Here is a 72,089-nt window from a genome sequence, read left to right as displayed (position 1 = left end):
TATCTTTTGTATTTACATGCTACTATTCATAAATAAATGTTTCCGATGTACAGCTATAATGTCATGTGGATAGGAGATCCACTCTATATCGTTGGCCTGCTAAATTGCCACCCCTATTTAAGAGTGTAACTTGGGCAGACCTTCTGCACAGAGTGGGCTTGGATTTTTTGTCTTCATCTTGGACCTGAAAAGTTGAACATAATCCTTGTACATCTTTATGATTGAAATTGTAGCAAATGGATGCCCCACTAGATACCCCATTCCACTTCAGATAGATACCATATTCATTGAGTAGAATTCACTCACAAGATACATTAGTAGTGAACTTCTACACATGTCATATTCAAAATCTCGTCTTAAAAGAGTCCTCCAGCTCATAAGCTAACGTGATTTTCTACCTCCAGTTCTCGATCAATTTATTTGTTCCACCCCCAATTTTTAACTAGTTGGTGTGAGGAATGAAGGATTGCGGTGGCCTTAGGCTGGGCTGGGGCAATGTCTTATGGTTGGGCCTTGGGCCTGGAATGACTCCAAATTCTAAAAATCCATCCCTCTCCGCCCAATCTGAAGCTTAGCTATGTGCCCGGAAGCCCAGAAATCAATTGAGCTATCTTGCACATTCGATTGATAAAGCAGATGATACCCTTATTGCAACAATGAAGGACGTCTCCGTCATAAAAGTTGGTAGCTAGGATCCAGAGATTTGTCAAAAAGAAAGGGGGGGATTCCCAGATGCTGACGGTCCAAGTTCAAGCAAACAGCACTTGGATTGTTTAACACATTGAATATGATTGAATGTTTTACACTCTAGAATGGAAATCAGGATGTGGTCTAGCTGTTTGGATGAATGTTACTATGAACCAATGTTAATTATAACGGAAAGTGGTTTAGCAAGGTTGTTTTGTTTGAAATTAGTTGAAAAGGAGATGCACTACGTAACTTAGAAAAAGTAAGAGGTTTTCTATTCATTTCTTTCCGATGGTTATCTAAAGCATCATTTGTCTTTTTCCTACATTTTTTACTATTTATCTATATTCTATACGAAATGGACAAATGGAGAGAATACTGAAAAGTAGGGAAAAGCATGGAGAAAACTAAAAATTAGGCCAACAAGCAAAGAAACAAAGATCACAGCATCGTCCAATGTCGGTACACAGAAAGAGAGAGAGAGAGAGAGACGCAGAGATATGTTCATCCATTGATTACACAGGCACAAATTAACTTTCCTTCTCAGTATTATGACATATTTGAAACTAGGTATTGATTTCGGAAGAATCCCATCTAGATTTAACATTCCGTATTACGGTTTTCTCTTGTCCTTGGAGTATGTGGGGTATGGTCCACAGGGAAATAAAGAGATCCATGAGCGTAAGAAGTTAGGAAGGAATAATATTATAAAATAGTAGTCATGCATCATAGAAATTCCTTCTTCAATAAACAATGCTTAAATGTGCTCCAAACAATAAATATGGAGATGGCATCCATTTCATCAATGTGGATTGCTTTGGAACCAAATTAATTAACCGGCGGGATCTTGGGTTAATTAGATGAAGCCTGAAATCAGCTCAGAGACTTCCCACAAGAAGGGGGATGTATCTCTGAAACGCTCTATTATTCCTAGGGCATTGCCATGTTATTCATGTCTTGCCCATTTGTCACTCAAGGCTGAGCTTAGAATATTTGGGTTATGACTTATAAGAAGTATAGTAATTTCAAATTACACCAACCCTTGTCCAGCTCTTGTTTCGAAGAAAGTTAGGAGTGATCACCAATATGTACTGCTGCTATGACCCATTTGGTTCATGGGAATAGGGGTCTGGAGTCCAAATCAAAATGACCCAACTGTTTGGTTGAGCAGAATCATAATCTCATTTGCATTTCTGTTGAAATGCCATTCCTCTAATTGAGTGAATGGTTATTCCTTCCGCCTTCCTTGGGAATGGAATCCTATTTCAGTTTATTCTAATTTCCATTCTAATTCTTGTATGAATGAAACAGACTATAGAAATATACCATTCTGAATCCAATTCCAAAGGAATTCCGCTTCCAACTGCAAATCAAATGTGCCCTTAATCTCTGAAAAATCTTCTTTGTGCATCAAATGGAAACCTCTTTTGTGTGGCTAAATAGTCAATTCTGATGCAGCAGTCAAAGGAGATAGAGAAGCCTCAATCAGCTAGGTGCTAGGTGGTGCGAGATCATTGTGTGAAGATCATTACTTTCAACGCCAAAAAGAAACACTATGGCTGAGTTTGGAAGGAATATAAATGCAAATATGTAGAGTGCAAAATCTTATATTTTGTATTATTTTGTACGTTTTTATGCTGTACATATTTGCATTTGTACTCTTTCCAAACTGAGCCTATAGATTTATGCTGTAACTTGTGCGACCAAGGAAGCCTTGTCTGTGGTTAATTCTTCATTACCATTGGAAGGTGACATTAGGACCATCATTCAATGCATAAATAAGAAGTGATTGAGGCCCTGCTCCATCCAAAATATCATTTGCAGATATTTAAATTTGTTGGACAGTAGATCTCCTTTTACCCGGTTCTTCAAACATATTTTAGGCATCCTTTAATTCACATATGTGGGGCACAACACATCCCAACCTGGAAACATTTGCTAGTGACAAGTATGGGAGATGTTCCCAATTTACGCTGCGATATACATATGGGACGCTAATGTGATATCAAGCTAGAAAATCTTTAATTTGGGCCTGTACTACCCCTCTCGATGTTTTCTGTTAGAAACAGAAATGTTATCTAGCTGCCTCGTTTCTTTTATTTAATTTGCACTGGAAAGGGGTTCATATTGATATCAACTTGTGTGGCATTTGGTATACTATATAAAGCTTCTTTTCGAATCAGTCACCAACTAAGAAACATTATACCATCTTAAAGAACTGTTCAACACTTAACCTAAAAGCTTCAACTAGGTGATCAGATCGATCGATGAACAAGTTTTTATTCTCTAACATTAATTAAACCCTAGAAATAGGCCCATCAGCTTGGCATTGGTCCATTATCTTAATAAAAAAATTAAGATAATAGATTATCTTAATTAAATGACACCAGAATAGATGGGGCCTTGTATCCTCTTCACACCATGAGTCCATGATTGAGTAACTAACTCCTCATCTTAGAAAAAAGAAAAAAAAAATCATAAATCAGAGTCCGTTCCGTTAAACAATAATAAATGTGTAAAGGGTAGACAGGTTCATTATTATTCTATGTTAGTGGAATTTACTCTTTTCAATTTCATAGTATTGAATATTGATGTTACAGGAGGCACTTCCATTCCATTTCCACCGCAATGAGACCGAGAAAGAAAAGGAGTAAAGAATATACTACTCCACTAGTGTTTTCATGTCTAGTACGCGTACCCAACATTCAGCTTTTTACTAGGATTTCCACTACAACCCCCCCATCACGGAACTAGTACTTATCACTCTTTCATCCTTTTATTCCCCCACGCCCCCACACCATCCACAACAATCTAGCTATTCACACCAAATACTTCAACTGTTCTCATTTCTAACATGCTCTAATGACAGAGACAGAGACAGAGACAGAGAGAGATGCAGCAGGATTAAGCAGCAACTTCAAGTGGTGACACACCACGAAACTGTAGCAACTTATCTTCTCATGGGGTCTCCATTAATTATTAAATTCCATGAGACCATGGCCTCTCTAGTAATGAAGGGCTGCCAATAGTTGTTTAATTGGCTTCTTAATTAATCTGAATTAAGAGTCACGTCATATATATGAAAAACTATAAAATGATTTCCTTTCCTTTTCACTGGGATCCAAACAGAAGATTTATAAAAGGAAGAAATGATATCAAAAGTTGTGCAACAACATTGGGATATAGTTGGTGATAGCTAGAGATACATGATATAAAGTTATTTCCCAAGCTGGTTCATGGTTGTCAATAAATTTAATGCAAACGGCAAACCCATTATCTTTAGTAGTTTTCATCATCACACTATTTGAACATGTCAACCACCTGTGTGCCTATTGATTCTCAAAAGCAAGCTTATATCTCTCCTATTCCGTTTCATTTTCTTTTCTTTTCTCAACTTTTTCAAAGATGTTGGAGCTCATCCCAGCAATCATATTCTTTTGGTATTGATCTTTTTCTGCTTTTCCCAAGTGGTAGTAACTCATTGGTGATCGAGGGAAGATGGCTCTAGCTAGCTAACCCACCCAATAATCCTATGGATTGATTAGTATTCAAAACTAGCTTGGTCATTATATATGAAATTGAAGTAGCTAGCTAGCTAGTAATTTTGTTTCTAGAAACAAGACGTTACGTCATTCAACTATTGAGATAAGCCCACTATGAATCCAACTACATCTCTCTCATTCTCAAAAGCACCTTTGTCTGGTTGTGTCATTAGCCAGCCGCGCCCCACAGCCAACACTATAAGCGCCATGTGATTTGGGGAGGAAGCCCTCGTACTCACTCGTAAGGCTTGGCCTTCCTTCTTCTTGTGTACTGTATGTTCACAGAAACTTTCAACCACCCAATATTTTAGTCTAAGTGACGACGCAACAAATCAAGTCAAGGGACCCAGCTCTAGCTGCATATATTACATCTCTAGTTCCTGAAATATACAAATTAAAAGAAACGATTTGGAACACAGAGCAGCAGTGCTGTTGTCTGTTCAGAACGAAATTAATAAGGTGGTAGGCCAATTGTGCTTGGCTGTGTCACTGTTTCTTCTAGGACATCAAGTGCAAAGATACTATAGGAGTACAGAGAGATGCTTTATGGAGTGGTGGGGTGGTGGGAATCATGTAATTGACTAAGTACTAGTTGTTTATTTTCTTGGAGCGAAACTAGGAGGAGCATTGAAGGTATTGGTTGGTGAGCAGAATGGAAAAAATGTTGGACTGAGATGAAATTTTTGCCGATATTTGCACTTGGGGCTCCATGAGAACAACCATAAACGAAAATCAGGACCTGGATCCTGGTTTTTTGTTTTCTGCTTGTTTTGATTGTTTGGTGATGTAAGAAAATATGCCCATTTGGCAATTTGTTGGGTTGATTTTGTTGTCTCGATTCAGAACACACATTCAAGTTGCAAGCTGTTCCAACCCGGCAGAGCGCATAATGGGTTGGCTCGTGGGCTGGGGCCTAATGCCTGAAACAGAGGATAGGGATAGGGATCGATGCTGTGGGCGTGACGATTATTAACCAACATGTGCAGGCTCAAGTCTAGTCGTCGTCGTCTCGTCGCCAATCCATGATACTAAGAAAAGTACCCAAGATTGATTCTTGGGCCAGGGTACCCATAAAGCGTGGATTGCGGTTTTTGGGCCTCATATGCCTTGGCTCTTTTCTTTCTTTCTTTTCTTTTTTTTTTTTTTCTTTTTTTGTTTCTGAAAGCAGATGAGATGCTCCAATTAAACGAAAGACACGCCAGTGATGGAAACACAATTCAAAACAGTATGGTATCTAGCTGTTCATTATTTCTTTTGATGATGATGATGTCCAATTACCCATTTGGGAATTGGGTTTGGGAGGGACCCAGAACTCGATGGGCCCTATAATCTGATCCTACGAGGATGATTCCTGTGATGCTGCGAACAAATTAAGGCGTGTAAAATGGGCTACGTACCAATTAAGAGTGAATATTGCTGGTCATCCATACACCACCTTCTTCATTTTTTATTGGTTTTGTAGTCCATTGTACATATCTTCACTTGTAGCAAAAATGTAGTTCCTGTGTGAATGAAAAAGGGAGATATTTTCAATGCACAGCCATAATGTCTGTGGGAACAACTTATCTGTATTGTCAGCAGGATTTGATTCTAAGTCGACCATCAGTTGGTGTAAAAGCCTGTGAAGTTATGTTTATCGGGTTCGAGGTGGGTTTTGGGGAAACCCAAATCTTTGAGGTCTGGATTGGATAGGGGTGGTATTCTTCCATCCCATTTGGAGTTTAACACCAAATATTCTCCAATGGATAATATGTCATAATATAATATGCTTTTCTTAAAAAAAAAAATAAGAATGGTTGGGGCAAATTTTAATTTGTGCATTCATCATTCGTCATAGAAACGGGGATAGGGTTAGGATTTCAAACCCCAATGGGTACAAGATGCGATACATGTGTCCGGGGGTCAGAGACAAAAACATGCAAAAACGGGCCCCACTTCCCTCCATTGTCATCCCCAAGGATATAATTCAGATTTCGGAGTTTCGTTGCTTGGTGTTATGATAAAAATCCCAAGAGTAGAGAGTAGTGTGACAAGTGCGAGGGAGGATATGACATTTGGGGCCAACATTGGACAATTGCCTTTTTATTCTTGAGGATAATCCAACATTCAATTGGCAGGTAAGAAGTTACCTCACACTGATACCACAAAACACTAAAAATAAATTACAACTTCATCATCGAGCTGGATTAAAGGCTTAAGAATTTTCAATAAGTGAATGCATAGAGAGGAAAGTGACAGACAGATGGAAAACAAATCGGGTGTTCTCCAATGTGAATGTGAATTGTTTTTCTTATTATAACCATCTGATTTGAAAACAAATTGAATTTCTGTGTTTTTAGTTTATAGAACATATTTACATCTGGGAATTATCTTTACTCCAATATAATAATATTTGTTTCTGTTTTAGAAGTCATTATTTTGATGAATTTGATTTTTAAAAACATGTATCAATTTTTTCGAACAAAACAAATTTGTTTTTGTGTTTTTGATTATCAAGACAAATTAAAATAACATGTTGCAAGTTTTTTGCTAGGGTGATTATGAAAACAAAAACATTACCACACAACCAAGAACAGTAGGGACTGACTATGAAACAGTGTCATCATTTTTCCATGCTCTCTCTCTCTCTCTCTCAGTGAGATCAAAAGAACGAATTCTTGCTGCGCCTATTAATTCTGAATCCCCTGCGAGCTGCAAAAGGACTCAAACAACAGTATGCATTCTTCACTCTTCTCGTCCCTTCCTCCTTTGAGTCCCTTTCCATTCTTCTAGTGCCGTGCCCATCTAAAACTCTGTGAGTGCCACTATTTGTTTTGACGTGGGTAAGGTAGATAGTAAGTAAAGGAAATTTCACACTGAGGGCTGGTGAGAACCCATTGGATTGGGATTAACGTAACTTCATCTGTTGCCGAATACATTGCATGTACTGTGGGCAAATCCAGCATTCTGGAATCTACCGAAAATATCATTCAGAAAGATTTCATCATTTGATCAAACAGTGCAGCTCTACCAGCAATAGCAAATACCATTTCCCTGGAATAAAAAGAACCCATCTTCTTTCTATTATAGCCGGAGATATGGGTTTGATTTGTATGGTTATTAATCAGTAGCCACCGGCCAGCTCTACTCTCTGTTTCTAGGCGAAAGATCAATCAAAAAACAAATTAGAAAGGAAGAAGGGAAAGAAGACAAGGACTGATTCTAGATTTAAATTTCTAATCCATTTTACAATCAGATATCAGAAAAGAACTTACATTTTCCCTCTCATTGAGGTAGGATACAAATAACAAATTGGTTTAGAAACAATGGTTTTACAAGGTGGAATCTACATCAATTTAATTAATTGGTGTAGAAGTGATGATGAACACCCTATCTTTGTTTCTTGTTGGAACAGATCGAGGATGAATGCATTCATTTACATAGTTAATTAAATTGAATCTCCGTAGCCTACATGATACACCTTATTATGAAATGAGATGACCTCCCCTGCGCCTGCGTTGCGTTAACATTGAGGTACTGCTATATAGGCGGCGGTTTCTCCACAACCACCACGATCTTCTCCTCTCGCGGTGGCTCACACGGACAAGGCAGTGCTATAAACTTTGGGATCTGATCGCCGGGCATTAGTACTGGAAAGCTCTCATTTTGCTTCTGTTCGGAACTCTGTCGAATATATGAAACCCCAACATGGAAAAGTGGCAAAAGGAGAAAAATATCACATTAACAGTTGAAAAATCCAAAACCCAACAGGTAAATGCAAAATATCTGCCTATCTAGAGAGAGAGAAAGAGTGAGTAAAGTACTCTGGCATACCATGAAAGGAGGTCCAGATTTGGAAGGTGATTGAGCGGTGTCTGTATCGGGATCGGTGGTGTCTTCCGAGAAAGCTCCACGGAGGGATCGAAGCTTGTCCCAGTGGTAGCAACAGGAGAAGACGCCACTCAGGCAGAATATGACGATCAAGAGGAGGGCTGTACCGAGAGGGAAGCCCAGGGACGGCCGGGATGCATCCACATGATGGGGTGGCGTCAAAGCTTGATTCTCCATTTCCCCGCCTCGTTCCTTCTCTCATATGGGTAACCACTGACCAGCAACCAGCAGCAAAACAGAAGAAGAAGAAGAAGAAGAAGAAGAAGAAGAAGAGTGGTCTTCTTCGATGGAGGAGTGAATGAAAGTATGGAGGAGGGGATGGTGGAGGTGAGAATTTATGGAGGATTGTTCGGTGCAAAGTCGTGTAAAGTGGGTTCAGTCCTGTCAAGGACATTGTACGGAGTGGGACAGCGTAGCGGGTCCTACCAGCACGGTGCCACTACGAACATGATTAAATGAATGTTTTGTGTTTGATACTTTGATTGAAAGAAAAAAACAGACTGTGTAGAGTGGAAAGGGTAAAATTGTTGGTGTGGTGTAGTAGAAAGTGGGAGCTGTGACAGACAGATGCCCTTCAAGCGGAGCCACCAAAATGCGGTGTCCGCACCGCCCGCCCTTCACTGTCACGGCTCCGCCCAGTCCTTTTCTCCCAGATCACTCCCTTCCCATTCCCTAGAGAATTGATAGAAACCATTTCGTGTGGAATTTGAATTTGAAAAATACTTTGCATAAAGCTGATGAAACTGGTCAGTATCCCAACTTGTTTTCAATCGTTATTTACTCTAGTCTTTCTTCTTCCCCATTCCTCACTCTAACTTTGATCTTAGTTCTTATTATGAATATGGATAGATCGCTTACAAGTAAACATTAAGATGTGACTCATGGCCACTGGCCGCTGGGTCGGATATCCTCCCTCGTTCCAACTGAACTGAACCTAAATTTGATCTGGGTCAAGCTTTGAACTTCACAGCCCTGTTACAGAGCAAACCAATTCTACCTTCAGATGGAATCAGGTTGGGACTGGTTTAGATCGAGTCAAAAGTTGCTACCGAAGCCACATGGTAATGTTGGGGGAGTGTAGCTCTACACACAGACAGAGTATGATCCATCAACCACCTTGCTTATTAATTAGGTTGAAGCGTATCGACCTGAACCTCGAGAAGTCAGGTGGGTTCGCGCGGCTGGCAGGCAAGAGTGGGTCAAGGGGTTGCTACCGTCATGGAGATGGAGATAATTCCACCAAAATTTCGCTAGCTCTGGTACACTCTGTACTCAGTACCGTCCTCTCTTTTAGAATTTGCCACTAGTGCTAAGCAATTTTGACGGCCCTAATGACGCCAAGTTGCTCCGAAGAGAGCTGAAAATTGTTTCCTGTTTGTAATTGGTTTGATGTCCATTCATTTCTGTCTTTCATTTTCGGTTGGCCTCAAATCTTATCACCAAGACCTAACCAACCACACATGTACAGTAGTGAGTACAGATGGTTTTCATTTCTTCCCATGAATGCTGTATTGGAGTAATGGCCATAGCCATAGCCACAGCCATCCATTCCCCAATATCTGCGCTATTTCCACGTAGTTTCCTGGATGTCCTTGTTCTTTTATATCCCCATGAACCTCAGACGCCCAAACCCCAAAACTGGACCAGGGAAGGAAAATCCTTGATGATCGAGGTGCCTTTTTTACTTTTTCTTTTTCCTGTTGAATTCACAAAACCAAGCTTTCCACGTAGTTTCCTCCATCATCTGGGGTCCCTTCCCCTTTAACAGCGGCTAGTGCTTAGTGCTTTGCGGCAATTTTATATTTACAATATTTTTTTTTGTTAATCTAGACTCTTGAGTATCTCTATCCAAGGCTTTCTTTTAGTCAACAGATGCCTCATCTTTTTACTGTTACCAACAATATCTGACTCATCTAGCGCCATCGAGTCACTTCAAATGAATCTCTTCAGCTCGGCAATGTCTTCAGCATGAAACCATGCATTAATATAACTTCACTCACTACCAGAACTCATTCCAGAAGAGGATGACGAATTTGCACTCAATTCCTTGGCATCATCTTCAGAGATACGCAGAAAATTCAAAATAAAAACATTAAAATGTGCAATTTATAGAGAAAGAAAGAAAAAAATAAAAAAAACTGTACCCAACCCATTTCTGAAACACTTAAGTTGCAGTCTGACTGTTTTTAAACGAGCAGCTACCTTTGGGTCCATCCCAGACTCCAGATAATCAACAAGCATATTCTCACCTATTAGCCTCCATTGAAGATCTTTCATGATATTGATTTCAGTGCAAAGGAACTTTAGTTGAACCATATGTCGATATTTTCTCTTAGGGGGGCGGGTGGGTGTTATTCCAACTCTTAGGTCTTAGCTTATATGGGGCCTAAGAATAGATACGACCTAGTTTGGACTACTCATCATGACCAGCAAGAACTCTTGCTAAAGCTTGGCCTGTTGGCCATGGCTGCTGAATAGCTGGCAGAGCATTGAACTTGAACTTGTTTTCTTTCGATAAAAAAAAAAAAAAACCATGTCCAAGCCCAAGACGGGCTAGCCCAGTGATTGCCAATAATCCAATCAGCAGCTCATCAACTTGCGGCTGCATTAATTCATGATTCAACCCTACCACTATCTCATATTTCTAATTTCTTTCTCTTACATTCTTTGAACATGCTACCACAAATAATATCTAAACTGTTCATGAGAGAGAGACAGCTCTCTTTCATGTACCATACATATGGGTCCTATTATCCTAGCTGTAGACTATACCAGTCCGGCCCGGTCCATGAGTCCATTGAAAGCCCTACCTATGGGTAAGAATCGCAATAGGGCAGGGATCATATTTTCCATCTCTAACTCCGACTCTCAAAATTAATCTTTATCCCTGATTCCATTGGATATAAAAGTTATCATCCATTTTTGATCCCTAATGGAGACGGATTTTCCTTTAGGACTTAGATCCCCAAAATTTTTTAGTTTACAGTTTTTTTTAAATAAATTTACGGTATCCCTACTAATCCCTGGCCCCGTTCTCGCCCTGCCAAAATAATCCCCATCCCAAATACGATGGGGTTAGAGAAGTCATGTCCCCATCGGGGATGAAAAAAATTGCCATCCCTACCCTACAGGGTTAGAATCAACCGGCTGGCCAAGGTTCGGAGAAACCCAAACCAATGCAACAGGTCTATACTAGCAGTCAGGAAGTGCAACTTGAAGTCTTAAACAGGCCGAACCCAAAACCTGTTTAGGGCTGGAAATTGGAAAATGGGGCCTGGGCCTCAGATTGGGATAAGATTGAGACATCAGACGTTAGGTAGTTAGAAATTAGAAGCATTCCAAAAGCAGCCCAGGCCCTCGTCGCAACTTTAGGAGGACCCCATCAAAGGGTGGGTCACTTGTTGTTTCGCCTGGATTTTTTTCGTGACATCTCATTGTCCTCCGTTGGTGCAATTTGGCATTTTCAATGCAGGCTGAAATTTGCCCGGGCCCAATAATTCGACTTCCTTGTTCTGAGCTCACAACTCTTCTAATTAAAATCATATACATATATATGCATTATATATAAATATATTATTTATAATAATTTATTTTATAATGTTTAATATATTATCTATTATTTATTATTTATAATATAATATTATATATACTTATTTATTTATTTATATATTTATTTATAAAATATATTATAAATATAAAAAACTGAAAAATCAAAGAACCAAAACTGATGAACAGATTAACCGGTTGATTTGGTTCAGTATAGTTTTTAGTTCGGTGAACACCCCTAAAGGTGTTCTATTTGCATTTATGTATGAAGTTAAATTAACCATCTGTCATGGGGGACCTGATTGGACACCAATGACACCTTTGAAGAAAAGGATTTCCTATAAATACTTATATATATATATATATCCCCTGATGTTACTGTACGAATACTGAATTAAGCTGCATTTGGCATTACTTATTTTAAGGATTTATCAGAATGTTTAACTGTAAAAAGTAAATATGTCCTTAAACTTCTATTATCAGAATCAGACAACCTTAAAGTTGATAGAATCAATGAAAGACCTTTCTATTATTTTTTTTTTCGAAAAAAACGTCGAATGGAGGATATCTGTACCCAAGTATAAAACACTGTAACTAGAAATGATCCCAAGTGGAAAATTTGATTAGCTGACATACTCCCCAATCAGGTCCAAGCCCACAACAAGAACTGACAACCCTTCAAACAGCAAGAAATAGAAATGCACACCATGAGTTGATAATAGGCTTCTTGTAGAGAGGGACCATGTTCATTTCCTTTCATTTCATTTGTTTAACAATGTCAAACCACATTCGGAAGCCCTTCTGTTTTTTGTCTCAGAGTTTGTAATTCTCTCTAGCTCGGCCACTACTATTAAATCATATTCTGATGATCTCCCAATTTTCTTAATCACAACCCATTCATAATAAGCACTTGCCACATGTAAATAGAAACATAACAGAGCACCCCGGACAAATACACCCTTCAGCTTTGGGTATAAAGTATAAACATTGATCAAAGTGCCCTTACTACATTGTCCTTTTATTTTGGGTTCATGGGCCTACACAACGGAGTAGCCCATCCACCATACCCTGCCCAACACCCGTGGAAAAAGGATTTGATTCCAAGTCTTACTACAACCAGCCAAAGGAAATCGGATTTAGTCCTCACTATGTTCTCATAACACTTGCAGCTGTGCATTAAAAACATCTATATATTTGTAGGTTTTCATTTAATAAGGACGAAATCTGGATCTTAGCAAAAGACCCTTCCAAATAGAACGAACCACCATGAGTTGGTCTACATTGTCTTTTGGGTGTGTTCACCAATGTGTTGATTTTTTAAACCCCTACATCTACATGTCAAATTTCATTGATAAATATGGCCGCGTTTGGCAAGTCTTTTCGTGCAGGCTTTGAGCTATTTAGAAATTCGGAAGCCTAAATTCTGGGCTTTTCTCGTTTAGCAATAGAAAGATCTATTGGGAAAAAGCTCTAGCCCATAAAAGATGTCAACAATTCGACTTTGGGCTTTTTCATGAAGCTTTTACAAATTTTTTATGCCCCTTATCTTCTTTGAACGTATGCCACGATGCACGTGCTTGGGAGAAAATGGGTTATCTTTTCACAAAAAACTATTTGAATGTGTAAGTGAGACCTACCAATGGTATGTGGGGCCCACCTTGAAAAATGTATGTGCGCCCCACATACATGTCCACAGATGGACCCAACATGCATGTCCACCAATGGTATATGGGGCCCACCTTGAAAAATATGTGGGCCCCACATACATGTCCATACATGGACACCACATGCATGTTCACAAATGGTATGTGGGGCCCACCTTGTAAAATGTATGTGAACCCCACATACATGTCCACACATGGACCCTACATGCATATCCACCAATGGTATGTGGGGCCCACCTTGTAAAAAACATGTGGACCCCACATACATGTCCACACATGAACCCCACATGCATGTCCACCAATGGTATGTTGGGCCCACCTTGTAAAATGCATATGGGCCCCACATACATGTCCACCAATGGTATATGGGGCCCACCTTGAAAAATATGTGGGCCCCACATACATGTCCACACATGGACACCACATGCATGTTCACAAATGGTAATGTGAGCCCCACATATATGTCCACACATGGACCCTACATGCATATCCACCAATGGTATGTGGGGCCCACCTTGTAAAAAGCATGTGGGCCCCACATACATGTCCATACATGAACCCCACATGCATGTCCACCAATGGTATGTCGGGCCCACCTTGTAAAATGCATATGGGCCCCACATACATGTCCACCAATGGTATATGGGGCCCACCTTGAAAAATATGTGGGCCCCACATACATGTCCACACATGGACACCACATGCATGTTCACAAATGGTAATGTGAGCCCCACATATATGTCCACACATGGACCCTACATGCATATCCACCAATGGTATGTGGGGCCCACCTTGTAAAAAGCATGTGGGCCCCACATACATGTCCATACATGAACCCCACATGCATGTCCACCAATGGTATGTCGGGCCCACCTTGTAAAATGCATATGGGCCCCACATACATGTCCACCAATGGTATGTGGGGCCCAACTTATAAAATGTATGTGGGCCCCACATACATGTTCACACACGGACCCCACATGCATATTCACCAATGGTATGTGGGACCCACCTTGTAAAAGTGACGATCAACAATAGCATATTATACAAACCTCAAGATTGTGCTTTATTTGAAGGATAAGGTAGGGAAAACTATACAAGTTTTATAGAATAATGCCAAGAAATTAAGCTAAATCAATGTTGGAGATAGTGGGCCCTTAAATCAGAAATTAATCTTACTTTTTTATTTAAAATATAAGTATTCTGAAAGTAGTAAGGTGAGATTTTCTTTTTTTTGGTAGAACAGTAACAGTAAGGTGAGATCATATTTACAAGATTTTGAACCAAACGTAAACGTTTTTCTTTTCCCTTGAATATGGTTTTAGCCCTTCATTTGGACGTGTTAAAAGAGGGAAACCATATGAGATAGGGATGTAACTTGGGTGAACTTGAGTTGGGCTTTTAACAAAATTTGAATGGGCCCGGCTCAAAGGCCCATACCCGACACAGTGTAAAATGCTAATTTGCACTAAATCACCATCCAGTACAGACCTGGTGAAATCAGGAGGTAAATATCAAGAAAAGTCCTTGGAATATTTATAGAAGATATCTATTATTTGAAGATTCAAATTTGAGGTCAGTTCATAAGTAAGCTTTAAGATATATTTATAAGAAAAGTTTTTAGTATTTTAGAGAGAGAGAGAGAGAGAAAGAGAGAGATGCAGAGAATGACAACCATCAACCATGTCGGAATGAAGATTGAAGAAATCTGAATTATAGTAAGAGGAGCTCTTTCCCTAACTAGTACTGTTTGTCAGTGATTTTCTTAGTAGTAAGGCATGAAGGTTTGGCTTGGCAAAAAAAAAAAAAATCCGAAATCCTGAAGAAGGGCGAAACAAACTACCGAAATTCCATGTGAATAAAAACCTTGTTCCAAACACAATCACATTTCAAGTGGTGGGATGCGTAACAAAGGACTGTCAAGTCGTGGATTCTCAATTCTGGATATAATGAATGTAGGCTGGGCTGGGCTGCCCCTTACGGGCTCCAGAAACTCGGAAGATTGGGCTGGGCTGATGGTTTTAATTGTGCCCAATGATTCGGTAACATGTTTATGTAGGGATTGAACTTCGGATTTTATCAGTGCAGTATGTAGCACTTACCTTGGCCTCACGTCCAGACCATTATAAGAAACTTTAATGGGGTGCTCATTATATGGTTTAGACTGCCAATTCACACTCAACCAAATCATAAACTAAAGTATTAATTAATATATTTAGTAATATATATGTATGTGTGTATGCATGTATTCATTTAACGTTTTATATATTGTTGTTGCTTGTTTTAATTTTTAACTTGAAATTTGATGTCCAAAGAGTTGTTTATGTTTGAAAAAGTGTGAATGTAATTTATATAATAGTAATAGGTGGCACTTGTTAACGTTTTAATATGATATTTAAATTATATTTATTATTTATATAGGTATACATGTTATTCTAATTGGGTTAAATCGAATAGAATGGCCCAAACCACATTAGAAACCAGACCAAACTGTAATAGAATGGTTTGGTCTGGTTTAATTTCTCTTCTAAAATGGTTTAATTTGGTCTAAGAATTTTTCAAACCATAATTTACTAATTCGGTTTGAAATCTTCTCCAAGGCAAACCAAACCAGACCATAAACACCCCCAAAAAACGGGTACTGGTCCTTGTGGAAACTGATAGGAAATCACAAAATCGCTGCTGCAACCGAGCCAAATATGAAAACACTTGACATTGTAACAGTAACTAAGGTAGTGTTTGGCATCGATGGCATTTTTTGAGAAAACGGTGCTATATCGGTGCCACACCAGAAAAAGCGGTGCTTCAGAATAATCTAAAATGCATGGGAGTGCAAATGAAAAAACAAATATGTAAATTCTCATTTAATTTTGTTTTGGGTTTTATTTTATTCTGCTCCATGTCTTAATTTACTTCATACTACAATCAAACAAAATAATCTAAAATTTGAAACAAAAATAGGTCGGAATTTACATTCAAATCATTTGCACCACCATAGTTTTGCATCAGTGTAGATTTATTTGTATTGCAATCAAAAAACAGCCTTAGCAACAATGTTACCCGATCAAAGGGTAAACAACACCAATGTGAGATGAATTTCATAAGAGATGCAATAATATCACACAACAATCAAGGATAATATTTGGAACTGATGTCATTTTAGCTTATTTTGTTTGATTGAAGTACAAATGAAGTAAATTAAGATATGAAGCAGAATAACATTGAATCCAAAACAAAATTAAACAAGAATTTGTATTTTTTATATTTGCACTCCCATGCATTTGTACAAATGTAAATAAATTTGAACTGCAACCAAACATAACCTTAGATTCAAAGCCATATACCAATACAAGGTTTTGCAGTACTCTACATATTTGTATTTATATCCCTTCCAAACATCATAAAATCGTTGTAGCAATGGTATAAATATCTGAAAACGTTAAAAAGGATATTTTCTCAAACCATACCTTTTCCGAATTTCAAAGCACGGAAAAAGCTTTTTTGAAAAAACATCCAACCAAACAGAAGTCATTTTTCCTGGGCAACGAATTTCACGTCGTCACCATCCAACCCAACTCTTTAGCAAAGTCGAGACCATCTCTAACTGCAAAAGCTTCCACTTGCGCGCATGCACTTGGATTATCGATAATGATCAATAAATCCCTTTTTCCTTTATATAATTCATATTCTTTTTCTATTACCACATCATTACTTGAAAGGACTAAGCATTTAAGACCTTTCATAAGTTAAAGCCCAATCGAGAACCCAAAAAAAAAAAAGGTTAAAGCCCATTCATTTCTCATCTGAGTACAGAACCTAGTAAATGACCTCAGCCCATTTGCAGAACTAAAGACCCCACCCCATTCCCAGGGAGAAGATTTTAAACTGTTTATTCTAGGCCTAGCTAATTAAGACCCAACTCTCTTTTGAGTTTTGGCTTTAATTTGGATTGGGTTTTAGCCTTTTAGGGCTAGAAGTGATGGCAACAATTGAAGGTTGAAATTTTCTTGGTTAAGGTGTTGTTTGGCAAACTGAGAAAAGCTTGGATGCTCGAATCTGTCCAATTGAGGACAATGCTCAGGCATTCCATTGCTCACGGCTAATGTCCAGATTTGTGGACTGATGTTGTGAATACTCAGCAAGTCAGCATTGGTTTTCACATCAACTTCCCTTTTTTTTTTGCTTTTATGTGAGGCTACCAAATTTCCTAAAATCGCAATAAGTATGATTTACCACCATTACTTACTTTTCTTTTAATTCTTCCTCTCCTTCTCCTCGTGTGACAAAACAGAAGGTTAAGGTTTTGCTTTTGCACTAAGAAGACGAAAGCCTCTATTCTAGATATTGGGCAGCTATCATCATGGAGGTGATAGAATAAGTTGGCAGATAAAAGTAGGAAGAGACAGCAATAAGGCGGTGTTTGACCAAAGGGTAGTCCCAGGCGTAGAAGGACGAGGTTTGTGGGAGACAGAGAGTGCTACAAATAATGTTGCTCCCCCATTTATAGCAGTGCAGTATTCGAGTGCTTGTCGCACCGAAACTAGTAACATGGTTGGGGTGTTGATTTTTAGGGGCTCACCACTCACCACTTACCACTCCTTAAGAGTGGGACTGAAGATGAGAAACAGAGAGCGCTGAGGAGCATTTCCATATCACGATTTCGTTTCTTTCAAATAAGCTAGTGATGATTGTTTGTTGGTCCTATTCAGTTGAAGAAATGATGACCATACAAACCTAAAAGAGCTCAATCAATGCCTTAGTATTTGGCTGTTGTAAGACATATGGGGATTTTCATTTGGGTTCGCTGTCTACATGTACATGATCGATGTTGATTTCAGTAGAGAATTATAAAGACCCAAAATGGAGTTTAAATCAGCCCCCCACAACGTTTCACAGCACATTCCCAGCGTGTATTGAAAACATCTCCAAATGATGGCATCATCATTTCTATTATTATTATCAGGAGATATTCTCAATACATGGCAAAGATGTGCTGTGGGACGTTGTGGGGAGCTGATTTGATCTCCCCAAACTGTTGACCTTTCTATACACCATACATGCTTTTGATTCTCGTTATCATATTAATTCCAAAAGAAAGAAAAGGAATTGATTGTCATATAGTGTTAGGGCTTTATTTAATTGGTTCCTGTAAAGAATTCGATCACCTCTTGATTTTCACATCCAAACCCTACACTTAACACTGAGAATTCATGTGGTCAAACACATGTCCTCCATTGGCATGCAAAAGTTATTCATGCATTCCTTTACATGCAATTCACATAATGCCATTTTATGTTATACCCAAACATGCAAAAGTTATTCATGCATTCCTTTACAAAGCTTTTAGGCCACTTTATTAGCATGTCAATTCACATAATGCCATCAAATTAATTATAGTTATCCAAAATAATGGAGTTTATGTTAATCTAATTAAATTGCCAATCAACCATGTAGACCTTCAATGATGCTGCAGAGTCGTCCAATTAATCAGAATCCAGAATTACCTTTCAACATATTAAGAGAGCTTCTACCATCTCCATCACTACATTTGAAGAGACAAGTGAAAGAAGCCCTTTGATGTAGTTCACTCCTGTTTACCCCATTCATCATGTCCATAACTTTGTATACAATATTACCAGAATTCAGCTCCTCATTTGTGAATAAATTAAAACAACAATTCCTGTTTGCAAAACTTACAGTAAGAGAAATTGTGCAAGAAAAAGTAAAAGCTTAGTTGGACCCATACTTTGATGAGAATTTCAAAGCATTAATGCTGGGCATTGCACATTTCCAAAGAAATATATAGTTGAATTCTTGAGATATTCTTAAACCATCCATGTTGTTGAGATTGCAGATTTAACAAATTTTCTATATGATTCTTTAACAGAAAAAAAAAAGTAATTGGGATAAGGCTTAGATGATTCTTTAACAGAAAAGGCACCTAATTTTGCTGAGAAACATAGTGGTTTATCACAACTTTGGCTACAAAGTATGAGTACTGTCAATCAGTAGATCCCATTCATTAGTGAATGTAGAATCAATTACTTGTTCCTTCCATCATGATTATCCTTTAGACTCTTAATTCCCATTAGATAAAGAAAGCTATCATTTTTCTAAGAACAAAGCTCCCATGTATACAAATTAAATATTTTAGCAAGAGAGAACAAGGCACTAAACTTGTTTCTAGATAGTGAAAATTAAAGGCTAAGTCCCTAAACTTGCAAGGTAGTTCTCTCTACAAAGCCGTCCCTTCTTCACTGAGAAATCTCATGGCAACAATTAATGAACAGATTTCGTATGATCTGTATGGCCTGCTGCAATCACACTCTAAGATTTACCGATTAAAGAGTAAAGACAAAAGATTGTCTTGGCAAAAGGAATAGGGATTTGGCTCTCTAGCCCATTAATTTAGTTTTGATCAAGTCTAGATCGATATCACATGCACACGACTGCAACAATTTCTTTTTGAGGTATTAAATGATATTCTCAAAAATTTAGACAGGTGATGTTTGGAATTGCTTATTGTTGACAGTTCGGATGAGCTGGAAACAAAATCATACACACCCGGCTGAATTATCTATCATGGTTGAACACACCAGAAAGGTAGTTCAGCCGGGTGTGTATGTTTTTGTCTCCAGCTAACCCACTCCCGTTTGTTAATGAGTGTTTGGAGAAAAATGTGTTTCTTTCAAATGAGGGGTAATATAGGTATTTTGATAATTACGTGGTGGGCCAAGATGGTCCAGAAATGCAATAAGTGCTTTTTCAATAAGTAATTACAAAAAAGCCATAATTTTTGGCTTCTTTCAAATGGGCTTTTTCTGTTGAAAAAACATTTGTTGGACAGTTGGACTTTTATTTATTTAATTTATTTTGTCCAACATCTATTTGAATTTATTTGGGTGCTTTTAGAATCTTTTAAGTATTGGTCTTATTTATTTATTTTTTTTTTGGTCTTATTTGATAACTTCTCCTTAACCCCCTCTTTTCCCCAAAGTGCTGGTTGTGGGATTCAATTCCACGTCAACACTGGAACAAATCAGCTAACACACCAACGAGCCAGCCCTCAGTTGTTTAGTGTTGTCTTCATAATCACTTATAAAGGAACTCCCGAACACTTGCACAATCTCCTATGATTCAGCATTGAAAATCTAGGATGGTTATTCAAGCAGATCCGGATTTCCTACCCACAAGAATCCTATTCAAGCTCATGAAGATACTCAACTTTAATTTTTATAAACTAGTAAGTGTGAGATCCAGATCTCCTACCCACAGGACATTAGGATGTACATTGGGAATATCTCCCATGAATGCTAACTGCAAATAAGGGAGATATTCTCGATGTGCAGCTGTAGTGAGGTGTGGGTAGGGGGATATTCTTAATTTTTTTTTATGATGATGATAGAAAATAATGTCCCCAAATTTTCTAAATTTTATTTTATATTTCTATGTTTATAAAAATAATTCTGATTTGCCACACTTATTTTTGTTTAATATAATGAATATAGAGATATGTCAAATTGGTATTTTTTTCCTTTTGTGTGCTTTCATTTCTTTTATTTTTATTATTATGTAATTGTGACATCAAGGGTTGATACATCTAACCCCAAAAGGTTGAATTGTTACTTGGCACCAAATAGGAAAACAATTATATTTTAGAGTTCATTCTAAATTTGAATTTTATTTCTACCATCAATAAAAACAATTATTCTTTGTCACACTTATTTAATATGGTTACTTATATAGAATTCAATGAGAGAACGGGATTTAAATAAGTATAAACATAATTGTTTAAATTACATTTTTATCCTTACAATTAAAGAAGAACAAATTTCAAAAATTTCACACCCCGACTCACACTTTTAATAGTAATATAGATGGATATAGATGTAGATGTAAATTTATTACTTGCCCAAACATCCAAACATGGACTGAAGTTGAAGTAAGATTTTCATCAAAGAAAAAGCTTCATATAGATTAGCATTTGCTGAAACAAATATATCATCAATAAAAAGTAGAGTAATTATAAAGGTTGTTGCTAAAAATCTTGACACCTTGTATTTTTTGATTGCCTCAACCTTACCAAACAAAAAGGGGATGCTGGATTCCTTGTCTGAAGCCTTTATTCAAAACAGATTTTTCCTTAGATGAGCCATCAATAAGAATAAAAAAATAATACATAGAGGATAGAAATTCAAAGATCATATCTCATAATCTTGAGAGAATTCAAGCCACTTCATTATTGAAATGATAAGATCTCAATTTACTTTTTTTCAGAGCTCTTTGACAAATTGGCATAATGGCCATCATTCCTACACCCATTTTCTTGGTTCTCATAGTGTCTATGTCCAACATTTGTCTATTTGGCATAATAAAAAGAACAAGTGCCAATTACATGATTTTTAATCTATTCACCAACTGCTTTGATAGAATTTTGCTTTTTTTTTTTTTGAAATCAACAAATTATGGCTATTATTTATTTCTTCCGATATTCATTTATTGTGAAACAATTCCAAAATAAACTGAAAACTGAACTTTTTGCTGGACTGAATAAGGCAGAATTCCATAAGCCTGAAGCTTTCAAACTCCCTAAACCCATGCCCACTTCTTCAATTTCCTCTATGGTAGGGGGAGTGAACAATCATCCCCAGTTATACTCCCAGGTAATGAGGTAATAAAAAATCATAGGAGTAATTAAATAGCTCTGGTAATTATTTCCAAGTTCCTCGGGTTGGAGTGAATCCACCCGAACCCGCGCCCCATTTATATTGTAGCTTTAAAATATTAGTTTATATATTGTCAATTGAGTGTAAGTGTACTATGTGTGAGTGGTGCTGGGTGGGTTCGGTATCCTCTCCACACAGTCGGGCCGGGTCGGATTCAGGTTGAAACAAATTTGTATCCCACTGGATCCATTGGCATCCCTACATGTTAAGGCCCTACCCCATCTCCCCATTTAACAAAATTCCATCCCACTATTTATTTGACCAAAGGAGTCCTCCCACCAATGAGACTAACTCACAAAAACCAAATGACAAAGAAACATTAATTCCAACCAGAAACTAGCCATGGCATGGAAGGTCAAATCCAAGGAGTCCTCACCATGGTTTTCAAAATCGGACCTCATCGGATGGTCGGACTGGAAAAATCAAGAATTTGTCAGATGGTCGGTTTCGTTTTTCCCAAAAACTGAATTTCCCTTAAAATCGTTAATTTTGATCAGTGAACCGTTGAATCAAGTGGTTAACCGTTTGAATGATTTTAACCATTTTTATTTTTTTGTTAGAACGGCCTAAGCATTCGGTTCGAACGGTTAGACCGTTCGACCCAATAACCGGACCCCTGACTGATTTAATCTCCGGATCAATTTTAAAAACCATGATCCTCACACCCCATCTCCCCTATCGCCCTATCCTGAATCTGACCTGACCCAACTAAATGAAATAGGATACCAAATCCACCCGAACCCTCACACACGTATACCTATAATTACAAATGTTTCAACACTGCAATATTGGGTTTGGCACGGGTCTGTCTCTCCCGAACCAAGCTGACCCTGACCCTATAGGGTCAGGTCCATGCAAGTTTACCACTTGAGATGATCCATTGGCATCCCTGGTCAAGATAACAAATTGGAGTGGTGTGCCTGCCCTGAGTCCGACAAGGCCACCAAGCACGAGCTAGTAGGATAAAAAGGTGCAAAAAAAAAAAAAAGAAATCACATGATTAAAACTTCCTTTTAGCCAAATGGATTGCCACTAAGTGGCAAAGAACACATGATTGTAATTCAACAACCACAAGGAGTACTGCATTAATCTTGTGTCAGGCAGGTCTCAATTATAAAACATGAAAATTCGACTCTTTTGGTTGAATATCACTTTCTTTGTTTTTATTTCTCTTTGTATCAAAAAAAGGGAACAAGTATGCTTTTTCATTCATACTAATTATGACCAATGCAATACATGGGATTTAAGTGGTGCCCATCTAAGTTGAATTCAAGTATTATTTTTGGGTTATGTCTAAGTTATTCAATCACAATCTAAGTTGCGCTTTAGTGAGAGTGGTCAATTTCTTATTTTCTACATAATTTTTTTTTTGTATTTTAATGTTATTTTTTTGGTTTATTATTATTTTTGAATTATTTTTAGGTAGAATTATAAAAAAAAAACCATCCTCTTATAACAATTCTACAATAATATATTATTTTTTTGGTTTATTATTATTTTTGAATTATTTTTAGGTAGAATTATAAAAAAAAACCATCCTCTTATAACAATTCTACAAACCACCTTTGCGTTTTGATCCTAACAAAGACCTCCCCTATAGTTTCGAAAAAAAAAAAACTACAAATACCTCCTTTCCCTAGGCTTTTCGGTAACAAAGACAATGAAGTTACCAAAATACCATTATCATATCAACATTTTTTAATTTGGAATGCTAACGAAATGAATGTGGTATTTGCACCTTTTTTCAAAACAATAGGGGAGGTTTCTTTTAAAGTCAAAATGCTGAGGAGTTTCATAGGATTCTTATAAAACCCAAGGAGGTTTTATAATTTTCCTTATTTTTAAATGGAATTTAAATTAGTTTTAATAATTTTTATTAATTTTTGGAATTACTAAAAATTAAATTTAGTGAAGTATATTAAGTTTTTACTAAATTTAAATTCCTTATTAAATTTGATTAACTATATTAAGTTTTTACTTTTTAGTGGAACTTAAGTTGGCTTTAAATTAGTAAAAATTAATTGTAGAACTAATAATTATTAAATAGTTTTTTATTAGTTTTATATTAATTTTAAATTGATATTAGTTTTTAATTTATCTTATTCCTTTTATTAATTAAATTTTTATTAATAACAATAATTGATAATTATTTTCATTTTATTTAAGTAACTTACTAAATTATTGTTATTATGGTTAATTAATTTTTAGGGTAAAATACAAAAGCCTCCCCTATAGTTTCACTTTAATAAAAACCTCCGCTAAACTTTTAAAAAATTTGACAAAAACCTCCATTTCGTTATTGACTCAGACAAAAAATGTTTAATTGATCCATATTTTTTTACAAAATACCATTTTACCCTTTTATAAAATAGGCACTGAAATAACTAACCGGTGAAGAAGGGATTAAGCCGACCAATAACAGTTGTCGGTGAAGAACCATTACTACGGAAACACCTACATTGCAGCATGGCAATCCTCCAAATGCAAGAATAGGGTCTCACAAAAGTAGAAATGTGTTATTTGCAAAATGTAAAGAAAACGAATAGAACAGATAAAAAGGACCGGAACGAAATAGAAGAAGAGACCATTTTCTTTGGAGGAGTTATTTCTTTATGAGAGAGAGGGTTTGGAGTTGCTCATTGAGTTTTTTTCAGTGCCTTCGGGCCTTCTCTTGGTCTAACTCGAACTGGGATTCCTTTTCCATGGGCACGCAGAGATGAATTTCTCCTCCTGTTCTTGAAATTCTAACCCCCATGATGGAATAGCAAAACAGAGGGTATAACCTTCAGCTTAAAAAAGAAAAAAACAGAGGGAGAGATTAATGGCGGTTTCTAAATTGTGAGAGCTTGTGGAAAGCATTTGACCACACAATCCAATTTTCAGAACCAAAATGACCAATTTTTAGACCTTGAACAATAAAACCCACTACACACAAAATCCCCATTATCTTTTAAAGCATTTATATGTTCATATGAGCATAATCTCCATTGTCTCTCAAGGTTGATGGGACTAAAGCACAACTCTTCAATGAATTGTTGTCGTCTCAATTTCTCAGTGACCTAGTTCTAGACATAGTGATTAGTGATAAATACAAAGATTTCGTTCCTATTGAGAATCGTGATAAATTTAACTATGGGATCCCAGCCCAAACTCTTGCTTTCGAGATTTCAATTAATCGTCGGATCCATTTTCCCTGCTCTCTAGGTCTTTTTTTTGTGAAATACTTTGTTTTGTGACTCTGTCATTCAATTCTTGAAAAGGAAGCAACCATTTTTGTTGAATTAGAGCAGAAAGATATATATGGCTTCAAGAACTATTGCCAAGGATATCATCACTTTTCGGGGTTTTTGTAGTTATCGTTAGTGAGTCTTCTTCCCTTTTAACTATTATTTGGAAACTTCCACCCTCAAAGGCATTTAGCATTGAGTTAACATTTGACGAAGGAATGCCCAAGAAGTTAACATCCGACAACTATTCTTCACTAGAAATTGTTATTAGTTAGTTATTTCAATACCCATTTTACAAAAGGGTAAAATAGACATTTGGAAAAAATATGGATCTGTTAAACGTTTTCTGTCTGGGTCAATGACGGAAGGGAGGTTTCTATCAATCTTTTTTAAAAGTCCAGGGGAGGTTTTTGTTAAAGTGAAACCACAAGGGAGGTTTTTATGATTATCAGAAACTATAAGGGAGGTTTTTGTATTTTACCCTAATTTTTATTATTTTCAAATGGAATATTATAATTTTAAATGGAAGCAAATTATTTATCATAATAATATATCATTGAATATCTCTATTTCAATATAATTAATCTTTACTAATAATTAAAGTTTAATATAAAAATATCTAATATATAACCTGTGTGATGCATGGGCTTTGTTAAATTTAATTGTGACAAAATGAATCTTAAAACAATCCCAATTGGGTTAGGTGAAATCAAGTCCAATCCAAACATTATTTTTTAATTATGTTTTGTTGGATAAATTAGTGTTAAAATTATTTTTTTAAATTTAAAACTAAAAATTTTCTTACATTATTAATTTTATTGATAAATTTATAGTAGTGTTTAGTTTTATTAATTTCTTACTAAGTTTTATTAGTTTATATTAGAACTTTTAATGTTGCTATTTTTATTTTTTTAATTTTAAAATTTAAAATTTTATAATTTTTAGTTTATTGTTATTATATTTATTGATTTTATCATTATTTTAAATCCAATTTTAATGGATATTATATTATAAAGTTAATTTTAGAACTAATAATTTCTTACTAATATTATTTTATTTTATTAATAAACTTGTATCAATTAGAATTAAAATGGATGGAAGCTAAGTAGTGGTGATCAAGGGCAGAGCCAAGTCAGCCCCAAGCTGGGCTTACCACATGTGATAAGGCTATGGCCCAAGCATGAGCTTAACTAAGGTTCTAGGCCAAAAAACATAAGCTCATACCCAATCTTACATTGGCCTAGCCTAGGCTTCGCAATTGTAATAAGGGCTATAGCCTAGGCCTAAATAGGTTAGGCTTAAATTCCAAGCCTATGAATTTTTTGTATAAAATAGTGAATTACCACCCTCTAATAAACAATATGGACATTTTTAAAAGATAACACCCACCTATCACACAAAACCCGAAAAACACACCCACAGGTACATCAAAGGAATTCTAAAAAAAAAAGGTCATTTAATGCCCTCATTAAAATGACTCAATAAGTTTCCATTAATCTCTATTTTGAACTGATTGAAAAATTCACTCCCTAAACATAGGAGTCTCCATTGCGTGGAATTACTTAGAATTATAAAAATCAAAAATCAAAAATAGGAGAAAAAATGGAGGCCACATCATATAATTCCATTTTAATATATACATATAGATGGAGATGAGAGAGAACTAGTAGCATGAGTTATTGAAGGAGAGAGTAAATGGCATAATTAATGATGAGAGATTATTACAAGAGTTAATGGGAAAGAAGAGAGAGAGAGAGAGAGAATGGTGAATTAATGAGGAGTATTAAAAGTCTTAAAGGTGATTGGTCACTTAAGTTATTTTGTTCAATTTTAAAATTAAAAAATTCAAAAAAAACTAGAAATAAAGATATTTGCCTTTAAGAATAAACTAAAAAGCAAGAAATTGCCAACTTGACACATTCAATTTAATATATAATATATACAAATGAAAAAATCTTATACAACATGATGCTAGTAAATGACATATGGGTTCATCTCCCTCTCACTTGGGTGGGTATTGTTCCTTTATCCTTAATTCTCTTCTTGATCAATCATGGAGGATCCTAAACATCAAAGAAATTTAATCATGGATTCATTGTAGATTTTTTTACAGGAATACTACACGAGGAAGAAAGGAGGATTGCAGCCAAAAAAGAGGAATTACAAGGTCCTCAAGATTGGAGGAATCACTTGTGATCAAGGTCTTAACAGAAAGGGATGTATGAGTGGCGGGCTTGAAGGACTTCTTGGTCAAGGCCTGGAAATTAAGAAATGACTCCATAATCTCAAACTTTCGTTTGACTCTTACTTGGTCAAGTTTGAATCTAGATTGAAATGGGATAACATCTTTCATAAAGGTCCTTGGAACTTCAATGATGATGTAATAGTGATGGAAAAATGCTCAGCAAATAAGACTCTAGAGAGGCACCATTTAAGAAAAGTCCAATTATGGGTGTTGTTGTTGGCCGAAATGGGCTGAGGGAAATACTGTCAATTTGCTCCTAAGCCGAGGTGTGGTCGAGTAGTCTGAGGCCTAAAGTGGCCAAGGGTTGGTAGGCCTATCTTGCAAGGAGTGAATGAAGGAGAACGTCGAAGGCCTTGGGTTGGTACCTGAGGCGGAAACTTCGACGGTCAAGTTAGTACGAGGGGGTGCAAGGTGCACGAGGTCTGAGGTGTGAACACTCAGACGAGGCCACAAAGGAGACCAAGAGTTCTCAAGTTCAAGTTCTTAAGTTCTAGTCCTTTACCTTGAGGGGGTTCTCTCCTATTTATACCTGAGGCCACCTGGAGGTAGGTGAGCTCAAACGGTCCGGATGCAATCCGTACGTGAGGGGTGCAGTCATCCGAGGTCGCTAGGTGACTCTGCGCCATTGGTCCCGGAATGCCCGCCGAGCTCTGTTCCGTGTGCACCCTGATTGGGTCCGCTCTGAACGCCGCTGTCAAACGCGTGCAGGCTCGCTATTGGGCCAGGCCACATGCGCCTACATCAGGTGTGGTTGTATGGGCTACTAGTTGAATACCTTACAGTGGTAGTGGGTATGTCAATAGCAAGCGAGGTGAGCAACCGAAAGAGGTAGAAAGATGGAATGAATTCCCTAGGATTAAAGTAGAGATGGATGCATACAAAGCTATGGTTAAGAAAGTCCCTAAACCTTTCTTAGCGGTGAGATCATTGACTACTATGAATGATTGCCACACTTCTATGCCTTTTGTAGTCAGATAGGCCACGGCATAGACTCCTATTCCTTGAAGACTAATATCGAAGAAAGAATTGAAGCTAAAGTGGATGACGAACTGAAGAAGAAACTTATGTCTTGCCACAAGGTACGCTATACAAAGGACATCAAATGTGAACCTTACACTCACAATTGACGCCGCCCTAATCCTATACTCAACAATTTGACATATGCAAAGACTCTTCCGAGAAAATAAACTACAAGTGACTTTCATTGTTGAGACTAGATGTAGCCTGGAAAAATCCAAAAAAAAAAAGAAAAAATTCTTAGAAGATTTCCTGATTTCGATTTTGAGATAGTTGAAAGTATTAGTTGTAGTGGTGCATGGTCTATGGCTTGGTTGGGAAAAATCTATCCAAGTGGTAGTTAATTTCAAAACTTGGCATTATTATGTTCTCACTATTTATAACAAACTAGTATCTTTTTGTTGGTCCATTGTCTTCTTATACAAACACCCTCACTCTCAATATAGACAAGAATTATGGGAAAAAATCACTCTATTTGTAGTCGCCTAACTTATGAAAGGATTATCATTGGCGATCTAAATGACCTAGTACGAGACAATGAAAAGGAAGGCGGCCATGCTCTTATGATTTCTTAGTGTTTTGGGCTTTCTAAATCCATGACATCTATTTACCTTCTTAATCTTGGTTTTTAAGGTAGCAGACTTACATGGTCCAACAAAAGGAGCACAAGAGAGCTAGTGAGAAAGTGTCTTAACCGAGCTATTTGTACTCAAGGCTAGAAAGAATTCTTTACCTCCACTTGGGTTCATCACCTCCTAGTGGTAGGTATTGACCATGGGCCAATCATTTTATCAACTTCAAAAGTCAGAAGGGGACATAAAACTTACATATTCGAGGCCACTTGGATGTTTGAACGGGGTTTCTTTATTGATAATATTGAAAGGGTTAGAAATCGGATTATGAATGACCAAACCATGCTTGATGGCTGGGTAGAAATCCAAATTGACTCTACCTAATACAGAGTCCATAGATCACAGATCTTAGAGTGGTAGTTCACACCCAATATCAGTCCTAAAACTGACCTCCAACTGAAGATGGTGTAGTGTGTATAAGAAGCTAATTCAACAACACTATTTTAACAAAACTACTATCCAACTTACTTGGATCGAATGGGATTTGTGATCCTGATTTCCCTAACATTTTTCTTGCAAGAAAAAAGTGGAGAAATTAATAAAAATCAGTTCTTGCAATGGATAGGTCGTGCTAGGGTATTTAGGAGGCAAGGGACAAGAGGAGAGAACAAGAGAGTTGAGAGAATTAGGAGTTGATCCAAATCAAATTTGGATCATAACTCTATCTTTAATTGATAATCATTATCCTCTTAAGAGGATAGGTGCTCTATACCTAGATCCATGCCCAATTTCAACTCAAATCACATGACAACTTAACTAATCACATTATCTCTAGTGGCTTATGTCCCTAAGTGTTGCATGGCCACTTTGGGCCTAAATATTGTATGGCATGGAACCCCACAAAGGTCTCACACAAGTCCATAAAGGTTTGGCTCTACCTCTGAAAGAGATTAGGCTGAAATCACTACTCAAGGTAGTAAACCCCTAACTCAATCAGCTTGGCCTCAGTTTGGGCCCAATATTTACACCTAAATGATATTTGGATTCGACCACCCTATAAAGACACAAGGATAATGAGCTTATATGAGATAAATCATATTAAGTAATCAACTTTATAATGGTCTTTTACACTTACTTCTCGATCCATAATCATTAAAATAATACCCATAGGGAAGGACCTCTCCCTTAATTGTGAGATGTACTGTCACACTCTCTATTTAGATGGATCCCAGGATTAAAACCTTTTGCAAACCTTTTTCATAAAATGACATAATATAATAATATATATTTTGTAAATCAAAATTCAAATACAGTTGAAATCTACTATTGGCAGTTTAGGTTTCTATCAAAGAGAATGTAAGCCATGATATCCACTTTGTCTGACAAATGGGCCAATCCTATTACTATGATCACCCACTCAAGTGAATTCTCAAACTACCCCAACATACCCAGGTATTTGACCCTTGGTGGATCTCACTGGTTGGCATATCAAAGATAGCTCAATCTAATACCTAGTGTAGTATGATAATCAAGTTTGGGGTAAAGTGCAATTTTCGAGTTTTGCCCATCTATCTCCAAGGTCCAGGGCGTAACTAAAATTGGTCCGGATTTAGTGCTTCTTGTAAATACCCACTGGCTGTGCTTAAGGTCTAACCATAACAGATAAGATAAGTTGCTCAAATTATTTGGCAATACACCAGTGTCAACCTTGTCAGGATAAAACTCCCTAAGCCTATCCAATGGCTAAGAACATTCTAAACTAACATGAGTATCTTAAGTGCCCAATTTAAGGGGTAATTCATAGAAAACATACCAATATGAACATGAAACGATAATGAACTTTATTCATTATAAATGTTTATGTACATCAAATTGATTGGAGCCAAAGGCATACACTATTTAACAGATAAATGCAACAAATGTAAGGTTCACATTTCAAACTGGGAAAGACAAAAACAAGGAAAGTTTAGAAATTGGAGCAAAGAAATTTTGGAACAAATTGAATCTTTACAATAAGGTATTCAAATAAATAGCAACATTGCGAAAGAGAGGCATCTACTTGGGGAACTAGAAAGCTGCTTGGAACTTGAAGAGCTTTATTGGAAGCAATGAGCAAGATGCAATTGGCTTGAAAGTGGTGATTGGAATACCAACTTCCTTCACAGATTTGCTTTGAATATACGGAGGAAGAATTCAATTGATTGCTTAAAGAGTTAAATGGAGATTGAAAATTCCATTTGAGTATTTTAATTGTTTATTGTCCTCTACTAACTCATCATTACAGGACCTTGGAAGTGAGTTTGCACCCGTGGATGTTTCAGCTGATGACAATACCATGCTCACTACAATCCCTTGCGTTGAAGAAGTGAAATCAGCTTTGTTCGATATTGGTGCCTTAAAATTGTCTAAACCATATGGGATTCACGCAATTTTTTATCAAAAAATGTTGGAGTACTCTTGGAGCATATTTGGTCAATTTCATTCAACACTTGTGACAGAATCCAAATGTGATACAACAAATTAATGTGATTTTCCTCTTCACAATGCCTTCGTACCTGGCCAATAAATCATTGACAGTAGAGTCATATCAACTGAGATGGTACATTCTCTAAAAATAAACCAAGAAAGACAGTTATGGTGGATTCATCTGAAAATTGGAGTTGTCGAAGGCCTATGATAAGATTGAATGGAATTTCATCCTTCACGTACTAAAGTTATAGGGCTTCTTGGACCTTTTCTGCAAGTTGGCGGGATGTTGTTTGTCCTAATTAATGGATTTCCTTCAAGGCCTCTTCATACCCAAAGAGGGATTTACTAAGGCTACCCTCTTTCTCCGTACTTGTTCATTTTAGGCATGAATGTCCTTTCTTGGATGTTTTTACATGTTCAACACTCTCACTCCATGGCATTAAAATGGGTTTGGCAGGTTGCAAATTATTTCATCTCATGTTTGTAGATGGTATTTTGATTTTTGGGGAGAGTGTGGATTCCAATGTACAAACAGTGAAGAGCATATCATCCAAGTTCTCACTTTGACAAGTCTTCCATTTGGTTTAGTAAGAATATCCACAAGAGAAAGAGAAAGTTGTTACTTTCTTCTCTAACCTATGAATTGAAATGACAAGTATGTTGGATGTTATTTGTTTAACAACAGAAATGGGAAGGAGGGAGGCAAGATGATGGTTCAAAAAGTGAAGTCCAAGCTCATGGGCTAGAAGGGTAAGTACCTCTCCTACATAGGTAGAACCATTCTTTTGAAAAGCAATCCCCTCTTACTTTATGTCTACTACACATTTATTTTCCAAAAAATGTTGCTTAGACATCATGAACTTGGAATGAGATTTTTGGTGGGGGTGATATGGATGATAAACAGTCTATTCATCTTTATAATTGGTGAGGAAGGGATCTTGGAGTGAGAAATGTGGAACTAAAAAATAAAGCCGTGGTAATGAAACTCGGTTGAGATTCTTAAGGGCAGATACTGAATTATGGGCGCAAGTATTGCACTCAAAATATTTAAACGGTGGTGAATCTTTTTTGTGTTGTAGGGAAGATATCCATCCACAAGGGAGCTCGATGGCTTATGGGTGATGGTTGGTACATCAATATATTTGTTGATCCATGGATCTTTTCATAGATAGATCTTTAAAAACCAAAGATCATTTGGTTGCAATATTTTTCAAAGATCTTTTCAAAAGTTGCAGAGATTAGAAGACTGTTTGATAAACACACTTGTGGATCACTTTTACATACATGTGAAATGTCATTCATGGGACCAGTAACACATTCAAACATATAAATATTAATTACATGAGAAATAAAAGAACATGGGTAAATGCACTTACTCGGATAAGTGTTTCCTAGGAAAAATTTATCCAAGTAACTGCATTTACCAAGGTAAATAACTTACTGAAAAGTGAACGGAGCCTTAATAGGTTAGAATAGCAATATAGTGATGAGAACATTTTAAACTTGGTACAAACCTTGTCAACAACATATACTTTTAATGTGAGAATGATGTTATTTAAATTATAAAATTTAAATGGATCTAACAACTATTAATAGTGGGAGTTAATTATGAATAAGTGGAGTCAATAGGAGGAAACATACAATATAGTTCTAATTCAATGAACTCTTATGCAAATGGGCTGTTTGAGGCACATATTGTCAATCTATTACTGATTGTCTTTATGGAAGCCCACCAATTTGTTGTTTGTTCTTGAATTCAAGTTCCTTTCTAAAAACATTCCCATTTTAATTTTAGACAGTTTCTTGTCTAGAGATGATGACGACACCATGACAGAACATATGCAACTCAATCAGATACAATCATATAGAAACAAATGTTCCTGTTGTTCCAATTCAATCTGTCCATTTTTTTTGCCACTGATTATATCCACAAAGATATTATGAATAATCAATGAAAGGTTTGCCTCAATAGGCTTCGAAAAAAAAAAAAAAGAAACATGATGCTAATAAATATATGATTTAACTTTATAATTTGCACGGGAACTAAGGAAGTTATCCACTTTATATGGTTTCTATTGTATAAAAAAAGGGAAGAAGTATGATTTTCCAGACTCCATATCTCCTATTCATAAGAACTCTGTCTACGCCTACCCACAATACACTACCCCCTGTGAAGAGGATGAGATATTTTCCATGTGTGGCTACGATAAATATGGACAGAGTTCTCGTGGACAGGAGATCCAGACTCGATTTTTCATTCATACAAGTACAAGATGAAAGAGTAAAAATGAAAACCCGAATACAATATGATGCTACTAAATATGTGATTTAACTTTTATGATAACCAAAGCAAGTATTCACTTTATGTAGCATAGAAATAGATATAAAATATATAATGATCGATGTCTTTTTAACTAAAGGTTTGTAGCCGTTAGTTGATATTCAATTTTCTACCCACCAAAAAAGAATGGACTTAGTCCAAATCGTTTGCTATCCATCATAGAATTAGTGTACATACCTCACCAGTTACAGTTACACTTGGAGAGTGTTTAGTATTGTGATCATTATCTCGACCGTGGGTCATGAGGTGAGGTGAGGTATTGTGTGGTTGAAAGCTGAAACCACATAGTTTAAACCATAGCACACTATATAGTTCTTGTATACTATAAAGAGTGTGGATGATAATAAGACAAATATCCTTGTAATCATTCAAACCACTTTGATGTGGATTGATCCACAAAATTTAGTTTCAGTTTGGAAGAGTACAAAAATACAAATATGTACAGTGCAAATACATATAAAGAAATACAAAAATATAAGGTTTTGTATTCTACAAATTTGTATTTGCACTCCTTCTAAACTGAGCCTTAACCGTAAACGAAAAATGGTGATATAGTCCAATTCATTTTACACAGGTTTACAAAACGAAAGTGTTATACTTATTTATCAAAAAATAATAATAATAAATTACTGCAATCTGAATGCGACTATTCAGATTAAGTGTTTTGCTTTTTCCATTTTCTAACCTATCACGTCATGGGGGGCAATCTAGTAACGGAAATGCCCCCTATTTTGGAATAATGGAATTGATGTTTGTATAATAACTCCAGCTCCACCCTAGCTAGCTATTTGATTTGAAAGACTGCTTCAAAAATAAATAAACATGATTTTTTGCACATATAGCCATAAGTAAACATGTTTTTTTGTCTACTTATGCTAATTAAATGTGTATTAATTGGCGATGTCGAAGTTAATTTCTAGTTTTTCTTTTTAATTTATCATCTATATTAATGAAATACAAAGGGGAATTTTCCAAATTGGCTGCAATTGTCCATGAAATGAATGAACATTTTTAGGCTGAAAACTGAAATTTTTGAGTTAACAATGGAACCGGATATGGTATAATAAAGTTAGAGATCAGTAGAGACCTAGGGCTGTCAATGAGTCGGGTTTATCCGATGCAACCGAATTGACTGAACTGATTATAACAATTCTAGTTTCAGGTTTTATACCACTGGAGTGGTTTTGGTTTGGAGTTTTTGTGTTCCTATTTATTATTCGGTCTGGATTGGCTGTCCCATATCAATTATAAGAAACAAATATATTATATATCTTATGACTTTCTTATAATATTTATTATTAGTGGGGACCCGTGTGATGTATGGAAAAATCTGAAAGATTAAATAATTTTATTTATTATTAATTAATTAATATATTGATAATCAAAATTTGTTATTAATTAATTAAAAATTATTCAAATATATTGTTAATATTTAAAATTTTAATAATTGTATTTTTCAATTTACAGAAAATAATTATTCTTAATTTAATATGAATAAATATTTTTTGATAAATTTAATTTTATTAATCATTTGTAGTAATTTTAATAATTGTTATTATTTCATTATTCTTAAATGATATTTTGATTAACTTTAATAAAATAAAAAAAGGTAACAATTTTATTAATTTTACTTATAAGTAACAATTATATAGGAATTGCAATAGGGCGAGTTCGGGGTGGGGCACCCCATCCTTGTCCCCGCCCCGTCCCTAATGTCAGGCGAGTTCAGGGCAAGGCACCCACTTCCCATTAGGGATGGGGAATCCTCAAATTTCCCCACCTCGTCCCCAATGTTGGGCGAGTTCAAGGCAAAGCACCCACTCCCCATCAACACAATATTCAATTTGATGACAAAATTGGTCAAAAAGATATACTGAGTATCAACCACATGGTAAATTTCTAAAAGTACACTAAATTGCCTTTAATTTTCAAAAATGTAATTTTATGAAAATTTATTACATTTGTGTAATTTTGAAATTTTATTTTTAAATTGTTATTAAATAATTTACATTTTTTAAATGGTAACTTATAGAATTACGCTAATTTATCTTTTATTTTCTAATATAAACTAATCAATGATTTCCTTTTTCCAATATCATACTAATTTATTTTAATAATTTGTGTAATTATTGGTTCAAATTATAGTTTTCACTTTCCCATACTCATTTATTTTTAATAATTTTCAATCATTTACAATGAAAATTACATAATTTTTCATTAGTTTTCCAAAATCTACCAAATGTAATAAAATTTTCTAAAATTTCCAAAATATTCCAATAATTTTCAATAATGATTTAATATGTTTTAAATAAAATTTCAAAGTTTTTCCAAAAGTACAATATTATATCTTTTAATTTCCAAAATGTTATTTTATGAAAATGTAGTTTTATGAAAATTTTTGAAAAAATTATTACATTTGTGTAATTATGGAGATTTTTTGAAACTTATTTTAAATTTTTATTAAGTAGTTTACTAGAAAAATTACACTAATTTATCTTTTATTTGCTTATTAAATATAATAATAGCAATAACTAAAATTTTATACTTTTTGATAATTGTTAAATATAATTCTCAATTTTATAGAAATTAGTTAAAGAGTTTTTCGATTTCTATAAAATGTTGTTAATTAACGTGAATATAACACTGTTTATCCAAAATACTTTAAAAATCATGATGAGTTAATTAATAATAATATTTATTAATTTTTGGTAATTTACTAATCGTATTTATAAACTTTTGGTAATAACTTATTTAATACTCATTGAATATGGATTGGACTAAATATTAACCGTATTTAACTATTTATTAATTAATATGAATATTTTAAATAAGAGGGTGGATATAGATTGGGGGGAGAGATTTTAAGATTTGATTGGGGAGTGGGCAGTAGTGATGGACATAGATCAAGATTTTCATGAGTTATTCAAGCTTGACTTGTGAAAAAGCTTGATTCAACTTGATTTAAGCCAAGATTTGAGTTCAGTTCAAACTCAATATATAGGCTCATTTGCTAATTAAGTGAATCTCGATCCCAATGAAGCTTGGCTTGTAAGCCTAATTGGGTAGTTCCACGCTCTAAATTTTCATGAAAAAACTAAAAGAATCTTATAATTGTCAATTAGTTAGTTATAATTTCCATGACATTCAAGCTCCATGGAGAGAAGGGATTACTTATTTCATACATTCCAAAGGGTTCATGATTATTATGTGTAAAAAACATAATTATTATGTTTTTGAAGAAATGCCTTTAAAATAAAAAAATTCTTGACAGACATGGATACATGTACAAATAAATAAATAGATAAATACATATACATAACTTCTCATTGCGAAAAAATACATAAGTATAAGATATATACATTTATGGATGCATAGTTGCATATGCATACATGTATGATGGTGAATCATACACAAGTACTTACATGCATAAATACATACTTATATAATATTTATACATGCAAATATGAAGTTAAATTGAGTTTGGGTTGGGTTGTGTTGGCAAGGCCTTAAACCTAACCCAACCCAAAATTAAGTCAGGTTCATACTTTTCAACCTCAACCCTAACTTGAACTTCAACCAAACCCTAGTTTTTCAGGCTGAGATCGACTAACCCAACCCAAGTTGCAGCCCTATCTAAAATGTTCACATAGACTAAAATCAAACAAAATAATATTATGTTATAACTAAAAAAAATAAAATGCATGAATTAAATAAAAAAAATTAATGGCCTGATTAATTATTTAGCCCCAAACTTTATTCTAGATGGATGGTCAGCCATCTTAAATTTCATTCTCATATCCACCAAAAAAAAAAAAAAGCACCTATTTACTTTCTACTAAGATATGTTAAAAATTGGGATTCGACTATGATATGATATCTGAAAAACTTCTGACCTTGTTAATTGGAATCACAAACGTGATAGTCAATCGGGTATTATTTATCAAAATTCATGGCTGGATTTTAATTGGTTAAAATTCTTCCCATACCATATCTTTTACATATCATATATTTTCCCTTTGTTATTTTGTCATTTATGAATAATTAAGAAGGTTGATTGTTTATGCCCAAATATTTTTTATCCACTAAAAAGCAAAATGTTAAGTCATTCATTCAATCCTTAAACGAGGCAGTCAAAAATTAAAAGCGACAAAAGGCAGATTTCTCCAAAACAAAGTCAAACCAAAATAGGACACCCAATTGCTATACTAGGATTTCAAAAATAGTCGAGTGGAAGAATTGTTGACATATAGTGGTATCGAGGTTGAGAGCAACAGCAAGATAATTGTTGACATTTTGTTGGTCGAAACTTTGTTTACATTTTACGCTGTATCAAGGGTATTGTGCAGTGAATGAATATCAACTTACTGTAGGACTGTAGAATATTTCGAATATATATATGGTCATCTTAGCTTTGCTCTTGGTACAAATTCCTTTTTTTTTTCTTTTGAGACTTTTTTCAAAAAGAAAAAACATTAATTTGTCTTTTACTTGATATCTCCTTACAATAAAACAAATGAGGTATGAACATTATTCAAATTTAGAGAGTCAAAAAGTACTTTGGTCGCCAAATGCCAAATTAGTACTTTAATCAAATACTTGTATTTTTAATATTAAATTACTGGAAAGCTATGATAATGCAAATGATTTAGGTGTAAATTCTGATTTATTTTTATTTCAAAACTTACCTTATTTTATTTGATTACAGTGTAAATGAAATAAAATAATATCCAAAATAGAAAAAAAGTAAAACCCAAAATAAAAATATACCAAAATTTGTATTTTTTTCTTTTATACTAATGCAAATAAGATTATATTGCAACCAAATCCAACCATTATGATTCTTGTTTGAACAGCTACAGCCCAGAAAAACCCATTCTATCCAAATATTTCCTTTATCATTCATTCATGAGAGATGTTCCCAATAGACGGTGATGGTAATCTGTGGACAGTGAATATCAACCCTTTCAACCACCAAGGAGAGGAAGAAAGAGTACCCATCGAAGGGATGAACACATCTGATCAATGATCGCCTGGTCCCAGTGCACGTGCACAAACAGTTTGATGGATCGTTATGGCACCGTTGAGCCCATCATCAATAATACAGCTTTGGACTTGTTTGGTTGCTAATAATCAATCCATGAATCCCGTCCCGTGTGGGTGTAACTGTAAGCCAAGCCAAATTACTGGTGGGCTCTCAACTCTCAACATCACCAAAATAACCGCTGGGCATCACATTTTAGGCTCTGTTTGTATACTGTGTACGGTTTCATTACCAACTTCTCTCCTCTCTCGTCACACGGAGACGGGAGACATCAGACACGGACAAACAACTACTTCATGTCTTCCTCCCATCAAACAAGCCTCCCACTCTTCCCAAACACCAACAGTATCCAGATCCAGTTTTACTTCCCTCCGTTGGATCTACATTCCTTAAAGAACTAGCCACGTGGCAACATGCGGTGGCCTGAATGACTGGTGGTGTTGACCGCTTCGGCGAAGGAGTCTGATTCTCTCTGCATGTGAGAGGTCCGTCCATCCCGTCCCTGACAACCACTTGGTTGAAATTAAGTTTTGCTGGGGGACTTCACATCTGGTGATTGTCAGATGTTGTCTCACGTGAGGCGCCTCAGCGGATCGTCACACATGATACATGCACGGGCAGGGGCAGAGCATTGACCTTCCACGTGTCACCCAGGCCACGTGCCTACCCGTGGCGAGCATGTTTAACTGGTGACGTGTCGGAAATCAATTGGAAAAAGAGGAGACCCAAGAAATGATTTTTGCCGGCGAAAAAGGTTATTAAGAAGGGTTGATTGTTCATTGTGCTTGCTGAGATGGACCACAAAAAAGCCAAAAATGAAAAGCCTTTTCACTCCTTTTAAGCCTCGGCTTAAAGTTAAAACAAGGTTAACAGCGAAGGTTTTACCGGCAAAACATGGTAGGGCTTCGGCAGCGGGTCCCGCTGTCGTGGCAGCATCCCGCAAAATCTGCGGCTAAAAAGCCGATACCCCACACAAATTTTTATTATATTTTATTTTTTCTAAAATAATCCTTTTTTTCTTCCGTCGCTTTCATCATGCCAATGCATGCATGCAGCATTTGCATCCGGAGGGAGTCCCTATAGAATACAGATTCCTATATGCGCCGCGTTCATCACAACCGTCCATCTAAAGCAGGGCCCTGCTGTCCGACGATGCATGCATGTGCATGGGTAAGGGCGTGCGAGAGAGGCAGAGGCAGTTTAATGATGGCTACTGAACTCTGTCGCTTCACTACAGTCTACACTCTACAGTGTTTGGAATTAAAAAATAAGTAAAAAAGTAAAACAAAGGAAACAATTAAGTGGGAAAAAGTAGAAAAGCAATGATAAAGATGGATGGGAAATGGAGGGGTTAGGGGTCCTAATCCCAACCCGGCAATCCAACTTAAAATGCCGCTTTCTTGTCCCCCTCACATCTCATCCCCTGTTTTCCTCTGTCCCCCAACTCACTCTCACCCAATTAATGCTCCTTACGTGACTTACACCCACTGCTCGCTGCACCTCTATTTCCTCTTCTACCCTTCCTCTTTTCCTGTTTTTTCAACCTAAACCCCTTCCCCCCCCCCCCCCCCCCCCATCTTTCCAGGCTTCCAGCTATCAGACTGTGCTCGGATAAGGGCATTCTGGTGATTCTACCAAGCCAAATCAAACATAGAGTCTCCACCGTTAACCAGAGTGGATGGACTATTGGTTATTGGAGTGGTTGAGTTTGTAAATTTGGCCAGACAATTCCTCTCTTTCTCTAAGGCCATTTGTTATCGGAGTCGTTGTATACTTGTATTGTATTAGCAGAAAAGTAAAGGGTGTATTTGTCATTTGGCACCCAACAAGCCTCGCACTGTAGACCATACCATTTCCTCTTCCAGCCTCACCACTCGTGAGAACCGTCCAGAAATTTTTATTTCTAATTGAACTGGAAGATCAACGGTCTGGATGCAAGTGATGGAGAACTGCAGCTGTTGGTTTGTTTCCCTCGGAACATTGATAAATGGGGGTATAATAATGGCAACTGCCCGAATTTCAGACAAAAATTTTCTGCGAGAAAAAAAAAAGGCTGGTTTTCTGTTTTCATTTTATTTATTTATTTTATTTTTGTTTCTGGTTTTATTTTCTGTTTTGAGTTTTACAGAGAACAGCCTAGGAAGAAGCTTTTGTTGCTTTCTGCTAGATGGAGGGGCCTTAGCTCTGCTTCTTTTCTGCCTCCGTTTTCGTCTCTCGTGTATTTTCTGTGAATCGAAAGCTTAATTCATCCTCGTCTCTGCAAGACTGCAACTGTGATCCACACGAAATCCGTGTAAGTGTCTGAATCTTCAGTGTCCGGCTCATATTTTCTTTTTTAAGTTTTTCCGCTTCTATTTTGAGCTTGTTCTGGTTGAGTTCGAGTAATCCATGGTATGTTTGGTCCTTTGCGGTTTGTATTTTTTCTTCTCCGAGACTGTTTGGTTTTTGTGATTTCTTGTCTGCCAGTGTCATTGTGGATGTGGAAAAACTGGTTTTCGGTTTTTTTTTTCTTGCTTTTTCTCCGTTTTAATATAAATATAGTTTGAGTTCATATTGATCCCTTAATTGTATGTCTTTTCCAGCTTCATTAGTAGTATTTCTACGATCATCTTTCCTCATTTGAGGTGGAACCGCTAATTGGTTAGTCTTCCGACCTGCTGTTCTTCAGATATTTTATCTCCCACTCGTCCCCGCAGTGCTACCATTTCTCTATGAACGTACCATTTCTCTCTTGTGATGGTGGCGTACAAAGATCTTTCTATTCTATAAATTTCTTAATCTTTCAATCTCTTAAATCTGCATTGCTCTCTCTCTCTCTCTCTCTCTCTCTCTCTCTGTGGGTGGAGTTAAAAACTTGTATAGCATTACTTCTCTCTGCCTCTCTGGCGGTTTTATTCTTTGTGATCTCTTGTTCTCCAAGCTGAGCATATTAGAGAGCTTAACTTTCTCGGGGTGGCCGGAACCTCATCAGTTTCCTCCACACATGTGCAGGGGTTCATCAAGTTTATATTCGTCAGTATTTAAGCTTTACTCTGTCTCTAAATTCCGTTTAAATCCTCAACCTTTAGGATTCTTCTCGAGTTTTAATTCTAACTACATATTTACGTGCTTATTTATAATTTATAATGCTAGTGATGTTTTCCTGACAATTGGCTTATAAAGAAGTGGGATCTTTCAGCATCTGTGATTGGTTTTTATCGGCCTCCGCAGTCGTAGTATCTTATTATTCGACTTGATGTTAGGTCTCATTTTCAGTTTTGAAATGACTAGATTTTTGGCTTTCTCGAATAGCAGGAATGCAACTTTTCTGAGAATTTTAAGTTTTATCTAAAGGTGGATGGTTTGAATGCCAGCAGGTTGGGAGGAAAACTTTTAAGTTCTGGAAACCTAATGTCTCCACCACTGCTCGGTGTTGGGGAGGGACAGAGCAATGTCTCAGTTGTTTCATCGCCCTCTGTTGATGGTAGCTGCCAGAATGGCTCAGGATTGAAAGAGCGTAATTACATGGGATTATCTGACTGTTCTTCGGTGGACAGTTCTGCAATCTCTGGCTTAGCTGAAGAAAATAAAAGCAGTCTGAATCTGAAAGCCACAGAGCTTCGACTTGGGCTTCCTGGATCTCAATCTCCTGAAAGGGATCCTGAACTGTGCCTTCTGAACCCTGGAAAACTCGATGAGAAGCCCTTGTTTCCTCTACTCCCTTCAAAGGATGGTATCTACTCATCTTCACAGAAAGCTGTTGTCACAGGCAACAAAAGGGGTTTCTCGGATGCCATGGACAACTTCTCGGAGGTGAAAAGTGCTGTGTTTACAGAAGGGAATTGGATGTTTCCCACTGTTGGATCTGATTCAGAAACTTCTCAATCCAAGCCCCAAGGGAAATTTCATGTTAGCCCTGGGGTAAATGCAATTCTACCAGTGAGGCCTTCACTGAATTCAGGAGTAAAATCTGCTTCCGCGAAAGAACACTCTGGAACTCAGCCTGGCATGAAGAAAGATATTGTGCCCCTGAAGCCTCGTGCTTCCAATGAGACCGGTCATAACACGATAGGTGCTAGTAACAACAATACCAGTGCACCTGCTGCTAAGTAAGTAAATTACTTGAAGAGGGGTTTCATGAAATGGTTTTGAGTTTACCATGGGAACAGTCACTGATCTTCCATTCACGGCAGGGCACAGGTTGTGGGTTGGCCACCAATTAGATCATTCAGGAAGAACACACTGGCTACCACTTCAAAGAACAATGATGAAGTCGATGGGAAACCAGGTCCAGGTGCACTCTTTGTCAAGGTCAGCATGGATGGTGCTCCATATCTTAGGAAGGTGGATCTTAGAACTTACTCTGCTTATCAGGAGCTGTCTTCTGCTCTTGAGAAGATGTTCAGCTGTTTTACCATAGGTGAGCTAGTTCAGAGTCTTAATCTTGTGTAGTTTCTTTCATTTGAATTGTGGCCATGTAGATGTATGCTCAGACAGTTTGTTTAAGAGACAAATATGTTAGTATAGATCCAGTTACTGCAGTCTTTGCATGATTTCAGGTCAATGTGGCTCCCATGGAGCACCAGGGAGGGAAATGCTGAGTGAGAGTAAGCTGAGGGACCTTCTACATGGATCAGAATATGTTCTTACCTACGAGGACAAGGATGGTGACTGGATGCTTGTGGGAGATGTTCCCTGGGAGTAAGCAGTAATCCAACCTAATCTTTTTAATTTACCTCCATAGAACCAATATAAATTATGGACACCGACTGATCATCAAATAAAAAAAAAAAATTATTTAGACTCTCCCTGTCATCCTGCAAACATACTATTTACGTATCTATGGGGGAATCATTTATGATTATTTGCAGTCGATATGTTGGTTATTTTTTAGCAGTATTTAAAATGCATTTCTAGAGGTTATTACAGAAGAGGAGAAATTTGCATTTTTATTATTAACTGTACATGCATGCACGGAAAAAAGTAGTACTACAGGCAGATAATTCCATAATCCACATAAGTTACTTGCAATACCTAGATTTCGTCCATAAATCAAGGTGGATCTTGATGCCTTGTATTTTACCATAACAATGGCATTTATAAATAGTGTATATGATTTATAGGAAGTATATATGTGTATCTTATACACATATATGCATGTTGGGGGATGTATTGGGTTGGAGCTGTAGCTCTATCATGATCAACCAGACCTATTTGGTTGTTTCATGGTGCCTATCAAATTATGTTATTGTACCAATATTTACAAAATTTTATTCTTTCCAGGAAAAAAGGAAAATGTGCTTGCTACATTCTACTGACATTTGTACTTCCAATAAAATTTAGAATTTTTTTCTCTTATGCTGACACTGACTCCCATCTGTTACTGGTACATTGGATGGGGCGCGGACCATGTGGTGTATTGGGTGTTTTGAGCACATGGACCTCTTTTTTATTTACATGTTTTTTCCAAAACCTGACCAGAGGGGTCAGTCTTAGGCTTCTCTACCTGCTGAAAGAGGTCAAAATACGAAAGCCTCAATATTTGGTGTATCAGTGACCCACCAATATGATACTTATCGGCTGATATGTGCCAGTATGTGATGAAATTTTGAACCTTGGCTGAGACACGGAAGATTTATACAAGTTTGCTTTGGATAAGCCGATAAGGAGAGAAGAGAAACAAGGGCATAGAATTATGGTTTAGATCATAATGGGATTTATAAGTTAATTATTATGTCAACCAGAAAAAAGCCAATTCCATGAATCACATGTAAAAATTAAATACATGGTCTGCATGGCCTTGTTGTTCTTGTTTCTATTTCTTAAAGTTTCCATAAAACAACTCTTCTTTTTGAGAAAAAGAGTAAATGATTTCATTAATAGCATAGAAAAGAAAGTACGTGAGAAAATGTACAAGAGGACTATTGATAAAAAAATGTACAAGAGGACAAACCACACACAAGTTGCGAAGGGATATGCTAATCACTATACAAGTTTTGCTTGTGTGCACCAGATTTAGCCAAGCTATTTGCTAAAGAGTTTTAACTCTAGGAATTTGTCACGTGTCTAATAAGTGGGATCGTTGATGGTTCCATAGGGTCAAAGTAATTAGAGAGGTTGGTGTTAGTAGTGGTCATGGGAGAGAAAATAGAGGGGTGATAGTTAAGTATTTGCATTGATTTGGTCAAGAGTCCATGTAATGCATCTAATTTAGTCCATTTTACGGAGAGACAGATTGCATTGAATTGGGACACGTGGCTTGTGGGTGAGGATAAATCTTTCTTTAGGAGTTAGCTTTAAAGTGGGTTAGTACTTAGCAAGACTCTATTTAAGTTGTAATTTTCTTCTTAATTTAATTATCATGAGAATTATCTTTTGTTAATTAAGGGTTATCTCTTTGGAAGTGTTCATCTCCCTCGAAGTAGATGGAATTCATGTTACACCTTATTGGAATCGTAACATTTGTTTTGATACGTGCCTTAGGAGAACTCAACCCTAAAAGATCTCCCTCGAAGTAGATGGAATTCATGTTACACCTTATTGGAATCGTAACATTTGTTTTGGTACGTGCCTTGGGAGAACTCAACCCTAAAAGCTATAGGGCCTTTTAGAGGTGAGTTCTCCCAAGGCACGTGATGAGGGCGGATTTGGCCCTCCAATAACATTGTGACACATGGCATCTCAGAACAACTAGATGATTTGGAGTCCTAGATCGCGGCTCATCCTTACCTTGACCTGGCGACCTGTCTTTACCCCGACTTGCCGACCTGCCTTTACCATCGACTTGGCAACTTGCCTTCACTGCCGACTTGGCGACCTGCCTTTATGCCGACCTAGTGACCTCGACCACAACTTAGGTCGGCTTGCAACACCTCATCTAGGGTCAACCTGTAGCACCACGTCACCGGCCGAAGTGACCTCGACGCAAGGAGCGACCTCCCTCGAGGGCTTGCCGACTTGACTGGGGACTAGGCGGTGACCTGCGAGATGTGCTCGCCGACAAATTCGGCATGCATATCTCGACGCTCCCAGGTTTCTCGGAAGTTGGCCCACGTACCGAATGTTCTGGAGGATGGTCAATGTGCATGGCAGTTGCCTCCGAGGATCTCGGATCGGTTAGGCACAACCTCCCGGAAATCTCGGATGCGGTGTGTGAGGCCCACACCAAACAATGCCTATATAAAGGCACCAACCCGAATGACACAGGAGAGAGGCGATTAAGTACATTCTAGCTCTCATACTTTCTGATTTTTAGCTCGCAATCTACTACAAGAGTACTAACTTAAGCATCGGAGTGACCTGGCCGGGTTAGCCACCCCGGGTCCTCTGACACTGTTTCCTGGTAGGTCTCTTTGAAGAGCTATCCAGTTTGGCACCCGAGCAGCCTCCTAATTCAATCCAGTTAGTTCGGCATCCAAGCCTTTATTCAGCAGAAATACTCTAGCTCGACCTTTGAGTCATCAAACACCAGGAAGTAGTGAAAACAACAGGATGCTACCAAAAAACCCTTCATCAATTGGCGCCATCTGTGGGAAACGCTACAAGAAGCTAAGTTCTCACCTTCTAAAAGGCTAAGTCCTCATCTTCTAGAAAACTAAAGATCTCACCTTTTAGAAATTAAAGTTCTCACTTTCTAAATTCCATTTTCTATGAACTCAAAGGCACATTTGAGCAGCATCAACACCCAGAACGAATACCGATTATTGGGGGGCAAAAACATCTCTGATGAACTTGGAGAACCCCCCTGTGATAATCAGACAAGTTCAAGCCGAACTCAGCATCCCTAGTGCCCCAAATAAATACCCCGCTACTGCATGTGAACGCCCCTCTCCCCGTGGTAGAGCCATCAGTAGTTCCTGTCGGGATCAAAGCGCGGCAATTCCATGAGATGAAGCATGAATTTCCAGATGTGAGCATAGGAGCAGCTCAACGTATTCATGTTGATGCAGAATAAGTAGCAGCAGAACAACCTTAACAACTAGCAGTCCAATGACAGTCACCTCGGAGTAAGGCTGTCCTCGAAGGTCGAGCCAATCATGGTTCCCGTAGGAAGTTGATGGTCAACAGACTAAGCAGCTCTACCGACTTTATTTCAGCTCGGATAAGCCTCATCAGTCCTCTTCGCAAGGTATCCCCTACAGATTGAACCCTTTGCAGCTCCCGTGGGAGTTAGCGGCCTACGAACTATGCAAACGCCCTTGCGGGTCGAGCCCCTCGAGGCTCCCGAGCGAGTCGGCGACCTACATTTAGTAGAGCTGCCCCTATAGGTTGAGCTCCCTGTGGCTTCTCGTAGGAGTGGAGGACCAATGTCATTACGAGACTGATGCAGCGCAGCCGTGGCCTCAAACTTCCGACTCACACCGACAACAGCATTATGCCCTTGCAAGGGGGGACAGAACATGTACGATGTGGTCTCGCAAGCACTCACCCATGAATCCAATCTCAAGTGACGATGTAGAAGTAGCCACATCTAAGGTTACAACAAAATGACCACCCGCTTAAGCGAACTGGTCAGGCCACATGTCGGCTAAACAATATTATGGAGAGTGGATCGCGAGTCGCTCCCAGAGCCAAAGGGCTAAGGTGCCGAGTTGATAAAAGACCTTGGCACCACATGAGACCTAGTCGCCTCTTCAGCATGGGCAAAATCAAGGGTAAGGAGAGTGGACTACGAGTTGCTCCCAGAGCCTAAGGGATAAGGTGCCGAGTTGACAAAAGACCTTGGCACCACATGAAACTCAGTCGCCTCTTCGGCATGGGCAAAATCAAGGATAAGGAGAGTGGATCGCGAGTTTTTCCTAGAGCCTAAGGGCTAAGGTGCCGAGCTGATAAAACACCTTGGCACCACATGAGACCCAGTCGCCTCTTCGGCATGGGCAAAATCAAGGGTAAGGAGAGTAAACCGCGAGTCGCTCCCAGAGCCTAAGGGCTAAGGTGTCGAGCTGATAAAAGACCTCGGCACCACATAAGACCCAGTCGCCTCTTTTGCATGGGCGAAATAAAAAGCCGTTCACATTCAACACGAGAAAGAAAACAAAGGAAAGACTAGTTCGCTCTCAGCACCATGACGGATGCAAACTTGGCCGATTTCTTCACAGTCGGCCTCCACCTCGGTTGCAGGCTCCGCATCGAACTCACTGGCTAGAACCAACTCAAAGGACGTTGCGTCAAAGTCTACCTAGGTGGAGTGACCTGATAAAGCAGTCACACAAAACCCCCTCTTGAGGACAGCATGATGAGCTTCACTCTTAAGGTATTTAGCCGGATTGCAGAACCCCTTGATGGTCACATCCCTAATTCGCTCTCGTGCCCCGAAAATAAAGATGGTGAGGTCCTTCCTGCATAAGGCTGCAAACACTTGGACTCTTCCGACCTGAGAAGCAAATTGGATCGACACTTACGAGCTTATCGAATCAGTCATTCCAAGCCAAGAGGAGCGATCTACTCCCTTTGCCAAGTTACTTTCTGCTCGGGAGTGGGGGGCAATTGATGAGGGCGGATTTGGCCCTCCAATGACATTGTGACACATGGCATCTCAGAACAGCTAGATGACACCTAGACACCACCTAAGTGATGATTTGGAGTCCTAGATCACGGCTCATCTTTACCCCGACCTGGCGACCTGCCTTTATGCCGACCTAGCAACCTCGACCACAACTTAGGTCGGCTTGCAGCACCTCGTCCAGGGTCAACCTATAGCACCTCGTCACCGGCCGAAGTGACCTCGACACGAGGAGCGACCTCCCTCAAGGGCTTGTTGACCTGACTGGGGACCAGGCGATGACCTGCGAGATGTGTTCACCGACAAATTCGGCATGCATATCTCGATGCTCCCAGGTTTCACGGAAGTTGGCCCACGTATCGAATGTTCCGGAGGATGGTCAACGTGCATGGTGGTTACCTCCGAGGATCTCGGACCGGTTAAGAATGACCTGGAAATCTCGGATGCAGTGCGTGAGGTCCACACCAAACAATGCCTATATAAAGGCACCAACCCCAATGACACAGGAGAGGCGATTAAGTACATTCTAGCTCTCATACTTTCTGATTTTTAGCTCGCAATCTACTACAAGAGTACTAACTTAAGCATCGGAGCGACCTGGCTGGGTTAGCCACCCCGGGTCCTCTGACACTGTTTCTTGGTAGGTCTCTTCGAAGAGCTATCCAGCTCGGCACCCGAGCAGCCTCCTAATTCAATCCAGTTAGTTTGGCATCCAAGCCTTTATTCAGCATAAATACTCCAGCTCGACCTCGGAGTCATCAGGCACCAGGAAGTAGTCAGGACAAAAGGGTGCTGCCAAAAAAACCCTTCATCAACACGTATCAAATGGTATCAGAGCCTACACTATGCCTCCTAGGTGCAATTGTGCGGCACAGGTGGTGATGTCGGTATTGCAGTGTTCGGCCAGGACTAGGTGGACTAGTGCAAAGCCAGCTTGCGTGGGCGTCGGGACTGCGGGGCATGGTGGATTGTTACGATCCATTTGTTCCACATTAGTAGTATGGGATGCTAATGTGAGGTATCCCACATCGGTAGTATGGGATGCTGTTGTGGGATATATATGTGCTTGGGTTTCCTCCCTCTAACAGCTAGCTTTTAGGGGTAAGTTCTCCAAAGGCATGTATTAGAATCTAGATTAATTTGACATTCAATGAGTCCAGTAGATCTCTTGACTCATCTAGGTAATGTACATGCCTCCACGGCCCACCTTCCTTCCCCCCATCCACTTTATTGTATTACTAGAATCACCTTTGATGACTAGCAAAGACAGGCCTTGCTCTCTTGCAGTACAGAGTCCAGTTAGCACAGCTAGTATTTCAGCCTTGCTCTCTTGCAGTACGGAGTCCAGTTAACACAGCCAGTAAACACACCTCCAATCCTGGCTACACCAGGATTACCAAGGGCACCTCCATCAAAGTTCAGAGTCAACTTCTCTTCTCTTAAAAGAGGAAAGCTTGTTACTTTTAGAGAAATGGGAGAATATAACAAGATTTCCACCATATTTTATTGAAGATCCTTCAAAGATGTAAACCTTTAGACACCTCCAAGTTCAGCACCCACAGATTGCACAAGTAGTCAAGTAGGATATATGAGAGATCAAATCACCCATATCTAGCTCTATTGTCAAAAATCTGGTTGTTTCTTTCTTCCCACACCCCCCACATTACTGCTTTAAGTCTCTAACCACTGTCCACCAGTAAACTTTCCCCCTTTTTCCTAGTCCTCTTCCTTGCCATTGCCAAAGAAGTCTTCAATGTGTTCAGGAGTGACCCAGATGTATCCAACAAGCAAGGTTTAAAGTATCGATACGCCCAATATGCATGAACAGGCGTACCGAGTGTTTCGATACTTCATAAATGTTTCAAGGCGTCAGTTTTAGACTTGCCTACCCCCTGAAAGTGCCCAAATTCCGAAACACCCCTTATTTGGGGTTTTGGAAAGCTATCGATACGATACAATATGTCTGATATGGGGTGTATTGTATTGAAATTTTGAACCTTGCCAACAAGGTTTAAGAAATAGATCCAAATCTCCCTTGTTTAGGTGCTCTGTTATTTCACCATGCCAAGAAATAGACCCACATCCTACCTCTGTTTTTCTTCTGTAGCAAATTGAAAGTGCTTATCTTTTTAAAACAAGCTTCCCACACAAAAAAGGAAACTCTAAGAGGGATATGAGAAATCCAAATCCTCTTGAAAGGGAACCTAGAGGTAGAGGCTTCCGTCACTAGGGCCTTACTGGCAGGATGAAGCTTCCAAATTCTTTGGACTAAGATTGAGGGGGGACAGATAGACCTCTCTTAAGGAGTGCAGCAAATTTGCAAGCTCAGTTATTTCAGGTGGGGAAGCAAGGAGACAGGAGGCAATAGTGACTTGGGTTTGGGAAAGGTTAAATATGCGGAGGTAAGAGTTGGCCAAAGTGTTTCTCCCCACCAAAGGTCAGTCCAGAATTTGATTTTATCCCCACTTCCTACTTTGTATCTAATAGAAGAAATATAGGTATTCTAGATAGAAAAAATACATTTCCAAGGTTTGCTGGCTTTCACTCGATTCAAGTGAAACTTGCCATCCCAATTGTTGGCATCTTTTCCATATTTGCTGCTGATGACTGAAGTCCAGAGAGCACCTATTTCCATAAACAACCCAAGACCAATCCCCGTCGGGTATATAAATCAACCTCCATCCCTAATCCACAATGGAGATGGGTTCCCCATCAGGGACCTGATTTCCCGAATTCCTTTTTTTTTAATTCAAAAATTTCTTTGAGAGAAAGATTTACTTAAAAAAAGAGAAAAAAATTCACTAATCTACATTGGTTTAGCACTTAACTAACATCTTTAATCACCAAGATAAAATAGAAATTTGAAATTTGTCCAATATATGTAGTGGCATTATTGTAACTATATAGAACTACTTTTGTTCCCCATCTCTTATATCCCAATTAGTCCCCATTCTTGTCCCCACCCTGCCATAGCAGTCTCCATCCCCGACCCCATCTGGTTGGGGAGGGCGGGTACCCAGCGGTGATAGGGAAAATTGCTATCCCTATGTCCATTGTCCAGCCTCTTGGAAACCCTTCTAATAAAGGTACCTGGAGCATCTAGGAGGAAGCTGATTTTCCAGAATCACGAATACACAAGCACTACTTTTGATAAAACTTCAAAACAAATGAGCTTTTTGCCTTCTTCAAGTTATCTCTTCCTCCTGAAATGGGTAAGAGAAAAAAGGAAGAAATTAACAGAGACAGAAGAGAATGTTTGAATGCTTTTTCTTATTCTTTAGGGATTTTCAGCAGTTATTTATAGACGATTCAGGAATTCCAGTGATTTAAAAGGCGCGCCTAGGCGCACAGGCGAGGTGCATTTTGAGGTACGTGCCTCGCCCAGGTCCTAAGCACACCCCTTTCAAAAGGCGCATGCTTGGTGCACCTAGGTGTGCGCCTGATGCGCGTTGCGCCTCAGCCCAGGTGTGTGCCTTTTTAAAGTTTTGTGCTTTTTGCTGTAACCACGCCTCTTGAGGCAAGCTTGAACAAGTCTATGTTAAGGTCTAAAATTCTTATTTCTCACTTAAAAAATAATAATTTTATTACTTTCATCGTCTTTTAAGAAGATATTTTATTGCAACGAATGAATGAACAACATTAGCAAATAGGGGGTTCTCGGATGTGAGAAATAAGAATTTCAGACCCTAACATAGACTTGTTCAGGCTTGCCTTGAGGGGCGTGGTACAAAAGTGGCTCATAAAATCAAGAATGCAATATGTTATACATCACATTAGCTACTTGAAGCAATGCAATTAAGGAGAAAAAGAGATTGTGGGTTTTATATGCTTGAAAATGCTTTATATGTTTGTTTTTATTTTTAAATTTTCATTTGAATACGCTTTACATGTTATGCTTATGTATTTTAATTTTAGATAATAGGGTTTTTAAAACATTTATTTTAAAATTTAAGTTTATATTTTTTATTAACATTATGCTTAATATTTTTTGAATTTTTTGCACTTTTTAAAAAAACTTTGGTTTTTTAGCTTTTTTTATGTAATTTTGTGCCTTTCTTAAAAAGGCACACACTTTGCCTTGCACCTCAGGTGCAAATTGGCTCTTGTGCGTTTTTTTGCACCTTGTGCTTTTAAAATACTGGGAATGCTCGTGTTAGTTATGCTGACATCGCCCTCAGGTGTAGAGAAACGTGATAGGAGGTGTCACGTGGGATACTTTCACCAGGTTGCTGGACTTGAGACCTGAAGCAAGAGATGGATGAACCAGGGCCCCAGGTGCCCCTGCCTTGGTGCTCTGCTGAACCAGATCCTATCAACTTTACACAGGAACAAGTTACTTGGCCTGATGTTTTTTTCCACCCAATAACATGAACAAGTTTGGTATTTTATATGTTTTGGCCTTGAAGGTCTTGAATATACTATTGTTGCTAGCATTGTGGGCTTGGCTGTCATCAAGCCCCTAAATCACCAAGTGACAAGACATTACACCCTATAAACCCCTATATTCGCACAAAAACTCGTTTTTTTGTTTTTCCCTTTTGACTTGAGGAATCTGTGGACAGACTTATAATTTTAGCTTTACTATCTACTGTCTCATTCATACCTGATGTTAATTGCTAGCATTGTGGGCTTGGCTGTCATCAAGCCCATTAATCACCAAGTGACAAGACATTACACCCTATAAACCCCTATATTCGCACAAAAACTCGTTTTTTTGTTTTTCCCTTTTGACTTGAGGAATCTGTGGACAGACTTATAATGCTAGTACTATCTACTGTCTCGTTCATACCTGTTGTTAAAGTAGATGAAGACCAAAATATTTGTTTTTTCAATGTTACTTGATGATTGAACTGCACTGTGCATAAACATTCTAAACAAGCCTTTGGATTTGTGACAGGATGTTCATTGATTCTTGCAAACGGTTGAGGATTATGAAAAGCTCTGATGCCATTGGCCTAGGTGTGTATATTTTCCATTTGGAAAATGATTTCTGAGTTTCTGACCTACGGAAGAATGGATTGCATACCCCACCTAATTGAAGACACGACTCGGAGTCCACTCACATTAAATGATTACATGTTGCCCATGCGTTTTTATTCCCTTCTTTTCATGCTCAGGGAGGATATGGATGAAAATCCCATGCTTCTTGTCACCATGTCACAATGCTTCCAATCTCCATTATCCTATACTAGTTTGTTAGTAATAACTGACTAGAATAAAAATGAATTTTAAACCAGTCTGTGCACATAATATTGATCAGATGGATGACAGGGAGGTGAAATTATCATGCACATATTTTGCGTAGAAGATGCACATTTCTGGTTTCTAGGCACCCATTTTTGTAGTGTCTTTGGGTGGAATCAACTAATGAATTAAGTGGGCAAGAACTTTTATAGTAAATATCAGCCATTTGGGAGAAGTTAATTTATGGTTGCTATGTTCATGCATTTTTAATGCTGAAAATCTCCTTTGGCCCCAAACATGGTATATAGTTTCTTGTGCAAATTCCATTCCCTAGTTTATGCATTCTAGGTTGTCGTGTGAGTCATTTCACTTGCCTTTTCTGGAGGTGTTTTCCACACATTTACATTTATATGTCCTATTTCCTTGATTTAAAGGAACACTCCAGTGTTATCAAAGCATTGACTAATTGATTGACTTTGGGCCAGACCAATTGTATTAATAACTAGTTTGTCAATAATTACAATGCAGAAACTTGGGGTAATCAGGCTTCAAATGATCTTGGATCTGCTACCCACACATATATACGAAACATTGCAGCCACACATTGGAGCATCTCCCGTACTTGTATATTGTCATTCATGGGGAAATGTTTCGAATGTATGGCTGTAGTGTTATTGTCGTAGCAGATCCAGACTTGCTTAAAATACCATCCAACCACAGTTATTTTAAGGCTTTATTTCTTTGTGCAATCAACAATTATCATCATCAAAGTCCAAGGCTACATGAATCCTGTTTTGCCATTCCATTCTGTTCAGTGCAATATCCATCATTTCCTATATGGGCATGCAGCCGCACATTGAGAACATCGTAAATTGAACATATATGTAGGGGTTCCCAATGTGCATCTGGATGCTGTGTGCACAGAGTTTTTGCTTATATGAGATTGGGTTGCAAACCAGTCTTGATATTGACTAGAGAGGCTAAATGGACTAGTTAGCTAGCACCTCATTGCGTTTATAACAGTGGAACTCTCTTAGTGACATCACCTGAGCAAATTTGAGTTTCTTCCAGAATAAATTTGTATCTTAGGTATCATTTTGTTTTTCACTGCAGCTCCAAGGGCCATGGAGAAATGCAGGAACAGGAACTAACTGGTGTCTGAACATGATAATTGCTTTCTGGTCAGCGACCCAAATGGAAAACATTCAAGATAAGCAGAGAAGAACCTGAAGGAGAAAAGAGAATAGCGGGATGTAGACTGGATGGCAAATCATGGATTAGATGCTTAGTCATTTCTATTTATATTTTGATTGCCTGGTAATTCATGTTGGTTTAGTTTATGTTGTGTGTATTATTATTTGTAGTTATAAAACCTCTAAGATAAGCAGTCTTGGAGCACCGCTTAATTTAACTAGTGTTATGTAAGTTCCTGTTACCAATAGGGGACAAGTCTGTAAAGTGCTTGATGTGAACCTGTCTGTTTGCTTAAGTGTGCTTGTTCAAGGACCCGCTCTATGTTATGAATTTATGATATTCCAAAATCCAAACTGCTATTGCTATTATCCACTTGACTGTTTGTCCATCTGTGGATGGTTTTTATTGTCTGATGTATTTGGTCTTGATTTATTACTTGTCCACTTGATGATCCTAAATGATCAAATATTTTATTTACTGTCTATGATCCTTGGGTTTATCCCTTAACAGATAACTTGGATTCCAACATTGCGGTGCTTGGTTGCTGATTCAAAAAAATAAAAAAGGTGGTTGTGTTCCTGAGCCACATTATAAATATTCATTATAGTCTTTCTGCTATTTATGATTATGGTAGTGTTCTGAATCACCCAGAACCACAACCGATATTCTGTTTATGGTTTCTTTGGTTCCCTTGGCAGAAAATGTAAATCGTCTGTTCTAGTCTGCCCAATTGAAAAGGATAGTACCTATGAAAAATTTTAAATAAAAACGACCGGAGAACTTAAATTGTACCAACACATTTTGTGTTGTGCCTCTGAGAATTCTCCCTTAAAAGTTAGCTATATTAGAGGGAGGGAACCTAAGCACATATATACCCTATAATAGCATCCCATACTATCCATGTGGGATATTTCACATTAGCATCCCATATTACTAACATAGTAACATGAGACAAATGGATCATAACATTTTGCATATGGAAATTTGGTGTAGACTGGGGTGTTCCATTACCAACATAACCCTCTACCTGTAAGCCATTATTCTTATTATTACCATCTCTTGGGTCAATACTCTTTTGAAGAATGCTGGCCTCATTGGAAACAAGATGACAAAAAAGTTAAACATCAACTCTTGTTTGCAATTTGCTAATACTATTATAAATATTAATATTAATATTTTTACACGTGCGTGCCGAGCCGAGACGGGTGGGTCGGGTCGGGGGCATGGGCACGGGCGTGGCTGCATGTACATATGCGTGATGCACTGAATCGTTTTGTTTTTAACCGGATTAAACCCTTTCAATTTAAAACGTGTCTCTTCAAATTCGAATTTAATTTTTAAATTAAAGCATTTTCTCTTTTCGTATCTCTTCTTCCTCCCTATGCCTCTTCAAATAGGTGCACTGTTCTAAAGAGGCTTCTGTCTGAACAGACACCTCTGTGTTCATTCGGGTTTGAGAACACTTTATAAGAGGAGTGTTGGTCGACCCAGTCTACACACAACATTTTTTGACTCTTTGTCTTCTCTGTAAATCTGAGCATCAATCTTCTGTGATTCGCGGAGGTCTGGAAGCGAGTGCACGCCTACAAGTATCCTGTGGGCTGTTTTATATTGGCAACCAATTTGCGATCACCCAACTACACTGTAAGAGGTAGATGCGGTTTTAAGGAGTGACCAAGTGGCACGATTCAACCCTCCTTCTCCCTATAATACCAGAAAAACTTATCACCAATCAACCGGGATCATAAAAATGATAACCAATTAGATGGTCATTTATCAAAATTCATGAGATTTTTTATTTGTCAAAACCCTTCTAATATCTTGTCTTTCCGGCAGCATAGATTTTTCCTATTAATATAGCAAAGCATATAAAGAGTGTTTAGTGTTTGATTGATATTTTGGGATGTAAAACCATGCATATAACGAGAGGAAGGAAATGTAATTATAGGCCCACAATTTTGGGAATAAAAAATGAAAACTAGCATGCATTTTATGAATAAAAGTTGAACATTGGTTCATTAATTATGTAAAAAACAAAAGGGTGAAATTGTAACAAAAAGAATTATAAGACATCTAGGGGTGATGCTGAATATGCATCAAAGTTCAGGGGCGGGGGTTGAACTTTTGATTGGTCAAAGTTATTCCCATATCATCATCATCATAGATTGCTATGGTACCGGAAAGGTATAATACCTGGATTTGCAACGCTTCTGATCTCAACGAAAAACCAGTTTCGCCACAGGTCTGGAGCTATTCCCAATGTACAACTTTATTGTCTTGTGGGTAGGAATCCTGTACAACTGTATTGTCTTGTGGGTAGGAGATCCGGATTGCTGCTTGCAAGAAAATGGAGTACGAGAACAAGTTCATATTCGCTTCTATGGTTCAAATTTTGGAATGGTGATAGAAATCATTAAATGGTTCCTTGGTCTTTAGTCGTGCTAATTAATTCTATTGGCCTAAAGTTAGGATTTTGAAGCCCTTGGTACAATTCAATTGCAAGTCTACTGCAACCAATTTGGATTATAGTTATCTTCATGGTTTTTGAACCAATGTTGATTCAGCCTGAAAACCATTAAGGCAATCAATTCCGTTTCACCCCTCAACTGTTTCTTTACCAAAATCCGTTGATTTTGTGAGTGACACTCTGATTTGGGCGATCAAACTTCGACTCGCTCAACCTAGACAACGGTTTTTGGCCGTTTATTATTTTAATTATTTTTTATTTTTTAAATTATAATGGACCATCAATTTAAACCAAATGGCCAAACCGCTGACTCAGAAACTGGTGGCCAAAATGGTTCTGGTTCTAGATCGGTTTTTTAAAACATTGGTTTTCATTGTTTCCTTCCTAATTAGACATATCCAGAACAGGAATTCTGTTTATAATGGGGCTTCAGTCGCTGCGTTTAAAGAAATTCATCTCCTCTCTATTATATCTTTTGATTTTCATTTTGTAGTTTGAATTTAATTCAGTTTCTTTTGGGCATGGTGCAGATATTACTTTCAGGGAGGAAATTGTTGATCACAAATTTGTAAAGTGGGAGCTTTAGACTGATCAAAAAGGAGGAGGAAAGTTCTATCCCTACTTATTTTGATACTCTGCATGTTTTTCCCTAGTACAGGATTGCATTTGATGGATCACCTTGACTATAGGTTCTGATGCATGTACTTGGGACAATTTGCTATTCTGTTCCCCAAAGAAAGAGTAAAGTTGTATGCTTTATCTATTTCTCATATAATTACATTGTTATGCTATTCTGTTTTTTTTTTTTTTTTTGGTATTATAGCCATCAAAGGAAGGGGTTGACACTTGACTAACTAGATAACTGGGAGGTGAATGAAATGTACAAAATCTATCTGAAGTGCAGATGATGAATCATATTTTCACTTGTTTTGGTCAACTATAATATAATTTTCCTAGTTTTCAGCTTCAGAGACCTTCAATCCAATTTCCCTGGTTTGCATTTTTTTGTGGCCCATATAACTGAATCCAGATTTACTCCTCACAGCACTTGGAGCAGCACATCTGGAACATCTCTGTATTTGTTAAGTTGTCATTTATGGGAGATGTCCCCTATGCAGGATTGCAACATGCTGTGGGGTTGGTGTGAGGCGCACTCTATGAGGGGCAAATCCAATTTCCCTATAACCTATGTCAAATATAAACTATATTTTAGATTTTTATGCAACATTAAATGCAATTTTAAGTGAGATATATTTTACAAGTGAAGATCACACAAGTTCCAGAACAATGAGAACAAGAAAAATAGGAAGGGGAATTGTACCAAAAATGGGAAAGAAGTCTTTTTGGCTTTTGAGCCCAAGTTAGTTGGTAGTTGTTTTATCAATTAAGAAAACATTTGGAAGTTATTTGGAATTTTATGTGTATCATTTTGTGAATTTGAAAGATGAAGGAACATTTTGACATGAGCTTCTTGTGTAAATGAAGACCAACTGGTTAGAATTTCCAACATTATTGTCTGGTATCTTCCCTTGTTTCTCATATGGAGTTGGTACTGATTTGAATACTTCACTCCATTGGTCCAAAGATTTGTACTGCCTAAGAGCTCTCTAAAGGGGATTTCTTTAATCTTGGTGTAGTTTTAAAGAAATTGCTTAAATTTTCTATAGTCTATGTTTTATTATGTTATATTTTATTTGGATATAATGTGTCTAGAAATCCATGAAATCTTTCCAAGACGGTTCTTATCCACTCTACATTAGAGAGAGTACTTACTTATCCCATGCAGACTCACCTCTTGCCTAAGTTTCTCAACAGTTGGATCATTTATCATAAAAGAGACGATAAGGGTTGAAGATGCCATTAAAAGATGATAAGAGCCAGTGCCTGTTAGGTAGAGTGGTTCCCCCTGACCGCTTCCCAGCAGCTTTGGCGGAAGTTTTGGGCTCTCTTGAAAGGGTTGAAAATGGCCATTAATCAAAATCTCTCAACACAGTCTTTGAAAGTGATGCTAAGTCTATCACTGGCCTTTCATTGGTGGACAACAGTGAGCCACCATGGCGGATTCGACACATGATTGCTATCTGTAGAGGTCTTATTCATCAGCTCATATCCGTTACAGTCCAAGAAGTTGTGATAATGTAGCTCATAAGCGGGCCAAATTTGATCTTTCCTGTACTCAGTATAATTTCTTGGTCCTCCCTTCCTTTATTTCAAATCTATTGGGGAGTGAAATGTAGCTTTCCTTATTGAATGGATTTAGTCTCAGGGCTTCAAAAAAAGAAAAAAAAAAAGAGCAGTTAACCAAAGATATATTTTATGAAAAAAAATATCATACTTGAACAGAGATTGTGGACTGGATACACAGTAATCATCTTTTGTTAGGGTACTCTTTTCTATAACAACAATTTATTGAAAAAAGAAAGTATAAAGAAAAAAATGAAAACTACTACTACAGTTAAAACCCAAACCAAGACAAATATGAACATCAAGCTGCCCTTCCCTGTAAGTGGCCACTCTATAACCAGATGTATGCCTGAAAATAAAGAGTGGCTTCATAATGTGAGACTAGCCATGGCCCAAACGTCATAGGACCTAAGGGCGAAAGAAACCAAGTAACTTTCAAAGGAAAACATCCCAACCTGTTGAATGTTTGCAGAAGAGCAGATATTTACTTCACTTTACCTGATTTCCACACAATCCAGATTGATCCAAAAAATAATACAATCTCAAATGACTTCAGGCTACCCTCCACAGAACAGTCATTTGTTTTAGTGGATGGATCTTATTACACCAGCACACACTATGCCTCATCAGGTATCTGGCATTCTCCTTTATTCTCATGACAGCAACATTAGCATTGCAAAAGGACAGCCTAGCCATGCCAATTCAGCAGCAGGATCTGAACTCTGGGCAATTGTGAGAGGTTTAAGAAAACTCATCTCCCTCAAAATATTCAATGCCTTTTTGCTCTCTGATGCGAAATCAGTTCATCATCTCAAAGGAACTGTGGAAAACATTAGATGGAATGAACAGCCTTTAGTAGAGCACATCAAGCATCTAACAAGTTTTTTTTTGTTAATATCAAGATTATATATGTAAATAGGAAAGAAGTACAAGCGGCCCATGTAATGGCCAAATAGGAAAGAAATCCAGGTCTTGTCTCTTTATCCTTTAACACCCCCTCCCCCCAGTAACCATTGCATCTTAGCATTTTGTAAATGGGGGCAGGCAATGTTTCCTTAGGCTCAGTTTGGAAAGAATACAAATACAAATATGTACAGTATAAATACATACAAAATAATACAAAATACATGGAATTGTACTCTATATATTTGTATTTGCACTCCTTCCAACCTAACCTGCCTAGCTCGGCCCAGTCAATTAGGCACCTAACCTGCCCAGTTCGGCCTAGTTAACTCGGCACCTAATCTGCCCCCAGCTCGGCCTGGTCAGCTCGGCATCTAGGTCCTCATCCAGCAAAAGTTCACTTCGGCCTCTGAGTCATTGGCCACTTAGAAGCAGACCAAATGACGAGGTACTTAGCACAAAAAATTGATACATCACCAAAAAATTGATTCATCAATATGCACTGTGTATTATTTTTTGCAAATTTAAATAATGTTATAATTAAACTGCATGTGGCATGGCTTTATCAACATCTTTATTTTAGAAGTAAATGAAGGCAGACAGTCTACATGAGTCCAATCGTGTATCCGACATGTCTTGACAGAATGACAGAGGTTCCTTGTCATGCAGTGTCCAACATGCCAGAAATCTTTAGAGGTGTCTCACATATCAAATGTGATATCTTTGATAGATAGGATGACCAAATGCATAATGCAGGGACAAAGATGAGCCAATACTTTATGATGCATATTGACAGCAAAAACTTAGGAGGTGTTCATGTTTGTTCATTTAATTTCAGGGCATTTTGTGAGAAAGAGATGCTCAATTTGTCAATAAAAGTCAGTAGCAATCAAATTAAATTAAGTAAATCTACTCTTTTTTTTTTACTTCAATTAAGTAAATCTGCCTTTGGAGTAGATACACAGTTTGAACAATTCGATATCCATATTTTCCATGTATTATATTCCATATTCTAGAAATCCTAAAACGTAGGACCTAGGAGGACAAAGTAATACAAAGATGGTGATTCCATCAGTCTACAATCAGATGCCATTCACTATTTTGTTCTATTTAATTTTTCCTGTCCCCTTAATCTTCTGAAAGCTCATAATATTCATAGCCCTAACCAAGGTATCTATAGGCTTGTAACTGTCGGTTTTCAGTGATAACACAGAGCTTTCCAATAAGGATCATATTCCTATTACAGAGTGAGCAAAAGAAAGTTAACTATCATGCCTAGAGTAAATTTGCTCAACTGAGCTGAAACTAAACTTTTAAGAGAGTACAAAAGACCCAATAAAGAGATGGTTGTCAGAGAGCTAAAGGTCCAGAAAAAGAAGAAAGTTTAGTGCCTTGAACTGTGTTGGTCATGGGTGTACAGGTGAAGCCCAGTGCTGCATCATGTGCTTTGTCACCAACTAATGCCTGGGAAGCTTTAGTTTGGCTGTGGAATGGAAAATAAATCAATGAATCCAAACTTTTTTTTTCTTCTCTTCTTATTTTGTAGCACTCAAGATGTCTACTTGGTGATTCTTTCTTTTCCATTCTACCTCCAGTGAGGTTGTATATTAAAATCCTATTTTCCAACAAGACTGACCCTCCACGGAATTATGCTCACAATTTGGCCCCCTATCTTAGATTTTCTCTGTTTTGCCTTCTTTTTCTTATGTCCTTATCTCCTACCTCTTTTTCATTGGCGCCGTGTGGAGTCAGTATTGCACAGACGCCAGATGGAGGTGTCAACCCACGAGACTCATAACTAAAATGTTTCCCTCCTAAGAGACCGTCTGTGCTCAAAATCAGCATTATCACACATATATATATATGTTCATGAACTTGAGTTATATCTGGAGCTTTAATAAATACTTTTATTTTATTTTTTTCTGAGGTTCAAATGTTGGTCCAAATGGAAATAGTAAGATACGGCGTTGAGTTGAGCAGTTGAGCTGACTATGCCCATTCTTAGCAATGAGTAATATCTCAGATGGGGCCTAAATTCAATGGCTGGTCCTTGTCCTCTGCGTGTGACGCACATGCCAATAATTTCTTTGTGGAGCCAATGCCTCTTGTCTGGATCCTCAGTTTTAACTCAAGGCATTTCTTTTTCCCACCAGAATCAGATATCTATGGCCGTCTACATCAAATGGACTAGACATTTTTAACTGTTGAGGGGTGATTATTGGAGTCTAATAATTTGAAGCCGGTTTGAACTTTGAAGGGGATGAAATTGGTTTTGAGGAGCCATAAGGGCCATTATCTGAGAGAGGATTTCATTCCATTCTGAGTTTCTAACGTAAGAATTTTCCAGAAATGGGGAATACAATAAAATCACAAGCCTAATGTGGCCATCCCATCAACCCCTGGTAGTATAAGTGAGGGACAATCTGGGCTGTTGCAGCAAGATTTTGGGGTATTCACAGTTTTGGCGGAGGGTTTATTGGATGGCTTCTTGCTTTCTCAAATGACGAGGCAAAACAGATCAAACCTCCAACCCTCTTTCAGAAAACTCTTCAATATTCTTGGAACTTAACTTCGGTCTAGAGCCACGCGATGTGAATGTGATGCCCTCTGGCCAAATTCAGGCGTCACCACCACAGTCACAGATGATGACAGACACCAGGCCAATCCTTTCTGATGGTCTTGGTAATGCATATTCTCACCAATTACCAATTGCCGGCTGCCAGCCATCCGCATATTTGGGGTTCTGGATCCAACATGCGCACTGGGTCTGGGGCAAACTCTCCCGCTTGCTCTGTGAGTGGAATACGGCCTTCCTAGAGAGAGAGAGAGAGTCAGAGAAGCCCTCCATCTCCATGAATGAAAAGTAGAGTAAATTCTCCAGGGAAAAATGCAGAGAGAGAGAATGGGGGCTCTAGAACCCAAAAGTGCGCAATTTAAGGAAGTCATCATCACATAAAAATGCGAGAGAGAGTGATAGAGAAGGCCAGTAGTTAAGTTTGGATCATGTTTCTACAAAACTTATCTCTTTTCATCGCCCCAAGCTACCTCCCTTCCATCTCAAAGAGCAGCTCGGTCACCCACGTAGCACTATCATCCCACCCCACACGAGAAATATATGACCATACCAAAGGTGGAGGAACTTGTACCAGTCGGGCAGTCCTCTCCAGTTTCCAGTCTCCTCCCACCTTTGTCAGCAAAACACATCTCCATCTATACACCTCTTTATCCAAGGGGTTGTCTTCTCATTGAATGTAGGGACCGGACCCACACCAATTCCGTTTGTATCTCAATAACCATTAGATTTTTGGTGTAATTAAAGATTGTAAGGGATGTGTGAGCGAGGACGGGTTGATTAAGACTCATCAAAGTATTGATTGGATAAATTCGATAGGACCCCAGACTCTCTTGGGTGGGATCCACCTCCCACTGTCACCATCTGATGCATTTACAACATACCCAGTAGAGAGGATGAGATGGAGGAATAGTAGCAGAGATGGAGATGGAGATGGAGACTGACAATCCACGGAGAAATGAGCTGGTTAGAAGAATCCATGGGAAGGAAACTTTCTTTTTCGCTGAGTGACTTGGAGAAATGGGAATTTCAAAATCCAAAGAAATAGAGTAAAACTTTGGAAACCATTATAATCCCTCGTCACAGTCACACCAACCTTTCTGTCCGTCTCTCTCGTGCGTGTTTTCTTTTAATCCACTAACAAATTAAATCTGAATTCTGAAATCCCAACTCCGGAACAAGGAAGCAATGAAGTCAGAGACAGACAGAGAGAAAGTATGTATTATTCCTGCGTCATTCATTCCCTTGCAGTCGCACTGTTGTATCAACGCATGAGCATGAAAATTGTCTAATTATCAACGCATGGGATTATTATTTCTTTTTATCTTCTGTCTACCACCCACATTCAATAACTAATCCACGTCAAACCCCACAAAACCAATAAAACATTTCAAATTCAAACTAAAGAAAATTAAAATAAATTAAGAACCATCCATCCATTACCATTACACGCATTTACAGAAGAACATTTTTATCTTCCCAGTTCCCATCTCCCCACCTTACAAAATACAATACATCCATACCCATCCATCTCCTTCCCCTGTCTGGTTTGTTTTTCTTTTGATAAAAATGAAATTTTTAAATGAAAAGAAGATAAAAACCGGAGGGGAGGACAGGAGACAATGGAAGCCGCTCTCCCCCAAAATTCTGTGGGGTTCCTCTTTTCCTTTTTCATTCTCTCTTTTTCTATCCCCTCCCCCCTGACCCTAACCCTCTGGAGAGTCTGGAGAAAGCGCCATACCGTCTTCTACTGCTTGTCGCCTTTCTTCCTCCCTGGGCCGCCCCTCTTTCAGTAGTTCAGCTTTCTTTTTTTTTTTAAATATACGGCATTTTTTAATATATAAATAATTTTTTTTTTTTTTTAAAAGGTTTAGAATCTTGCGTTCTCGAAGCCGTGCAAATCGCTCACTCTATTCAACGACTTTTTCATAATGGCTACTTTGGCGAGCCGCTCCGCTGCTCGCCAAGCCGACGACGGCGTAAGCGGCTCCCCGTTTTCGTCCACGTAGATCGCTTCCCTCTCAGTAGTGCCTCTACCACCAGGTCCACCACTACGCCTTTGGATCTGTAACTGCCAATGCAGCTCGGCTAGCTCGGCTTCCAAGCTGCGCAAATATTCATCGGCGCAGATAGAACTCGTGGATTGCATCATCAGCGCTCGAACGGAAGACAGCATGTTATACGCACTCGATAATTCATTCCTCTCCACCAAGCGTCGAGCTTCCACCAGGGCACGAGTGCTCACGTAGAAGTTCCTCAGCCGTTCGATCTTCGGGGATGATGATCGGATGGCTTGTGGTCTGGGTATCAACAGTGCATGTTCTTTCCCGTTGATCAGTTCCTGCGTGGCCGGGTCCCTGTAGCTGCACCGGACGGACATTACGTGGTGGGTGGCCCCCACGGCAGCAGCCGCCGGAACTTTCAGCTCCACCAGTAACTCCCTCTCCTCCTCGGCGTAGAGATCGCCAAGCCGAACCGACCCGGACCGGAACACCGTTGGACGTCCGCTGCAGTTATACACGGCGGATATCTCGGCGGGAGCAGAGCCGGGACAGAACCCGAGTTGTATTCGTAGATCTTGCACGACAACGCTCAATAACCCGCCAACGCACTTGGTGAAGGCGTCCTCTGCGGGTTCATGGTCATGGCTGTGCCTGCCACCGTTTTCTCCGAAGCCGAACGCGTGAACCGGGATCTCGAGGTGGGCGAATCGCGTCGACGACACGTTCGAGGAGGTCGGGCACCGTCGGTTGGCCGAGTTGTTCGATATCCGTTCGTCCTGGCCGTCCGATAGTAGCATTATGCTCGCCACGGGGTTCCTCTCCCGGCGATCTTCAAGGACCTTTGTGGCCTTCCTCAGGGCGTCGCTGACACTGGTGCCCTGGCCGCAGACCAGCCGGTCAATGATGCGCCGCGCGGAGCGCTGCCCGCTAGCCGTCATTCTCCTCAGCGGCATAAGCCTCTTGGGACTTGCCGAGAAAGCCACAATGGAAAGCCGATCGGAGGAGCCCAACGACGATATAACTAGGCGCATGGCGCGTTTCAGCATCTGCAACTTGGCACCGGTCATGCTTCCACTAACATCGAGCACTGTGACCAAATCGATTGGCGCACGACGCCCAGGGTCCAGCAGCGCCGACGTCGTATTGCTATTGCGCGCCGAGGATGGAGGAGCCTTCAGCTTCAGTGCCACCACGTAAGTCTCGTGGCTTCGGTCGACAGAGACCACGGCAGCCTCTGGTAGCATTCGAACCTCGACATTTCTCAGGACGCCGGTATTGATTGCCGTTTCATCTGTTTCCTTGTACGAAGACGAACGAATCGGATTCACGAAGAATCCCTGAAACTCATCGATCTCATCATCCACGTCATTTTCTTCTTCGCCCTCGTTCTCGTCTGCTTCCGGTATCGGAACGAACCTCGCACCGGCCGTTGGAGAGAGCAGTGGCTCGTCATCGTCGTAAACTCTTGAATCAGACGGTTTGGATTGCTGATTGTACTTGGTCTTCACGTCACGAGGAGTGATGGATTCTCGCCTCTTCTCCTGCAGCTTATTCACTGCACCGTGAGTTTTGTCTTGTTTATTATCTACTACATCTTCATCTGTTGATTGTAGATTCTTGTGGACGGCCAGCAAAGGTACTTCTCTCCAGTTGGCATTGCAGACGGGGCATACGAGGCTGCCGTGCTTCTTAACGTGGGAAGCTATGCACGGGAAGTGGAAAGCGTGAGAACACTCCGCCGTGAAAATGGCGGTTCTTTGCCCCGACTTCACGCTCTGCAAGCAGATTCCGCAACCATTCTGAAAAGGTCAGAGGAAAAAAAAAGCGATAAAGTCAAATTCTTTCATCATTCCCCCAATCCAGTTAACACGAGCGAATTCTAACTGCGCTTACGCTGACGAAAAGGAAGGAAAGATACAGGAACGAAAACAGATAAAAATAGGAAAAATAATAACAAGAAGGTTGAATTCTTACTCGGGAGAGTCGTAAGCTGGATTTGAAGAGAGCAAATCTGGAAGGCGATCTGGGAGACGACGCGTCCGAAGCATGGAAGAGTCCGGGGCTCTTTGTCGTCGCCGTAGTAGTATTGCATTGGAGTCTGGGGGTGTCGTGCGAAGACGGTGCCGGCACAGTAGCAGGGGCGGTCGTTCGGCAGCGCAAGCTCGGGGTTGAAACGGGTTGAGACTGCAAGCGTGGGGTGGAAGGATTGGATTGAAAGCGCGGCGTCGAAGAAATGGACTTAGAGTGAAGTCGGGGTGTGGAAGGGTTGCTACCGCCGGACAGAAAAAGGCCGAATTTGGTACAGCTTCTGGGGCTTGGGCTGGGACTGGGGCCTCGTTGCTGCTTCTCTGTTGCGACTGTGTTATCTGGGTCTCGAGGGATTGATGTACAGAAGGCTCTCCGCCAACCAGTACCCATTTTTGGAGGTGGGGACTGACTAAACTAAAGAAATAACCGGAGATGCTATTCTTTCTTCCTCTATAATCTTTTATCTATCTGTATATATATAAATAAGTCTGTCTATCGCCCTCTGTTTTTTGCTTTCCTTTTAAGAAAATTAAAAAAAAACAAAAAAAAGAAATTAAAGAAGAAGAGTTTTGTTGTATTCACTCTGTAGTCATAGAAGACAAAAGGGTAGATCGGGTCTAGTAAGAGTAAAGATGAATCAAAAGGAAGAAGACAAGAAAAGGGTGATATCAGATAGATTACAGAGCGCCCTTTTATTTTTCTTTTTTGATCAAAAGAGCCTTTTTTTTTTCTCACCTTGTTATCCCTGTTTCCTCACTCTCGTCTCTCCTCAATGATTTATCTATCTATCGAATCGAATATCCATCCATAGATGATACACCCAAAACCAAAAGGATCGATCACTGCGAGAAAAAAATATATAAATAAAAATGCTTCTCTCTCCCCATCTTTCTTCCTTACTTGAAATCTGCTACTAGCCTACTACTACCATTAGTCTGTTGTGAGACTGTGAGTCTGTGACTGTAGGAGCGAGGCTTTTCGCTCTCTGATGCATATATTTATATTGGTTGAACCGTTGAAAAGATAGCCTGGAATTTGCATGTAACCGACAGGTGTCACTTTGCTTCTTAACTCAACAGGTCAACGGTCTGCTCTGCTCTTCTTCCGTCCCGTCCCACGTTATGGCCACTGACCGGCACTCGACAGCTTGAGTTGAGCCTCATCTCACCGAGTTCGCATCTGCGCCTCACACCACATCTCCATCTTGTATTGAGAACATCTCCCGATAACAAATACGGGAAATGATGAGACATCATCGAGAGATGTTCCCAATATAAGGTGAAGATGTACTGTGGGGGTATTGTGGGGCGCAGATGTAAACTCCATTTCACCAATGATCCTGATTCAATATGATAATCTGCACATAGAGCAACTCTCCTCTAACCACCAGAGCACCATGGTTATATTGAAACGTTCCTTTAAGCTCTCTCTCTCTTGGTTTTTATATATTTTTTTTATTTTTCCGGTAGAGTACTAAGTACCCTTGAGTGAGCTCCTCCTCGGGATGCTGTCTCTCCAGCTCCAGCGTACGCACTTATCTCTTTATCAGTAATTTCGCCATTTATTGCCATATTACTGATAGCGATACGGTATCGTGAGAAAAAATCGAAATCCGCGCTTCGTCTCTTTTCACCACGCAATGCAAGTATGCAAGCAAAGGTAGGGTAAAGAAAAAATGAGTACTAAACCGGTAAACCCAACCAAAGTACCAAATACAACAAGGAGAGATATATCAAATTTCACCCCCTTTTATTTAAATCTCAAAACCGTAATTTGACCTGGACCAAAGGCCACCTGTTCCCGGTTTTAAAGATTGGACCGTCCGGCTGGGCCGAATCTTCCATGGCTTCTTGCCTTCTTGTGGGTTATCGTTTCTGGGGTGGCAGTGGCACTGAAGAGTGAAGACATACGGAGCCAAGGCCAAGATTGTTGTGGCAACATCTCATCTGACGTGAATGGGAACCTACTGCAACTAGTGTCTACAACGATACCGGCTAAGCCGGTGAGTAGTGACAGGCTTAGACAAGCGGTCATGTCCATCCGACTGGCTTGAATCGGTGGACAGTTGTGCCACGTCAGCACAAATTGGCATGTTTGTACGTACGTACCAAGCTTGGCCTTGTTCACGCTGTTCTCGTGACTCATTACCTGTTGCCAACTCGGATCACTTTAATTAGACCGGGTTTGATATAGGTTATTGTTTGCAATATTTTAAATACGGAGCTCGAACCAGAACCACTTTGACCACTGCTTTTTGGGTCAGCAGTTTTATAACTAAACCTGGAAGTGAAACCATTCTAACCATCGGTTTCTGGGTCAATGATTCAATCGTCCAGTTTAAACCGATGGCCTGTTCTAATATAAAAACTAAAAAATAATTAAAACAATAATGGCTAAAATCTGTTAAACGAGTCAAACAAGCTAATGATTCAATCACCTAGGTCAATGGGTCACTAGTCAATTCAGTGGTTTTTTGCTAAAGATTGGGTTCAGGTTAAAACGGAACTGATTGTCTAGATAGTTCCCAGGCTGAAACGGTCCAACCATTCGGAATCGTGGTTTGAAAAACACTAGTCAGCATTTCAATCATCCGGTCTAAACATGATTTTGAACCGTCGTTGACCCAAACAGTCAGACCATTCGGCATGAGAACTGTCTAGGCAATCAGTTCTATTTTATCCCAAACCCAGTCCCTGACCAAAAATCGTTGAGTTGGTCAATGACCCATTGACCCGGGCAGTCGAACCATTGGCCCATTGATCCGTTCAACAGTTTTTTTATTTTTAATATTATTTTTTTAATTTTTGTTGTTAAAATGAACTGTCCATTCAAACCAGACAATCAAACCATCAACCCATAAACCAATGGCTAGAACGATTCTATTTCTGGGTCGTTTTTTAAAACCATGGGTCTAAATGAACAGTCCATTGTAATGTTTAAAAATAAAAAACAACAAAAAAAACGTTGTTTAGATCCAATACACTGATGGTTCGACCACCTATGTCAATGGATTGTTGGCCAGATCAATGGCTTATGGCAAAGGAACGATTCAAAAGTGAAACGGAATTGATTGAATGGTTTTTTAGGCCGACCGGTCCGCCCATCTGAGTCAACAGCAATTGAGAAATCATGGTTTTTCTCTTAATGTGGAGAATATATCAGAAATTCCAAGTGCATTTTAGGGTTTTGTAGAGTTCATAAATCCATGATATATATATATATCAGATTCTTGGGTTTTGCAGAACACTTCTATACGGTTGGAGGTACAGGAGTGCAGGAGGAAGTAAATAGGGTGGAAGTAGGAAAATTACCGAAGTGAAGAGAGAGATGAACGTTGGATTGGGCCGTAGGCAACTCAACTATTTGTCGGTCATTCAATGTGTTTCTGTAAAATATCTTTTAGAATTTAAAAAAGAAATACTATCCTATTCAAGTAAGGTGGTAGACGGTTGTTAATTTTTAAAGCTATCCACTTTTTATCATCTTTGACTTGGATATGTAAAACCATAATGAAAAATCCAATAAGTTAGTAACTTCTATTAGTTCATGTACCTCTTTTAATATTGTAATTTATATCTATAAATGAAAATGTGAAAAATTTATTTGATTAAAATATATCTATTTTACATCTGGTTTTTAAAAAGAAATTATAATTTGAATTACTATTTTTCATCTCATTCAATTCCTTTTCTTTAAGTCTTATATTTAAAGTATTTACTCTCCTTATTTTTTTATTGATTCATGTTGTTGATTAAAATACCCCTACTTTTATTGTATTCTCTCTTTAATTGAAAGGGCAGAAAATGTAATTTGAACTACTACTTCTCACTTCATTCAATTCCCTCTTATTAAATATTATATTTAAGGTACTAATTCCCATTATCTTTTATTGAATTCTAATATTTGTTAAAACACTTATGTTTTTGAAATCAGCTCTCTATAATTGTGAGGGCATAAAAATGTAATTTGAACTATTACTTTCAATTTCATTTGATTCGTTCTCATTAAGTATTACATTTAAGGTATTAATTCCCGTTCTCTCTCATTGAATTCAATATTTAAGTTAAATTTTCTCATCAGTAAATTCTATCAATTAGATCTTTATACAAGAATTTTAACAATATGAAACCCATGTTTTTTAAAACCAACTCAAAAACAAAACATTTTTTATTTCGGTGGTGGATAACTAATTCAACCATTTGAGTCAAATAGGTCAACTTATGATGTCATAATTAAATAATAAAGCTTTTAATATAGAAGTAAATATACAAAAAATTACAAAAACACAAAAAAAAAATCATTTTCCTATTCTATTTGGTGGTGAGTTAACAGTTTAACTTTTTAGGTCGAAATATATCAATTCCTGATGTCATAATTAAGTAATAAAAATTAAAACAGATAAAAGCACAAAAATATTAAAAAATACAATAGTATTATAGAAAACATTTGGATGCATCTCTAATATCATATATTCAACATATTAAACAAAAATAAGTATAATAAATTATTTTAAACACAAAAAATAAAAAAAAAATAATAGAAACGTATTATTATCATCATCTAAAACTTTGACATGCAAAACATATGCACATTTGCTAGTATATAATAAAAGTAGATAAGTGTGCACGACATAACTTCAAGTTCTCCATCCGAATGTAGAGGCATGAGATCAAACCTACATAACTCCAGGTTCTCCATGGCAAGGTTTAAGGATTTATTATCATGCACTTTGACTTGTTCCCACCCCTGAATAATCCCCCATAAAGTGTAATACAGAACACACACAAAAGAAAAAGAAAAGAAAAGAAAAGAAAAGAAAAGCTATAGACATTTCTTTTTGTTCATACATTGCTTAACCCTTCCATTTTTGTATGCTAGTATGCATGTACGTTTTGATAAGAAAATCTCTTTCTCTCTCTCTCTCTCACACACACACACACACACAAAGATGATAAAGGGGGAATATGCAATGCTGACTATGGTTGATGATTTGTTAAGGGATATTAACTCCAAAATAAATGTATAGAAGATAAATTGCTTTTTAGTTAATTGGAATTTGGGGCATAAATAAACCTATTTTGCTTTGTTACCATAGTCTTTCTCCTTCTCACTCACTCATGTAAGTA

At 38.3% G+C, this 72,089-nt stretch overlaps 3 protein-coding genes across 6 annotated transcripts; 1 reads left to right on the top strand and 2 right to left on the bottom strand.

The window, feature by feature from the left end:
* Positions 1 to 7,408: 7,408 nt before the first annotated feature.
* On the bottom strand, positions 7,409 to 8,418 carry LOC104610540 (hydroxyproline-rich glycoprotein family protein). Its single transcript, XM_010277201.3, has 2 exons — positions 8,043 to 8,418; positions 7,409 to 7,892 (listed from the first exon to the last, which is right to left on the bottom strand). The coding sequence occupies exons 1-2, from the start codon at positions 8,274 to 8,276 to the stop codon at positions 7,749 to 7,751; spliced, it is 378 nt and encodes a 125-aa protein (XP_010275503.1). The 5' UTR covers positions 8,277 to 8,418; the 3' UTR covers positions 7,409 to 7,748.
* Positions 8,419 to 40,957: 32,539 nt separating this feature from the next.
* On the top strand, positions 40,958 to 55,178 carry LOC104610541 (auxin-responsive protein IAA9). Of its 4 annotated transcripts, none has more exons than XM_010277205.3 (7): positions 40,973 to 41,240; positions 41,530 to 41,587; positions 42,304 to 43,035; positions 43,120 to 43,346; positions 43,486 to 43,627; positions 53,326 to 53,387; positions 54,726 to 55,178. In XM_010277205.3, exons 3-7 carry the CDS (start codon positions 42,338 to 42,340, stop codon positions 54,761 to 54,763), a joined length of 1,167 nt encoding a protein of 388 aa, XP_010275507.1. In that variant the 5' UTR covers positions 40,973 to 41,240; positions 41,530 to 41,587; positions 42,304 to 42,337; the 3' UTR covers positions 54,764 to 55,178. The 4 variants fall into 4 exon arrangements, with proteins under 4 accessions (XP_088745923.1, XP_010275506.1, XP_010275507.1 ...); XM_088889805.1 differs by having other exon boundaries at positions 41,081 to 41,240; positions 42,301 to 43,035; XM_088889797.1 differs by lacking the exon at positions 41,530 to 41,587 and having other exon boundaries at positions 40,958 to 41,238.
* A 9,165-nt stretch (positions 55,179 to 64,343) lies between these two features.
* Positions 64,344 to 67,510, bottom strand: LOC104610543 (E3 ubiquitin-protein ligase WAV3). Its single transcript, XM_010277206.3, has 2 exons — positions 66,910 to 67,510; positions 64,344 to 66,734 (listed from the first exon to the last, which is right to left on the bottom strand). The coding sequence occupies exons 1-2, from the start codon at positions 67,351 to 67,353 to the stop codon at positions 64,803 to 64,805; spliced, it is 2,376 nt and encodes a 791-aa protein (XP_010275508.1). The 5' UTR covers positions 67,354 to 67,510; the 3' UTR covers positions 64,344 to 64,802.
* Between the last annotated feature and the right edge of the window lie 4,579 nt (positions 67,511 to 72,089).

This window comes from Nelumbo nucifera, chromosome 1 (assembly GCF_055504915.1).
Source record: "Nelumbo nucifera cultivar China Antique chromosome 1, China Antique-T2T, whole genome shotgun sequence".
NCBI lineage: Eukaryota > Viridiplantae > Streptophyta > Magnoliopsida > Proteales > Nelumbonaceae > Nelumbo > Nelumbo nucifera.
The sequence above is the reverse complement of the archived record's forward strand: the minus strand, read 5'-3'. Positions and strand labels throughout refer to the sequence as shown.

Bases quoted from the DNA above. Each gene is read 5' to 3' on its own strand.
- LOC104610543 (XM_010277206.3), bottom strand. From the start codon at position 67,353: ATGGGTACTGGTTGGCGGAGAGCCTTCTGTACATCAATCCCTCGAGAC. The intron at 66,735-66,909 runs GTAAGAATTCAA...TGACCTTTTCAG, and splicing joins CCAGCTTACGACTCTCCCGA to AATGGTTGCGGAATCTGCTT.
- LOC104610540 (XM_010277201.3), bottom strand. From the start codon at position 8,276: ATGGAGAATCAAGCTTTGACGCCACCCCATCATGTGGATGCATCCCGG. The intron at 7,893-8,042 runs GTATGCCAGAGT...TATATTCGACAG, and splicing joins AATCTGGACCTCCTTTCATG to AGTTCCGAACAGAAGCAAAA.
- LOC104610541 (XM_088889797.1), top strand. From the start codon at position 42,338: ATGTCTCCACCACTGCTCGGTGTTGGGGAGGGACAGAGCAATGTCTCA. The intron at 43,347-43,485 runs GTGAGCTAGTTC...GCATGATTTCAG, and splicing joins GTTCAGCTGTTTTACCATAG to GTCAATGTGGCTCCCATGGA. The intron at 43,628-53,325 runs GTAAGCAGTAAT...GATTTGTGACAG, and splicing joins GTGGGAGATGTTCCCTGGGA to GATGTTCATTGATTCTTGCA.